Source organism: Argentina anserina, chromosome 2 (assembly GCF_933775445.1).
Source record: "Argentina anserina chromosome 2, drPotAnse1.1, whole genome shotgun sequence".
NCBI classification, from domain to species: Eukaryota; Viridiplantae; Streptophyta; class Magnoliopsida; order Rosales; family Rosaceae; genus Argentina; species Argentina anserina.
Window position 1 is genome coordinate 5,396,410 of NC_065873.1, and position 71,633 is coordinate 5,468,042.

General features: G+C 39.9%; 4 protein-coding genes and 1 long non-coding RNA gene across 10 annotated transcripts; 4 read left to right on the forward strand and 1 right to left on the reverse strand.

Annotated features, from left to right (window-relative positions):
- Nucleotides 1-14,724: 14,724 nt before the first annotated feature.
- LOC126783840 (mexicain-like) lies at nt 14,725-16,013 on the forward strand. The gene is made up of 2 exons (XM_050509373.1): nt 14,725-15,187; nt 15,391-16,013. Exons 1-2 carry the CDS (start codon nt 14,725-14,727, stop codon nt 16,011-16,013), a joined length of 1,086 nt encoding a protein of 361 aa, XP_050365330.1.
- A 7,179-nt stretch (nt 16,014-23,192) lies between these two features.
- LOC126783841 (uncharacterized) lies at nt 23,193-23,660 on the reverse strand. Its single transcript, XM_050509374.1, has one exon. The coding sequence runs from the start codon at nt 23,658-23,660 to the stop codon at nt 23,193-23,195; it is 468 nt and encodes a 155-aa protein (XP_050365331.1).
- A 3,728-nt stretch (nt 23,661-27,388) lies between these two features.
- Nucleotides 27,389-32,851, forward strand: LOC126785518 (uncharacterized). Of its 2 annotated transcripts, none has more exons than XR_007671051.1 (9): nt 27,389-27,493; nt 27,674-27,717; nt 27,795-27,856; nt 28,849-29,019; nt 29,176-29,273; nt 30,387-30,571; nt 32,017-32,138; nt 32,256-32,664; nt 32,742-32,851. It is a non-coding gene; the product is annotated as an uncharacterized LOC126785518 (long non-coding RNA). The 2 variants fall into 2 exon arrangements; XR_007671052.1 differs by lacking the exon at nt 32,742-32,851 and having other exon boundaries at nt 32,256-32,526; nt 32,626-32,663.
- Nucleotides 32,852-32,940: 89 nt separating this feature from the next.
- On the forward strand, nt 32,941-42,188 carry LOC126785517 (uncharacterized). 5 transcript variants are annotated; one of them, XM_050511240.1, is made up of 13 exons: nt 32,941-32,999; nt 33,091-33,155; nt 33,263-33,348; nt 33,445-33,505; nt 33,630-33,689; nt 33,801-33,886; nt 33,983-34,150; nt 37,858-38,118; nt 38,213-38,416; nt 38,490-38,682; nt 38,761-38,834; nt 39,255-40,067; nt 40,719-42,188. In XM_050511240.1, exons 2-10 carry the CDS (start codon nt 33,149-33,151, stop codon nt 38,676-38,678), a joined length of 1,122 nt encoding a protein of 373 aa, XP_050367197.1. In that variant the 5' UTR covers nt 32,941-32,999; nt 33,091-33,148; the 3' UTR covers nt 38,679-38,682; nt 38,761-38,834; nt 39,255-40,067; nt 40,719-42,188. The 5 variants fall into 5 exon arrangements, with proteins under 5 accessions (XP_050367197.1, XP_050367195.1, XP_050367194.1 ...); XM_050511238.1 differs by lacking the exon at nt 32,941-32,999 and having other exon boundaries at nt 33,007-33,348; nt 39,255-39,343; nt 39,484-40,067; XM_050511237.1 differs by lacking the exon at nt 32,941-32,999 and having other exon boundaries at nt 33,007-33,348.
- Nucleotides 42,189-43,341: 1,153 nt separating this feature from the next.
- LOC126783842 (cysteine proteinase inhibitor 1-like) lies at nt 43,342-43,767 on the forward strand. Its single transcript, XM_050509375.1, has one exon. It carries the CDS (start codon nt 43,342-43,344, stop codon nt 43,765-43,767), a length of 426 nt encoding a protein of 141 aa, XP_050365332.1.
- The last annotated feature ends 27,866 nt before the right edge of the window (nt 43,768-71,633 follow it).

Sequence of the window (71,633 nt, forward strand, 5' to 3'; positions counted from 1 at the left end):
GGATAAGCAAATTTGTTGGAAACTAAGGTATCCCCCCTTGCTTTATTACTTGGGTTTAAAATAGAACAAATGCATATATTGTTCACTGTTTGTGCCCCAAATCCCAACTGTCAAATTCATTCACCAATTTAATTGCCTGCATCTCCGATTATCCATCACAATCTACACAAAATTGATTGGTTGCTTTGGACATATTGCATTGTCCCTGTGGTCAAGTCTGTTTCAAAAGCAACCAGCCTTGTCCAACTTCTCTAAACTTTCCTTTCTCATAAGACGATAAGCAGGTGTTGGTATATGAGTAAAGGGTACAGCTTTATTGCTATGGGTTAAAACAGAATAAGAGCATATCAATGGCCATATAAGAGATGTAGGTGGTATTGGTCTCATTTGGGCATGTTCACTTGTAGTGTTATAACATCTCAGATCTGTGGCCATCTATTGAGTTAATGTAAGATCTTGCTCTATGCGTCATTGGGAACCAGAGTTATTCAAATCATACAACATCTTGGTTGTTCTTATTCAAATCAAACTCTTAACGATTTTTTTTTTGTGGAGCAATTGTTGTACTGTGGAAATTCAATGTTTTGGAACTGACATTCCTATTTTTTGTCAGATATTGCCTTTTCTTTCTAAGCTTCAAGTCTTTAAGACTTTAACTATGAATATACCATCATTACAGAATAATAATAATACAAAGAGGACCGATTGAAGTCAGTGAGCTGAGTGTTGTTATAGTCTTTGGGTGGAGACTTTAAATGAGTTACTGATATGGGACACTGCTAAAGAGGCACAATTCAATGTGCTTGTCTCATTATTGGTATGCACTATGCAACAAAATGGAATTGCATGGCTACGGTTCTATTCAATCCAATGAAGTACGAGATGGAAACTCTGAATAGTCGAATTTATTGTTTCCTGTCTCAGTTTAGAAGTATGTTCCTTTCTGTGTCTACCTCAATAGTAAACTTGAATATGGTTGCAATGTAATCATAAGTTCCCAAATCATTAAATTGTTCTAATATTTTTGATGGCTAAAATAAAGTTGTAATTTGACATATTAGACTTCAGTTTTGACTTAAACTTGTCAGAGTGCATAGATGATTAGATGATAAAAGATATTGTAACAGATAATGTTAGTGTGATATCTCATTTATGTTTTTTTAGGAGGTATGAGTACATGAGGATCAATTCCTTTTAGTTCTAGTGTCGGATCAGTTAATGCTGGAGATAGAGGTGCTCATGAAGATCGTCAAATAGATGATAAAACTCTGTTGTATTTAAATTTCTTCATGTATTTTGTTTAAAGTTTGAAACTTTGTTGGATTTGTATTTGTATTTTACATTTCAGATGATCTTGTTCTAATTTATGAAACTATGCTAGTTACTACTTTTTTTTCTTAATTAAGTATATATATTTAAAAATAGTATTTAATTTAATGTGTTCCAAATGTGTCTATGTCCAACAAAAATTTCATTTAGCGTGTCCGCGTATCGAATCGTGTCGACTACGGACACTCGTGTTCGTATCCGTGCTACATAGATCAGATCGATAAAGAAGCCAAATCCAACTAGGAAACTACTTTGGTTGTTATATAAAGAATCCAGACCTAACCTGCAAGCCTCCACCAACCCCGCAAACCATCGATCATGATGCGTCTAAATTGCCTCCTCTCTTTACTTCCCTCCTTGCCGATGACATCACCGACACCCGTGACAAAGTGTACACAACAATCCGGCGCGCTGACGTCAACGACACCCACGTGAAAGAAATGGCGGAGTTCGCTGTGCCTTAGTTCAATAAGACATCCCGGAATAAAGAGTTGGTGTTCCAGAATGTGGTCAGCGGCCTTGTTCAGGAAGTAGCGGGAGACAGGTATACACTAGTCATTGCGGTTAGGGATGAGGCCTTGCCTTCTAGGCCAATTATGAATTATGAGGCTTGCGTTCTTGAGGTCCCTTGGATGAACTCCACGACGCTGGAATCTTTCCACCAAGTTTACTATGACACCGTCATTAAAGTTTCCGAAATTGATCGCTCAAATCTTTAATTTGATATATCGTTCCCCACGGGTTCCACTCTTGCTTTCACTATTCATTGTATGGGGGATTTAATCGTCTGCAATTTTTTTTGTACTAGTTGTAATTTTTAAAAGGTGGAGGAACCGATCGATTAATATATTTCAAGATTTGATGAATCTGAAATGTTGAATTTTTGTTGCTTAATTTGGCTTTTGAAGAATTTCATATCTGAATGGATATTGTCTGCTGATGTGGAGTGACTCCATCTGGTATCCTGGTAAGCCCTTGATCTCCGTTGATAGCATAGTTCGGTGGCTTCTTGAACAATTATGTTATATATGCTGCATGATGAAATAATTGTGTATTATTGAATGATATGGGGGTCTATATATAGGCATTACAAAACCACAATCTCGTAGGATTCAGAGTCTTAATCTATTATAGAGATGCTAATTTATCTCTTAACGGGAAACCTATTAGGCTAAGACACACACAATGGTAGAATAGTAATTCTCCCGGAACACTCCCCCTTGTGTCGCATGCCTAGGTTGCAGGGCGCACAACGTTGCCTCGGTAAAAACATTGTCAAGTAAAACAAAAATCTTTTGGGTAAAACAAAAGCTTGATCGAAGGGAAAAAGAGCACAACACACCAACTACTTAAGGATCTTAACATGTGATGTAGACTCCCCCTGAAGTCTTCCAAATTCTAGAGTTCTGATAAACGACGCATGCCAATGCTCTTCACATGTTTCACAAAAGTAGATTTAGGCAAAGACTTGGTGAACAAATCCGCAACATTAGATTCTGAACTCACTTGATTGATCTGAACATTCAACAACTTCTGTTGTTGAACATTGTAGAAGAACTTGGGCGAAATATGCTTGGTGTTGTCTCCCTTGATGAAACCTAACTTTGTCTGCTCTATGCAAGCAGCATTATCTTCATAAATGCACGTAGGTTGATCAGTTGTAGAGACTAATCCACAAGAATCACGAATATGGCGAACAAGTGATCGTAGCCAGACACATTCTTTAACTGCTTCATGGAGAGCGATGATCTCCGCGTGATTCGAAGAAGTAACAGCAAGAGTTTGCTTCATGGATCTCCAAGATATTTCTGTATTCCCAATGGTAAACACATAACCGGTTTGAGAATGAGCCTTGTGAGGGTCAGAGAAGTACCCTGCGTCGGAATAACCAACTAACAAGTTGTTTGGAGTCTTTGCATCGGGGGAAGGAGCTGCACATGACCGGTTGCTGCTCTCGGCACCGTGCACGGTCTCCACGCCATGGCGGCCGGCAGCGTTGCTGCGGCGTAAGGTGGCAAGGCCAGGGTCGGCGACGGCGGTGGTGTGGGGAGATACTGTGGCAGTGTTCTCTCTACAATAAGGGTAGAACAATCCCATGTCAAGGGAACCTTTCAAGTACCGAAACAAATGCTTGATTCCATTCTAATGACGTAGCGTAGGCGCGGAGCTAAATCTAGGTAATTAGTTCACTGCGAAAGATATGTCCGGTATAGTTGTAATCAGAGACAACTTCATACGATGGTGATTCATCGTTGATGACGCGTTGTGCCTTAGTCATTCGCTTCTTTCTAGGTTTTGAATCCCTAGAGTTTATCGGTCTCCCCCTTTTCCTTTGAGGAGCCGAGGCCGAAGCTGCTCCATGCCGGGCCATCTCGGCATCGTCGCCACAAGGGGCGCCGGCAACACCACGGCGTACGGTGGTGCCGCCGCCGGCCTCCGTCCCACTGTCAGGGGCGGTGCCAATGTTGCTAGGTCTACGAGCTTATCTTCCACGCCCGTATTTCGGGACGTCCAACCGTGCCGGTACATTTGCAGCGGGTATGTTCGATCTCGTTACTTTAGCAATATCTACAAAGCCGTCAGGCATCAAATCCGCGACTTTCTGGAGGTCGATAATGCGTTGCACTTCTAACTCGCTTTGAGCAGTGCGAGGATCATAATGAGACATAGTGGGGACACACCACGTCAATTCCTGACGTTCATTTAGAATGATTACATTCCCATCTCCCCCTAACGACGAGAAGCATGTCTCATCAAAGTGACAATCTGCAAATCTTGCAGTAAAGAGATCTCCGGTGGTTGGTTCTAAGTAGCGAACAATCATTGGGGAATTATAGCCAACATCGATACCTAATCGTCTCTGAGGACCCATCTTAGTACGTAGTGGAGGCGTAATAGGCACATAGACGGCGCAACCAAAGATGCGTAAGTGTGAAATATTGGGTTCGTAACCAGTTACCATATGGTACGCACTAAACGCTTGGTTAGCCGCGGGTCGGAAACGAATAAGTGTCACTGCATGCAACACTGCATATCCCCACGCAGAGACCGGCATGTTAGTACCCATAACCATTGCCCGAGCAACAAGCTGAATACGCTTGATGGTAGCCTCTGCTAGACCGTTCTGTGAATGAACATGAGGAACGAGATGTTCAACTTCGATCCCAATAGACATGCAGTAATCATCAAAAGTTTTGGAGGTGAATTCTCCAGCATTATCCAAACGAATGGATTTGATAGGATGGTCGGGGTGGTGAGCCCGAAGTTTGATGATCTCAGCTAATAACTTAGCAAATGCAACATTCCTTGTGGATAGCAAAGCGACGTGTGACCAACACGTCGATGCATCAACGAATACCATAAAATATCGAAAAGGTCCGCATTCTGGTTGAATAGGTCCACATATGTCACCTTGGATACGTTGTAAGAATGAAATGTTCTCGGTCGAAGCCTTAGCAAAAGAAGGACTTCCTTGAAATTTAGTAAGAGAACAAGCTTTGCAAAACGAGCGATGGGCATCAGAAATTTCCATGGAGGCATTTGAAAGCACGGGAGGCATTACAAGATCCTGTGAATGAGGGGATGCTACCACTGATGGCATGAAAGCCGTGGAGCTGCCGAGAGAGGCTTGCTCGGCCACACCATGTGATGCACGGGTAGGCACGGGTGAGGTGATTCTCCAATCGCTTCCGGGACTTGAAAAATGGATGACCATGTGAATTCTTAAGAATTCTAATCATCATATCACGTCCAGGGTGCTCGAGACGGGCATGCCAAAGAATATAAGAGTCTAAATCACAAAAGTTGCGTTCAACCGCATATGATTCAAAGATTCGAACAATAAACTAGGGTGGTAGAAACCATCCAAAAATGGTGTGGAAACACACACAAAGAGTGCTGGTGAGTGCATATAACGGACTTGGAGAAAACCGGCAAAAACAAATCGGAAAACCATGTCAAAAGAACTCGAAACCGAGTGAATTTTGGATGAGGAAAATGTGGCAGCAGGGACTGCTGAAATATGCCGGAAAATGACGAGAAACGACAAAAAATCGTCGGAAAAACTCGCCGGAAAACCGGCCGGCGGCAACTGGAACTGGCCGGAACTTCAGGTCCGACAGGGGACGCCGGCAGGAAATGGGTGGCGGTGCCAGAAACGCCGGAATTTGGCCGGAGAGCGGCGAATACGCCGGCAAAACGTGATGGAAACGCTGAACAGTAACCGGGTCCGGCTAAGGGCAAAACGACGTCATTTTTTGACGTTCCGAGGTTCGTTTTTCAAAATTCACAAATGTAGTGCTATTGGGGTCCCATGTAACCCAAAAACTTCCAATTTAAAAACCACGTGAGTTGCACACGTTGATCATCATGCTAAGCCTTTATCATCTCTTTGCTAGCGCGACAATCGTGATTAAAGTGCTTGAAGGAGCCACATTTGAAGCATGGAGACTTGCCATTACCGGAAGTGGAGGCATGAGGAGGCGCACGACCACCTTGAGATTTAGGATGGGGATGGCCTCCCTCAGAGGGTGCGGCGCGCCACCATCACGGGTCCAAGTATTGGACCTAGGCCGAGATCAGCCTTGTTGCCTCTGACCACGAGAGTTGTTATTTTGGTGCTGGTATGGAGCGTTCCTTGATTGATTCTTTTGCTTAGGAGTTTTCCCATAGTTAGACTGTGGCGTAGAAATCCTGTTAATGCCAATAGGTCTGTTGTTGTTGTTGAGGAGGATCTCAGAATGTCTCTCCTTCTTAGCCAAGAGCGTCATTAAGTCGGCGAAAGACCGGATCTTCCCTTCCTCTACATGAGTGCGGTACGTATGAGCTTGAACCTCATAGTTGATTGGAAACGTGTCCAATGTCTTATTGAGAAGATCTAGGTCAGTCTTGATGATACCAACGGTGCCAAGATCGGATTGCAAGCATATCATATCCTGATTGAAATCATCCACTCTCTTATAGTCCAATAGACGGATGTTATCCCATCTAACGGTCAATTTAGGAAGAAGCTTATAATGAACGTTGTTGTACCGCAAGCGTAGTTTGTCCCATAATTCTTTAGGATATTTTATGTTCAAGTATTGCCTCTTGAGAGTTGCATGGATATGACGTCTCATGAAGATGAGAGTCTGAGTCTTAGCCATGGGTGGGAAATCAGCAGGAGGGTCGGCAAACATGCCTTCGATCCCTCGGCTCTCGAAAGCGAGCTCCATGTCGGAAACCCAACGGTGATATTCCTTTCCTTCTAGATCAAGAATGCCAAATTCCAGTCGAGATGGCGATGACATTTACAAAACCGAATACGGAATCGATTAGATTCAAGTATAATAGGAATTAGAAGGGGTGACGTATATGGTCACAAGAAAAATCGATGCAGACGGCGATACTCATGATCGCACCCAAAACAGCGGTGCACTCAGGCGACCACACGAAAATCGATTAACTTCCCTTTCAAAACAATCGTGACTCCCCCAGGACCGTCACACAGAAAACATCGACCAAGAGGGGGAAACCCATCCCTCTATAGTCTCATCGGCGTTATAAGAAAGGCCGGAATTAAGAGAAGAAGAAGGCTAATAGCGCCCGATATAATATATCTATAAGTTCAAAAGCGGGAACGTTTATGAAAAATTTACCTTTGAAGGTTTGTAGTATACATGAGTAGCTTCTCTTGAGTTAAGTCCTTGCTTGTGAATTTCGCGTTTCTTGCATGAATATGCGGGAGGAGTAATTTTGAATGTTTTGATGCGGGGACTTGCGGGGCAAAAAGATGTTTTTGCGGAGTGAATGCGGAGGAGACCCTGCGAGGCTGCGGGACTGCATGCAGGGGCTGGCTGCAGGGGCTGCGGGGATGGCTGCGTGCATGGGTGTTGCAGGGGCATCGTGCAGGGGCAGTGATGCGGCGGCTGCAGCGGCGGCGAGCCGGAGGTGCAGGAGGTGCGCCGGTGAAGAGATGCCGGAGGCCGGAATCGACTGCGGCCGGCGGAGGAGAAGAGAAAAAAAAATTTAGGGCTCTAAAAGTTCAGGGTTTTAGGGCAAAGTGCGTGATAATGTGATGCAAGATGAAATAATTGTGTATTATTGAATGATATGGGGGCCTATATATAGGCATTACAAAACCACAATCCCGTAGGATTCAGAGTCCTAATCTATTACAGAGATGCTAATCTATCTCCTAACGGGAAACATATTAAGCTAAGACACACACAAAGGTATAATAATAATTCTCCCGGAACAATATACAGTATATCCACCGAGATCGATCAGCCAGTTTGGGTTGAATTGCGGCGGTTTTATATTTCGAATATTTGTACTTTATGGTTCCTGGAATCATGGAAAATGTATTTATTTTCTTTCAATTTGTGTTTCTTTAATTTGTCAAGAATATAAAACTAAAGAGCATCAAGCTTACTCATATCACTCTGAAACACACTACCAAAGATGGGCTAAGGATTTGATGATTTAACAATTCATTTGGAAACGTTAATTATCATTACAATTGTTCCCCAAAACAACAATTGCACAGTCCAAATATTTCATTATTCATGTCGTTACGTGAAACATCCAGATGCAAAAGTTACCCTAAATAGACGGTTAAGGGTTGTAATATTTATTTTTACCATTTTTATAATGTGATAAATAATTATATAGTTTACTCTATTGAGATGGAAACATGAACATCGAGACTCCAAATTTGATTTTTGTTGGAGGAGAAACGAAACGAGAATAATAACAACGTAATAGAACATAACCGTAACGTTTATTGATTGATAATTGGGCCTATATATAGGCATTACATAACCACAATTCCGTAGGATTCAGAGTCCTAATCTATTACAAAGATCTAAATCGATCTCTAACATGAAACCTAATAAGGCTAAAGACACACACAATGGTAGAATATTAATTCTCCCTAAACACTCCCCCTTGTGTCGCATGACTAGGTTGCATGGTGCACACATCGTTGCCTCGATAAAAACCTTGTCAAGCAAAACAAAAACCTCTTGGGTAAAAACAAAAGTTGATCGAAGGGAAAAAGAGCATAACACACCGTCTACATTTGATAGCATCATGTGAGGTAGACTCCTCCTGAAGTCTACGAAACAACTCCCCATGATTAGTGTCATAATCATAAAGTACAAAGAACAACGTATAGAACGTTCATTACATGCATCTCAAAAGTAGTCTTGGGCTAATGATTAATCATTAATCTAGCCACACATCTTTAGATCATATATGTTATACTTAGCCAAACTTAGATATTAGGAAACAAGATTGCATAACAACTCAAAAGAAGAGTTTGCAATGAAAATCAAATTCTTGGGTAGAATGACCTTCACTCACATAAACGGTCATAACTTATTTGTCATAATAGGTATCAGCGAACCGTAAAATTTTCTGGAAAGTAGACACATGTGGCTTTCCAGTTACATAAAGTTCACAACCTAATTCGACCAGAGCAGTTCACAGTGCTCTGTCGAAGTTGACTAACTTGCAAACTTCCGGACATAACTATCATATTTTGCTAAAATAACCATAACTCACTCAATACGACAACAATGAATAAATGATTGGTGTCCTTGTAAAGTAGACACATAGACCTTTCCAAAATACCATATTCACCATATTTCAATGAGCGAATGTCATGTAGGTCTCGTTGAAGTTGACATACGAAATTGGACAGATTCTGATTTGTCACATTCAATGTGTCTTTCACAAAGGAATGAGGGAATGAACCAATGAAAGACTAATTTTGGTCTGAGATGGAATTATATGTATCCTCTATGCTACTAGTGTCAACATCAACACTAACGCGTACGCTAGTGTGTATGAGCTGCTGGCGGCGTTGGTGTGGGAGGAATGTATTGATTCGCTAAATGTAGAACTAGACCCATGTCAATAGAACAATTCAAGTCCAATTACGATGCATAAGCGCATAGTTGATCACATCATAATGAAAGCAATAGTGTCCCAACAAACACTTACATGTATGAATTCATAGCTCATTGAATCTCTTCATCATCTTTACTTAGATGGAATATAGAGTCCAAAATTGGCTTTCATATGAACACATATGGGTATAAGTTCTTGCAACCGATTGTACTACGTTCTCTCGAAAGTCGCAATCTGATTACATAAACCTTCCGTGGTCTGGAGTCATGTAATCAAGTAATTAAGGTCCCTCAGGCAGTTTCATATCTGTGTCAAGATCCCTTTACAGATATTCTATGACCTAGTTCATATGCTGCAAATCAGTTTTCATGGACACTATTACTGATTAAATAGCATAAAGCAATTATGTTTATAACGATATAATATAATTCATCGTAGTCAATACTAGGATAATGAGACAATCTCTGCGCCATAAGTCTTGCAACTATCCCATGACTTCATCATTCTCATTACACTTACGAACAATACTAATATAACAAGTCTAGTTCAGCCTGTATTGTTTCTTTCCACTTTGGTCAAGTTGCTCATCGTTGATACTTTACAATGGAATAAGAGCATAAGCGAATACATCATCATTCACGGGAGCTCAATCTATTAAACACGCGCGCGCACGCTTATAAGATCAATTGAGAGATTTCTTTTGTTCTCTAACATCAACAAACGGAGTCTGTAGCATCCCACAAAAACTTAGTTGATAGACATGTTCAGAGAATATCTCTTGATGATGAGCGAAATTTGATGATGAGCGAAATACTTGTGCTTACGCAGTTCGCTTCTTTTTGGTTTCAGTTCTAGAGAATAATGGTCACCCCCCTTATCTAGGCAGGAGCCAAGACTGAAGCTATGACCTTTACTAGTCCATCTTTGCGTTTGCCACCCTTGTCTTGTTGTGCAATAGCACGAGCGCTGACAACACCACAACGTACAATGGTGAATCGCCGGCTTCCTTCCCACTATCACGGATGGTGCCAATGGTGCTAGGACCAGGTCATATGAAATTCTCCCATATTCTAAGAGTTCCAACCTTACCGGTACATCACAGCATTTATGTGCGATCGCGTCACTTTCGCAATATCGGTAAAGTCATTGAGCATTCAATCTCTGACTTTCTGGAGGTCGATAATGCATTGCACTTTTACTCACTTTGAGTAGTGCGAGATCTTAATGAGACATAGTGCCACACCACTTCAATTCCTAGCATTAAAACCGGAATGGGAGCATTCCATATCTCCCCCTAACGACAGGAAGTATGTCTCATCAAAGTGATTGTCTGCTGATATCGCAGGATAGAGATCCACGGATGTAGATTGGAAATAGAGGACAAGTGTTGGTGATTCATAAATCATAACCAACCAAAATACTTAATTGTTTCATGTAAACCCATTGAGATTACTAGAAGATAGGCATATAAACAACTTAACCAAATATGCGTTAGTGAAAAAAACGTTGGGATCGTATCCAGTGAATATTTGGTATGCACTAAACGCTTGGTGAGTTATGGATCTAAAACGAATAAGTATCGTTACATACAACATTATATATCTCCATGCAAAGACCGGCATATTAGTACCCATAACCAAGTCCGAGCTCTGCTAGATCGTGTAGTGAATGAATATGAGGAATAATATGTTCAATGATGATCGCAGTAGATATGCAAAACCAAATAATCAAAATTCTTGGAGGTGACCTCTCTAACGGTATCCAATCAAATAGATTTGAGATGATGGGAAGGGTGGTGAGCCCTTAGTATGATAATCATAGCTAAAAACTTAGCAAATGCACCGACCCTTGTGGAAAGCAAAGCGATGTGTGACCAAAGCGTCGATGCTCTTAACCTATACCATAAAAATACCGAAAAATGTCCGCATTTGGTTGGATAGGGTCCACTAATGTCACCTTAAATACTTTATAAGAATGAAATGTTCTCGGTTGGAGTCTTAGAAAATGAAAGACTTTCTTGAAATTTAGCAAGAGAACAAGCTTTGCAAAACAAGCGATGGGCATTAGAGATTGCCATGGAGGCAGTGGAAAACACGGGAGGCATCACAAGTTCCTGTGAAAGAGGAGATGCCGCCACTGACAACATGAATGTCGTGGAGCTGCCGAGAGGGGCAGGCTCGGCCTCACCGTGCATCGCACAGATAGGCACGGCCTCACCATGTGGAGCACGGGTGAGGTGGTCCTCCAATCACTTCGTGAACATGAAAAATAGATGATCATGTGAAATTCAAAGAACTCTAATCATCATATCTCATTCAAAATAATAAAAAATGATCGTGTCAAAATCGAGAAAACAACAAAACCGAACCCATGATTCAAAGAATCTTGAGTTATATAAAGCTACTTCTGCAGGCAAGCAAAGCTATGTCTACAGGCTAGCAAAGCTACTGTCTAAGTTTGAAAAAGCTATTGTCAATGAAATCTGACAGATTTATTCCTCAGCATTCTCAACACAAATATCAAGATGAAAATTCATCATTGGCATGTATGACCTTTTAAAACTTAGCAAGACACGAAGATATAAAACAAAATCTCCGCACGAGATCCGTAAAACAACTACATATCCCGTAGAACAGTGTGGGTAGTTATGAAATCAGCAAGACACTCAATTTCGCCGGGGGACATCATCAAAATAAATTAAGAGAGTCGACGACACGGGAAACAATTCCAAGCAATAACTTGTAGGACATTGTCAGAAAGAGGATTGAAAACAAATAGTCCAATCCTATCGAATGTATCACATGGCAACAGAACTAGATTCTTCAAATTAAAAGTTAGAAAAACATGACTTGGAGACAACCGGAAAATTAACCTAAAAACCATGTCAAAACAACGCAAAACCAGGTGAAATTGAGACTGGGAAAACGTGGCAACAAAAAACTGCGGGAATTATGTTAGAAAAATGACGAGAAACGACGAAAAAATCGCTGGAAAACGGCGATGCCGATTGCCAGAAAACCGGCCGGCAACGGGCGAACCTGGACGGTATTGAGGCCGGAGCTGCATGTCTGACAGGGGACGCCGGTAGGAACCGGCTGGTGGCGCCGGAAATGCCGGAAAGTGGCTAGAAGGTTGCGCCAGAAAATGTTATGGAAATGCCGGAACAGTAACCGGGTACAGCCGAGGCTAAAACAACATCAATTTTTGACGGTTTGAGGTCCGTTTTCCAAATTTTAAATCCAAATTCACAATGTAATGCTATTTGGGTCCATGTAACCCAAAAACGGCCAATTTAAAAACCACCTGAGTTGCAAACGTTTACCATTCATGCTAGGTTTAAGAAAAATAAAATGTTCACTAGATCATCTTGTAAACAAGGAATACGAGAAAATTTATTGAATATGCTAATATTTAATACAACACAACCAAACTTGTAATTCCAATAGACGACTTAAGCTAAAGTCGAGCAAGAAACATGGCATTGTCCACATCATACTTGCAAAATAGTAAGCAGAAAACATAGTCAAAATAGATTGACTAATAAAAAGTCCGTAGCAACAAAAATCTTACATATCGGATCGGGCAGAGCCTTAACCTGAGGCTCTAAAATTTGCTTACTTGAGAATGGAAGAATATTACATTTCCATCTCTAAAGTTCCCTCAATAAATAGACACATGTGCCAAAAATGGCATGTATTTCTTGGATGTTGAGCATGCATCAAGGTCAACTATGGTAATACAACGTTATAGACGTTTATTAAATCACTTTAAGTGTGTCCCATAGAATTTGTGATTGTTGGGATCTTTTGTCAGCAAATAGTGTTGTTTCAAAGTAATAGATTTCAACTCAAATAAATGAGAACGTAGACCTTGGAATTAACGTTTATAGACATGAGTTTGATGCTCTCAATCAGTATGGTTGATACAGAGAAATTGGCACCTTCTTGTCCATCCATGAAAGTTCTCCCGAACAAATGGGTTTACAAAATCAAGAAGAAATTAGATGTTTCCGTAGAGAGATATATAAAACGCGCGGCTTGTTGCAAAAGGATTCCAACAGCAACAGGGAGTAGATTATGGTGCGGTGAAACGTTCAACACGGTAATAAAGCATTTCGATTGATTTTGGCAGTTGCAGTTTCTTGTGGTTGTACACTATGACGTACACTTAGATGTTCAAAATGTATTTAAACATGCTTACTTGTCCCAAGATGCTTATACACAGCAGCCTCAAGGCTTAGTCGATTCAAAATATCCTAAACATTGTGTGCAAGCTGCAACAAATACATGTTGAAGATCAACTAGTTGATGTTTTCACCAACGCCATTGATGCCTCGCTCCTCTTCTTGAATACCACTGATTTATTACTAATTAATTTATATTTGGTATCTAGATCATAGCTGCAGCATGCTATGATGCTAGACACTTATAGCAGTAGCATAATACTAGGAGCTTATAACAGTAGCATATCGCATCAAGGTTGCTTCCCGATTTCCTTTAAAAAAAAAAAAAGAGAGAGTAGAACATTGTAATAGTAACTAATTAAATATTTAGGATCTAAACTGATACTCTTAATTTGTATATACTGTTTGATATCAATGAGATCGATGAATATAAACTTCCCTCAATTCTCTGTATGTAATCATATATGTGATATTAAAAAAAAAATCATAACGGTATATTATGGGTTTATGGTAGGCTTACTTTCCTAGTTGATTAGTTCATCATTCATGCAACTTAGGGTTAGGTACGTGTGTACGTATATATACGTCACCTTGTATGAATAATAATCAAATAATTTTACAAAGCTTCTACAAATCTTCTTAGTCTCAACTCTGTCCACATTCACTTAAAGAGAAGATATTTCTATCGAGTCATCGATCACCCCACGGTACGGTGCCAAAACCCAGTACGTAGATTTGGAGTCAAACAATAGGTACGCTAATCGCATAGCTTCTTATTGCACTTGTACTTGTACTCGTTCATCGGAATGACGTGGTTAATTAATTGATTTGACTTAGCTAGAGTAAACGTGCTTGATATACTTTATCTTTGATCGATCGAGTAGGTTTTTCTTTTTTGCTACGAGGTTGATTTGAATTAACTAGGAGGAAGTTAAATAATTAGCTAGGTTATTGACAATACGTGGTTGATATACCTTAAGTTTATTTCAATTAGGTTTTATATATTTTTTATACGAGGTTGGTTTTAATGAGCTAGCAGAAAGATGATCGGTATAATTAGGTTAGGTTATTGACACAATTATATATATATATATATATTCGTGTTTAGTTTGTTTGTTTAAATTAGGTTTTCTTATTTGATACGAGGTTGATCTAAATTAGGTTGGCGGAACGCAAAGGGCCTGCAAATGGACTTGAGAGATACATTTTGATGATCACTTGTTATTTTCTTATCAAAACGTAATGGCTTTGTTTTTCTCACATGTTCCGTTTCAGAGATCGATTCAGCTTGTCACTTCACGTCTTTCAAGCAAAAAGCAATGGCTTTCCGGTTAACTCTTGAACTTATACTATGCGTTGTCCTGGTGAGTAATTTAACAGTATCCAGAGCCTCATCACGATCATCAGGACTTTTTGAAGCTGGTGATTCTGCGAATGTTTCCCTAGTGTTTGATAATTGGATGGAAGAGCATGGGCGTACTTATGCAAACAGCGAGGAGAAGGCAAAGCGCTTTGCCATATTCAAGGCTAAGCGGTTTGACATAGAAAACTTCAACAGACATGGGAATCATAGTTTCACATTAGGCCTCAATGCATTCAGTGATATTACTTATGAAGAGTTCGATGAGATATATGGCTGCTCCTTTTTTGATATATCAAACACGAACCCTAGCTCATTCTCAACTTTTAGGTATCAAGATTTTAAAATTGATGATCTTCCTGAAAGTTGGGACTGGAGGTCACAAGGAGCTGTGACCAATGTCAAGATCCAAGGAAAATGTGGTAAGTGATTAAAGTGAAGGGATCGGAATTCGATCTTAACTTCTACATTTAACCGTTTCCTAGCTCCAAAATTAATTATAATTACTAGTAATTTCTAACTTATTTCTTTTTAGACGGTATGGCACCTCATGCTGCTTGTATATTCTTAGATCATATTAACTATACTTAAAATTCTGAAGTGATTTTTTTTTCAATATATGCAGGTGCTTGTTGGGCTTTTGCCACAGCAGCAGTAGTGGAAGGACTTACCCCTTTCTACAATAAACCTTATGGGAAACTTATGAACTTGTCTGTGCAAGAACTTATTACATGTTCTAAGCCATATGGCAACAAAGGCTGCGATGGTGGGGGTAACGCGATCCGTGGTCTGAGGTATGTAACGGATTATGGGCTCCTCCGTGAAGAAGAGTATCCGTACCGGTTTGCTGACGACCAGTCTTGTGTCAAGGATCCTGCTAGAGATTTACCTCCCCCTGATATAAAGATCTCTGGTTATGAAGTTGTGCCCGAGTTTGATGAAATTGCTCTGGCCAAGGCTGTTTACCATCAACCAGTTGCAGTCATGCACTCCACGAGCTCCAGGTTTATAAATCACAGAGGCGGTATTTTTATGGATGCAGATGGAGAGTGTGCGAAAAATAAGATCAGCCACACTAGTACACTCGTTGGCTTCGGTACAAATGCACTCGGTGAAGACTATTGGATTATGAAGGGTTCATGGGGCACCAGTTGGGGTGAACATGGTTATGCGAGAATCAGAAGAAATACTAGAAATAAGCGAGGTGTTTGTAACCTAGCAAACAAACCAGTATTTGGCTATCTTTGATGAATCTGATAGAAATTACCTTAACATAGTGTTGAATAATCATATATTGAGTGTTCTAATTACAACTCCAAAAGTATTATGTAGACCTATCAATTAGATAATAGATCACGGGCTCGATGGATGCCCAAATATCCATATATTTTTATGTTCATGAAGCTATTATTTTTGTTTTATGTTTTATCAGCTGTCATTTAAGCGTATCTTATAGTTTCATGTGTTATAATCTATAATTCATGAGCAATATCATTGTAATGTGTTGTATGGATGCACTTCTCGTAAAACTGTAAAAGTTGGGGAACTCAGAATGTTGGGTTTCAAGAACCAAAGTGCGCTTGTATCACCCATGTGCTAGTCATGTGCTGATGTGCACCATTAGACAAATAACACCGCTAGTCAACTAATTAGTAATAAAATTACATTTATATTATACCACCAATTTTTATTTCCAAATCTAATTAAAAATCCAACTCAATTGCAGCTCTGCCAATCTGCCATACCATCGGGAAAAAAAACACTACAACCCGGCATCGATTAAGGGGGGATTATACGGCGGAGAGTCCTATCATGTAGAAGTTATGGACTTGGGAAGAGATCATGAAGCCATTTCCCTTCACGCGCGTGTTGAGGATAATGCCTTTGATGACGATAGTCGACGTTGATTGAAGGTGTGAGGGCAATCGCGATGGCACCTTCGATGTACCAGACTAGGAGGGGGATGGGGGTGTTGAGGACGAGGCCACCATTTGGTGGCTATTGTATGTAGGCAGGGTCGTCTCAAACTTTTCGGCGGTCTTGTGCGAAAATTAAAATGCGGCTCTCTAAGTTTTATTTTATGAAAAAAAAAAGCTTTAACAAACGGACAATATAAACTTAAATATTAATTACATAACATCAAAATATCATTAGATATCTTTGCAAAAGATGCTAAATAGTTACAAAAAGATGCTTCATTGAAAACCTTTCGCATACTCAGCATCACCTATGTTCATTTGAAAATCTATCTCCTTGCCTTCTTAGCAGCAAAATCATCAATCAGTTTATCACAATTTAATCTTTGTTGTGACATAGTTGATCGCAAATAAGACTTTAATAGCTTTAACTTGGAAAAACTTCTCTCAGTTGAAGCAACAGTAACATGAATAGTTAACAATACTCGATATGCAAGTCTAACACTGGGCAAGTATTCCTCTCTTATAAGAAATTCAATATATCACAAGATGTCATCCTTACTCTAGGTAATATTTCGCTCAAAAGTTTCAGCTCTCTAAACAAGTATTCCCCATCAATATCTGAACTCTCTCAAAACATCCTCAAAATGAATGCAAGCATCTCTTAAATCAATATTATCTAAGGAATTCAAAGTTTATGAAGTAAATAAAAATCCAAAGCTCTTAAAGGTAATATTGTTGATATTGTTCAAACCTTCTCTGTAATGATCCCTTAGCTTGGTCCACAAGGTATAAGAAATAATGCACTCTAAAATATTCTTCACCAAAAGATGATGGTAATGGCTCACCGGCTCTTTCATCAAAAAATTTCTTACTATGAATTATACGCTTTTCTGGAAAAACTTGAGCAACATTTAAGGTAGCAGCAATTTCCTTAGTGGTAATGATTGCTTCCTTAAAGCCATTTTCTCTAAATCTATATAGCCAAGCAATTAGACATTTTACCTCACCAATAGCAACACTTATTTGCATGTCATCACATTGTAGAATTTTGCTAACCTTATTAAATCAAACAAGATTTCATACCAGATCACCATGCGTAGTGTCACGAGCTGCACAAATGGTTGTGCCATCGTGACACTTCCTAGGCGCTATGCCGAAGAGAGGGTGTCGAGCGACAAGCATGCGGGCTGTTTGCAGGCAGTTTGGCTGTCGGTGGCATGTCCAGGTGGCAGTTTCGAAATTAAGACGAACTTTCAGATTCGAGGCACTTAAGCTCGGAATTTTGGAAAATTCTGAACACAGAAAATGTCCGGGAAGTCAAAAAGAGTTCAATGCACTTAAGGAATATTTTTATGATCTTGTATGAATTAATTATGTAAGTTTTCCCTCCTCGGATATTTGATGTTTCCTCCTACCAAGTCTAGTTTTCTACAATATGCTCTATAGGGGGTACATGGTGTCTGACTCTCCACCACCTTCGGTGCCGGCCTTATGAGGAACTAAGCGAGTCACTCCTAGGGGACCTTAGGGAACCTAGGATCCGGGCGGATGTAGCCAAAGAGTGGCGGCATGCGTTTCCATGAGTCAGGATGTCTCATGGACAGTATCGGCCGGCAGGCCGATATTACGGGTCCATCTAGGTGGTGAGGTTCGTACGTGGGCGATCCTTATGCAACCGGCATGGGCGAACTTGTGGACTGAAGGAATACATGTCGGAACCCCGTGGTGCGCAATGGCCACAGAGTAAAGCGACGCGGGCATAGGTTAAGGGTTCGACCTTGCCCAAAGGAAAGAGTTGCCAGCAAGCACGGAAGGGCGACACCGTGCTAGAAGGAAGGAAGCCTATCGTGGGCAAGTGGCCTATGAAAGAGTATGCTGGCAAGTTGGATGCGATGTGGGAGGCAAGCCGTGGAGGCGAGCCTCGCCCAAGAAGTTAACACACAAGGGCAGAGTTGCCCACATGAATACCCCGTGGGTGAGGGGTTGACAAAGGATGTCTATATGCCGAGTGAGCATGAGGATAGATGCTTGTGGGGCAAGTAACGTGCGCATGCTTCCAAGGGACGGTCAGATGGAAGGAAGGGAGGATCATCAATGTCTCGGTCTACTGTCATGCCGCTTGCTACGAGGTGCAAGGTGCACGCTTGTTAGTAAGGGGTTGACATTAGCCGGGATGGCCTTGAAGCGTATCGGTTGGGCGATGTCATGGGAGTACCATGACACGAGGAAGTGATCGGTAAGCGGATGGCATGGAAGCCTATTGGTTAGGCGAGTGACATGGGAGTACCATGACATGAGGAAGCGATCGGTAAGTCACAAGTTGTGAGACTCATGTGTGTGTAGCTTTCGTTGGTGGAACCTCACAAGCAAGGAAAGTAAGAAAAGAAAGATGGCATCATGGATGTATGAGGAGTTAAGCTGGCCTTGGTTAAGAGTAACCTTGGCACCGCACGGGTCATATTCCGCTGCGTAGTAAGTCAGCCCGTGACAGTTGGTATCAGAGCCTAGATGGTCGATTCGTGATGAATGACCTTCCATGGCTGAACATTTACTTGATTGAAAGGGATACCAATTGGACAGCTATGAAGACGGATGTGACATGCTCGATTCTGGGTGCGGTTGCATTGTCCATGCAAGCCTTTGAAAATATGAAATGGCCGAGAGCAGGCCAAGAGTTGAGTTGAAAAATGGGCAAGCTAGAACAAGGAAGGAAAAGGCAAGTGCCTTGTATGAATGAGTTGACACTTGTGGGGGACTAGATGAATTGTCCAAGGAAGAGTCGAAGGAGCATATCCATCAGACCTTCTCCTTGAGATCGTAAGCAACCAAGAGTAGGCCTACTTCTCAAGGGGAGTCGTGAGTTGTTACATCCTCGAGACTGTAAGCAGACGAGAGTAGACTCGTTTCTCATAGGATCCTTGAGATCGTGAGCCGCCAAGAGAGAGCGCATTTCCAAGGAAGCTTTTAGCATCGCTCCTTCAATGGTCGAGTTCATGAAGCCAGAGAGTTAACACGAGTTGTCCGCGATAAAGCCAAGAGTGGGCAAACAAGAGATTGTAAATGAGGGTTCTAGCGGGCTCCTATGTGACCAGGTTGGGTCAATTGAGTGAGATGAAGGGCCAAATGGGGCTAAGAAAGATCAAGAGGCCGTGGTGTCCATGAATGTGGAAAGTTAAAGGACTTAAGAGTGCGAGTTAGCAGATATCAAAAGGCCGCAGTGGCCAAGTTTGAGAAAAGCCAAGATGGCAAGGGTGAATTTAATGAAAAGTGGGCAGTGCCGATTGTCAAATTGAATGAGCGATGGATGAATATCGCAGTGGGTGGCCTTACCTAGGTGTGCACTTGAGAAAAACACACTAAATGTCAAAGGGCGAGCGTTATGTCTTATGGGGGACACGTCTTATGGGGGACGAGCTCATGCAACGTCTTACGGGGGACACACTTTTGTCTAAGTTGTGGGAGTATCGGGTGCTCATTTAAGAATGAAGGCTGGAAAGATAAAGTTGCTGGCACAATCCGTATCAAGCTTCGAGAGAGTGAAGCAAGAGGAAAAGTGGTGGAGAACCCCAAGGGCTACTAGAGAAGTAGCGAATGAGAAGCAAACACTACCAGGCAAGAGGCCAAGAAGGTAGAGAGATGAAGAAAGGCAGACCAGCCCACATAAGGCAACCGCGAGAGTGTCGGGTGGTCATGCCACACCAGAGTTGTTAGTCCTGAGGTGTGACAAGTTGAGAATGAAAAGGGGACTCAAGATAGTTGCGCGTGTGCAATTATATGATAGTAGGAAGACTTCCAAGAGGGCAACTGCGAGTGTGCCGGATGTCTTACCTTGATGATGGTGCAAGTCCCAAGTGTGGACAAGTGAGGAGCTAAAGAAGCAAAGCCGGAATGTTATCAAGAATGCCGGCATAATCGATTAAGCAATAGAAAGGCGGACGAGGGTGGAATGATAAATTCTAGATGGCTTATGCAAGAGTGAATGTTGACGGTTGTCTTTGGCCAAGTTCACAGATGAGCGGAAGTAGGCGATGAAGACATTGTCATTTGCCAAGTTCACGAATGGGCGCGAGAAGGTTGTGACAAAGGTGTGTCAGCTTCCAAGTTCATGAGTGGGCACGAGAAGGTTGTGACAAGTCATGCACTAGCCAAGTTCATGGGTGGGCGCGAGAAGGTCGTCATGAGATGTGATTCCAAGGTTGGAGGGAAAACAATAATTGAATGAAGGATGATATTAAGCAAGCCTATAAAGCAGCGAGAAGCAGACAAGAGTTGCACGTCAATAAAGAGCATTGACATTAAGTGGGGGAGGATGTCACGCGCTAGACTGAAGGTTAGTGCAGGCGTTTGTCAATGAAGAGCATTAACATTGTAAGTGGGGGAGGGTGTCACGAGCTGCACAAATGGTTGTGCAATCGTGACACTTCCTAGGCGCTATGCCGACGAGAGGGTGTCGAGCGACAAGCATGCGGGCTGTTTGCAGGCGGATTGGTTGTCAGTGGCATGTCCATGTGGCAATTTTGTAATTATGAAGAACTTCTAGGTTCGTGGCGCTTAAGCTCGGAATTTGGGAAAAGTTTGAACACGGAAACTGTCCGGGATGTCGAAAAGAGTTCAATGCACTTGACGACATATGTTTATGAGCTTGTATCAATTAATTATGGAAGTTTCCCCTCCTCGGATATTTGATGTTTCCTCCTACCAAGTCTAGTTTTCTCCAATATGCTCTATAGGGGGGTACATGGTGTCTGACTCTCCACCACCCTCGTTGCTGGCCTTATGGGGCACTAAGCGAGTCACTCCTAGGGGACCTTGGGGAACCTAGGATCCGGGCGGATATCACCAAAGAGTTGCGGCATGCGTTTCCATGAGTCAGGATGACTCATGGACAGTATCGGCCGGCATGCCGATATTGCAGGTCCATGCAGGTGGTGAGGTTCATACATGGGCGATCCTTATGCCACCGGCATAGGCGAACTTGTGGGCTGAAGGAATACATGTCGGAACCCCGTGGTGCGCAATGGCCACGGAGTAAAGCGACGCGGGCATAGTTTAAGGGTTCGACCTTGCTCAAAGGAAAGAGTTGCTAGCAAGCATGGAAGGGTGACACCATGCTAGAAGGAAGGAAGCCTATAGTGGGCAGATGCGGGCAAGTGTCCTATGAAAGAGTATGTTGGCAAGTCGGATGCGATGTCGAGATGATATGTGGGAGGCAAGCCGTGGAGGTGAGCCTCGCCCAAGAAGTTAACACCCAAGGGCAGAGTTGCCCACATGAATACCCCGTGGGTGAGGGTTTGACAAAGGATGCCTATATGCCGAGTGAGCATGAGGATGGATGCTCAGGGAGCAAGTAACATGCGCATGCTACCAAGGGACGGTCAGACGGAAGGAAGCGAGGACCATCAATGTCTCGGCCTACTGTCATGCCGCTTGCTACGAGATGCAAGGTGCACGCTTGCTAGTAAGGGGTTAACATTAGCCGGGATGGCCTGCAAGCCTATCGGTTGGGCGAGTGCCATGGGAGTACCATGACACAAGGAAGCGATCGGTAAGCAGATGGCATGGAAGCCTATCGGTTGGGCGAGTGGCATGGGAGTACCATGACACGAGGAAGCGATCGGTAAGTCACAAGTTGTGAGACTCATGTGTGAGTAGCTTCGTTGGTCGAACCTCACAAGTAAGGAAAGTAAGAAAAGAAAGATGACATCATGGATGCATGAGGAGTTAGGCTGGCCTTGGTTAAGAGTAACCTTGGCGCCGCACGGGTCATATTCCGCTGTGTAGTAAGTCGGCCCGTGACACTTAGCAAGAACTGAAAGTCATTTAGCTCATTAGTGGCAATTGATTTTGCACCACTTTTTATTTTGAGATCCTTGTCAGCTTCAGCCAGTTAAAGTAATGCTCTTTTAATTTCAATGGCATTGAATCATGGAGGCTTCACACTCTCAATACGACTCTCTCAACGCGTGGTGGATAATGATTTCAGAGTGAACCCTTTAACATTATCTTTTAAGAAATGTCATCTCTTTGTAGAACCTATAAATAATATATAAACACATTATAAATCTCTAAAAAACCATCTGATTTTCTATATGAAAACTTTGCTACATCATAAAGAGCTAAGTTAGACTCCCAAAATAAGGTATAAAGGCATTGTAACACTCCAAAAAAATCAACTGCTTTTGTACAAGAATTTGCCACATCACAAAGGGTTAGGTTCAAACAATGACAACCATAAGGAGTGTATAAAGCTCTAGAATTGATATCTAGCAACTGTTTTTCCACCACTTGGTGTTTTCCTTTCATGTTTGACCCATTATCATACCATTGTCCTCTCACATTATTAATATCAAGATCTAGTGACTGTATCACAGCTAGTAACTCTTCAAATCAGTTCAAGTATTTGCAGTAATGAGATGATCAACACTCATTTCATGCTCCTTAAGTCTTCTACCAAGATGATCTCAATCATTGTACCCATCATTTGCCAGCTGACCCCGCATTGGCCCCCTTAACAAATACAGAAAACTTTATCAAGTTCTTTTGAGTACACAAGCCACTCTCTATCATACTTCTCTTCATTCCCTAAATATCGAGTGTAGAATCTTGAACTAAAACGTCTAGTGAACTTGTCTGGCGGGGCACTCTCTATGGAAAGATCTCTAAGAGGACCCTTTTCTACCAATAAATCTACTAGATTTTTATCCAGGGCATACCAAACTCTAGAATCAAAAATATTCACCGAAGTCTCATCTGCATGATTTACATTATTATTATGCTCTGCATCATTCTCAGTTGCATTATGACCCAAATCATCTACAATTTCATTTCCATTAGTGTGTTCTTCCACAATATCTTCCATGTGCTCTTCTGATTGTTCATTAACCAAAGATCCACCTAGACCTTTTTCTTTTCTTTTCATGAATGTAACAATACTGGGCAAAGACTTAACTAACTTGACTTCTTTTTTCTTCTTCATGTGTTTTGCATATCCACATAAATCTTTTTCTTTTATGAAGCATGTTTCTAAAAAAACTATTCAAGAACTCAATTTGAATAGGAAAACCTGATTCACTCACAGCCGCTGCTCCTCCCAAGTTCCAATTGCCTCAATTCTCAAACATCTTGATCACCAGACCACCACAACCTTGCAAATTGAAATTCTAAATGTAAACAATTAATAACCGGTACTCATGCAAATATGATCAATCTATAAATACAATCGAGTGGATCGACTTATCTTACCTGAATCGATGAGTGGTGATGGTTGGCTTGTAGTGGATGAGATTTGAGATCAGATCAGTGCGGCGAACTGAGAAAGAATAAAGAAAAGAAGAAGAAGAAACGAGGTCGAAAGAAGTAATAAAAAAAGGGAAAAGGAGAGCTGAGAGAGTGAGAGGCCCCATTATTTTTATTCAATAGAGAAAGGGGAAACTAAAAAAATTTGTGGCTCTAAAGTTTTACGGCCCTGTGCAATTGAGCTCTTTGCACGTGTGCAGAGCCGGCTCTATATGTAGGTATCAAAGGGAGTAGGGATTAGGAGAGGGTCAGAGTCGGAGGCAGTGGGGCTCTGAGTCTGGTTGGGGCTAATAAGATGGAAACTGATTTGTTGGGTTTTCTTGGTCGTCCATGGAGAGAGATATATATATATATATATATATATATATATATATATCTATCTATGTTTCTCTTCCCAAAATTTTACTCAAATATATTTAACTTTTTTTGCTTGAATTTATTGTAACGGAGTTAACTCCGATGTTAGTGCCAGATAAATATTAAATTAAATAAATTATCTTGATTGGTTGATGGCAATTGACTCACTAGCACTTGGTGCTTATAATAAGTTTCCGTCCTTTCAAAAAAAAAAGTTTCCGTATAAATTGAGCAAATGTTGTGCCCGTTGTTATTACATTGTGTGGTAAGGAAAAAAAAACAAGTTAGGCAATTAGGGACAAAAAGCTAAATTTAGCACTGGCTTTTAGCCATTTTAAGTAGCTAGGTGTTTATTTATTCAGTGAGTCCAACCGTCCAGTTGTATTTTTTATCACTTCTACACATTAGTTTTGATGATTAATACAATTGTTCCAATTTTGATGATAAATACATGCACCTCTTTGATTGTCTTGACGAGATATAGTCACTACTACTGGAGTAGAAATCCACTCTATGAGATATAGCCACTAGTACTTTAATAGGCGAATCTAGAAGAGGAAACTCTCGATGGTCTTGTAATAGAACCAGTGAACCAACTAAAAAGATAAAATAAAAAAAAATTTAATTAAAATAAAATATAGGAAAAATGACAAATTCTACAAATTTGGACCCTTCGTTGATCGTTTGAATGACAAAATATAAAATGTGACCATTTACTCTAAGAGCATATACAACTATTTGATCAAATAGTACAAAAACTATGATCTTGTTTATGTTTAAGACTATTTTACCATCATCTATCTAAACACTTATAGCAAGAGAAAGTTGATGAGAGATATCACTTTACCAAAACCTTGCCGGACTCCGAGCTCCATTCATTTGAACTTTGGTCACCATCACCGAACTCCGGTCAATTTCGTCGGACTTAGGTCACTGTCGCCGGATTCCGTCCACCGATCGCCTGGCTCCGGCCACGGTTGCCGAAAAATATTACTGACACCAAGTAACCCCCAATAACAATTACTAACACATAGTAACCTTTTAATAATAAATTTCTGACACCTAGTAACCTCTAGTAATAAATTAATGAAACTCATTAACCCCCCATAACAAATTACTGACACCCAATAATCATGTTACTGACCCTTAGTGATTACCGACCTCAGTAACTATGACAATTGTGGTTTTCTCCCATAGATAAGAACAAACCCCTACAAGTATCATGTTTCACCTCACTTCCAATTTCATCTATGATCCTAGCACACTCATGCCCAATTACCATAGGCTTTAACTATAAAGTTTGCAACTCCGGTGATCTAGAAGCAACAAACAACAATTAACAATCAAAACACAACCTAAAGTAAACCTAAACCATTCCATCAATAAAACACTTGCACCTCAAATCATCATAAAAGCATAGAAATTAAATTCATGAATCAAAACTTATCAAAACAAACTTGAACCTTGAGGTTTCTTCGTCGTGGGTGACCAAGAGAAATTGGTCATAGTTCAACCACAAAATCCAGTTTACCAATGACCAACCTCACAACTGATGGAAGCCTAAACACCTAGTTTCACACTCCTTCGCAACTCGGAACAACGAAAGCCACAAGACTCGTCGAGATTTGGAGGCGCTGAGAGAGAAACGGCGATGTCGACAGCTTGATGTGGCAGTGGCGATGGCATTTTCGTCTTCATCGAGGCAGCGGCAACCTTGGCGAGGAGAGAGATTGAAGACCATGTCTGCATGTCTACAAATGCATATCTAACCTCGACGGAGTTCCCTAAGCTCGCGGTGCAGGTGGTGTCTTGTATCCTCTCCCAAACATAGACTTGTTCGACGGCGAGGTGGCGGTGTCGTCAACGAGGCTTCGTAGTGGCAGAGTCATCGACGATCCTGGTCGTCGGCATCAAGTGTAGAGAGAGAGAGAGAGAGAGAGAGAGAGAGAGAGAGAGAGAGAGAGAGAGAGAGAGAGAGAGAGAGAGAGAGGAAATCAAGAACGTGATTTGGGGAGTGTGAAGATAATGTAGTCTTTTGCGTTGAATTTGTTGAATTGGGCTATTAGTTTTGAAATGGGCCGATGTTGGGTTTTTTGTTCATTTGGTTAAATATAACTAAACTGTAAACTATTTATAAAATTAACTAGAATTAAGAAATGTAGTATAATATAAACTATCACTTAAATGTGTAACATATTCAAAATTTTAATGTCACATGAATAATTCATTAAGGGTATTGGTAAATGTACTCAACACATAAAAAATATCTTATGTTTCCAACTCTACCCTTTTACACCCAGCATCAAATTCCACCATGATGCATGATCTTACTTCGACTCGGCTACAATTCTTCCGCAATAACAGTACTTATGCAGTTCGCAGCCCTCCGCTGATCATTAGCCTAATATACGTATAGATTAATGACTGATCAGTGTGTGAATGTGTGAAATGCCCATTTAGTTATTCATAAAACTTTCCTCTTTCCATTGCCTCGGGATCTTTTTCTGGATTCCTTCTTTAATAACTTCAATCACTCTGCTGCTATTGGGCTCTTGCTTCATATCAATTAAAATTTAATAGTATTTTCATATTGACATGACATTCTTTCATCCCAAACACAAAAATTCTCAACAAAGTAATCGAATTCGATAAATTGTTTGAAACCATTCCGGATATGGGTGTTTTTAACTGGAAGGCAAAGAAAACCCTAACTGAGGATTACGTCAAACAGAGTTTGGCGGACTACTGATAATGATCAGAGCATAGGTTCGATGCAGAGTTGAAGACGGGAGAATTGGAGATGAGGTAGGACTTAGGAGTTTGACAGTTTTTGGATAATAGAAATAGGGGTAAAACAGGAAATGAAGGGGTACAAAAATTTATGCCGGGTATATTTAGAAATTTCTTTCTATAATTAATTCTTTCTATGCTTCATCAATAATTAGTTTAAATTCACAAGATCAAGACTATTTTTAGCTGTTTAGGACGGAGATGGCCTAAAAAAAATGTCATATTTCTAGTCTGCGTGAGTCTCTGCGGAGCTGATAGATACGCTCGGATACGATGATGCATAATTGACATCTCGGAAGCACATACCTGACTTACGATCGTCATTGGAGCATTGCAGAAACACCCAGAACTCTGAGACAAGAGGAGGTAAGACGAACTCATCCCAACAATTACCATGTTGGCCTATATTTGTTTCCTCTGGGCAGGCAATTAGCATGAGGAGGTTATATATATTGTTTGTTTTGGTCTGTGCATGAGGTCATGAGCCCTTCTCTCTGCGCTCTCTTCCTCTATTCCTCACCCTCTTCCTCTTTGTGTCTCTCTCAGCAACTACTGGTTTCTGCAGCTGAAGCATAGAGTGGATTAAACAGGTACCCGGTTCAATTCAATCGTCCTCTTTTATAAATGCCACTCCAAGTTTCCGGTCTTTCATCTTAGTTTGTTTCAGGGATCAGACCTAGCCGCGGCTGTTGTGACTTCACTCACTTCCTGTTGATTTTCTGGGTTTAGGTACGTGGCCTCCTCATTGATTAATTTCTAAGTTAAATCCTTTCAGACTTTCCACCAAGGTTGGTTGGTCGGTCGTTATTTGGAGTTAAGAGCTCCTCAGTTGTTACATATTGGCATTTCTGTCTGGTAAATGAATCTATGGAAGTAGTGATATGAGTCATAGCCTCCCGAGTTCGTGAAATTGTGGATGTTATTTGGCGTGTTAGTTGTGGCTTTGTGACTGTTATGTTACTCTCTATGTTCCAAATGCCAACTCTTTGGATAAATATGTGGTCTTTCTGTATGTGTAGGGATCCCACTTGAGATGATTTTCAATATGTTGGATTTAATTTTCATGAAATCTTGGATTTTATGTGTATTAGCAATTTGAAGTAAAAGAGACGGGCTTTTTATCAGCTGCCAAATTTGTAAAAGCTTACTCTTTCTTTTGCCATCAACCAGTGACCAAAAGGTCCAAAACAATGTTGATTTGTTTACTTTTTCTTGCTTAGTAAATGTATCATGATTACGACAAATCTTTGGAGTTTTGATTGTTTTCCTCTGTCAAGTTTGTGTTAGTTTTTCGATTTCTGCTATGGTTTCGACTATCTATGGAATTGAGTAACTTTTAAATGTGAGTATTATTCTTCATCTTTACATATACCTTTCTCCGGCGAGATTGTTTCTCTAAAGTTCCTGCTATAATGGTTTTCACAATACATGAACGAATTAATCTATAATCATGTCTATATCATGCTCTTAGTCTTTGTCTACAAACGCATTAGTTTAATGACTTTAATCCACAGTTCTCTTAATACTTAATTGACAACTGACAACAAAAGAGAAAATACAAACTCAGAAAGGGAGTTGTATGTTTTGATTTGGTTGTACTTTAGTCATGTTTAAGTTAGAGTTTACCTCAGTATTGGTGCACTTTGATTTGATATCTCATTTTAAACTGTAATATGGGTTCTTAACTTCAATTTGTGCATCAAAATTGAATTTTATTGCAGGCTCTGTATAAAAACTAATTTTTGGTTCACCAGTGTTCAGGATGTCTGTAGTTGTCACCTATTTTCTGCTAAAAGGAGAGAATTCGACACTACTTTTCGACTTCGTAGATACGGTGACTACACGTTGGTGAAGGTCATAAACTGAGAACTACTTTGTTGAAGAGATATTAGGTACGTCCATTCTGTTACCTGATAAAAAATTGCTTGCTTGAGGTTAAAGTTTTGACATTTCTTACTATAAAGCCTCATTATCCCATATTCAAATAGAATATTGAATACCTATGTCACTACCCTACATGTTATGATTTCTTACTTTGACTGTGATAGGAAATACACTAAACCATCAACATCATTACCGGAGACCATGAACAAATAGAAACATGATAGTACAGTTGAGTCTTTTGGTGCGCACAGTACAGGGAGAGGTAACCCTCTGAACAATCTCAGATCAATGGGCTGACAACTTCGATATGCTGATTAAACACATAATGTATTTTTTAGAAACAGCTTGAGAAACAACCTAGCTAGCCTCTAACGAAAGCCCCATCCTCTGAACACTAAGCCACAACATCTGTCTTTTATGGAAATATCACCGGGCTACTTAATATGTTCAGAACCATGTACATTTTTGGAGTTAAAACCATGACACTACTTCATTCTCTATACCTTCAACGTGAATTCACAATTTAGGATCAATACATCCACAATTTAACTGGATTTTTTTTCAGCTGTTAAAATTGTCCGGATTTTAGATGCTTTAGTTACTTGTTTCTTTAAACTTCTTGTATTCAAAACGAATCCACGTATCCTACCTGCATGTGTTTCCGTATTGGTGCACCATAGCTTATAATAGTCTTGGTGCATGTGTATCTCTTGTTTCTTGTTTTTTAGTTTTGTAGTTGCACTAGGAATCAAAACCTTTCAAAAGGATTCTCAAGATGGGTTTTCTTCCAACCTTTTTTCTCTTTACTAGACCCCGATGCCAACCAAAGTCATATCTCATTGCCAGAATACTATTGAATCCCAGCCCTAACCAAACCATCTCCACCTTGAGCTAGGTTATTTGATCTGTACCTTATGAGTTACAGATCACAAGCTAGCAACTTGTAGACCTGGGTTGGTTTGGGGACAATCATATGTGGATTTTGCATCAAGGACTTATGTGAATTTTGCAGCTTGACTCTTTTGCTGCATATTGTAAGTATCTTATTTCAATTTTGTTTCTTGCTTTATTGAAATTATAGGGCTCAAATCATCAGTTAGGCGACTGTGTGAAGGATTTAGTTTATGCCTTTTGATTCTTGATTTAGTGGTACTGGGTATAAGCACCAAAAGCATTTAAAGGGTCAAATTTTAGGGTTGTAAGCAACTTGATAATAAACATGTGCTTCTTCCTTACACATGCTCTGTAACTTTTAACAAGAAGCATCAACTTTGTATGTCATGTATCAAGTAACTTCCTCACTACAATATCACGTCTCTTTTATTATTATTATTTCATATTTTTATGACTTATAGTAGTACTCTTGATAATGCAGACTTCTCAGAAGGGGCAAATAGAGGTTTCTTTTGTGACAAACTGGTATTTTGCAAATCAAAATTGCTGCAAGCAAGAAGGCAGGGTCCGGTCTCTAGGAAGAAGTATATGTGGCTGGATATTGAGAATAGGAGCTCCATGTTTGGTTTTCAGTTGCCTGGTGCCTGGTTACATGCTTCTTGATAGGTATAAATTAGTTTAAATTGATCCGTCAAAGACTTTTCCGTTTTCCAGTTCATGGTATCACGGACATGTACCGTCTATCTATAGATTTTCACAATTGCATCAATGAATATTTTTGTTCTTTCTGCTGCATAGACTTTGAAGTCATTCAATCATGTAATAGTTATACATTTGTATAAATGGGAGGCTGGAAATTTTTTAAGTTGGATTTAGACCTTCATGAATTCTCTATGATGTTTCTAATTTTCACATTTTACATCTTGACTGGTTATGTATGAATCACAAGTTCCAGTTGGTGCCACCCATGAATATGGCTGGTTATTATATCGTAGGAGATTTTTGAGTTTATGCTCTGTGGTTTCAATTTTCATGTGAAATTTGATGGCGTAAGGGATTTACTTGTTCTTAAAGTTTGCTTACTCAACTCTAAAGTGCAAGCTTCTTTTTGCTTGTGATGGCCCTTTCTCAGGAAATGAACAAGTTGATGATGTGGTGTAACTGAATCGGGTGTTTCCATTTTTTTAGTTACTTCATGTTTTGCATGTCCTGTTGGCATTTTGTCATTTATTTCATGATATGGACTTTGCTCTCAATATAATTATGTGCTTTTCTGCCTATAATTTGTAATGTTTTTTTTTCCGGCTTTGTATAATAAGAAAAAAGGTGTGACTGTTCTAAGTATCATTGTAGAGGTTAGATTATTTGAACAAGTACATCTGAAGTGCTTTAATTCAACAGTGCAAGTCGAATTAAATTAGTTCTCCTTTACAGTTTATACAGATTCTTATGCACAATTCTGTTTAATTAGATATTAGTTTTAGAAAGAGAATGACTGGATTTTGTTGATATATTAATGAATATCAGAACGTTAAGATTTCAATGGAAAATATGAGATTGCATTATTTACTGTTTTAATATTTAATATTTTTATAATCTTTTCAATGCTGGGTTTGCAATTTAGTCCCTTTTTTTGTGTGTGTGTGTGTGTGTGGGGGGGGGGGGGGACCAAGAGTAGTAAAAATTAAACCAATGGGGATGAATAGCTAAGTGTCCCCATTAAGTGAGCCATTTATAGGAAAACCTACAATAGGCACATATGCATCATATGTATCCTTTGGCCAATAGAGACATACCTATAGGTACATATAAAATGTGTCCCCTTAGGCCCATTTTTAGTAGTGCGAAACCTCAGGTTTTTGTGGCTTACACCTTGGTTCTTAAAGATTCATGTTTCTGAGTTCATCAATGTCTTTGATTGTTATTAATCATTCTGCCAAATAAACCTGCTTCCATAGACTAACTATATGATGAGTAGCCTGTTTGAAAATTTGCAATTTCTTCATATATTGTAGTCTGTAAGCATAAACAGCTAGCTTTTACTGATGTTTGAAATAAGTGATATTATGTGCTAAGTGAACTGCTAATTTGCTTTTATTTTGTTTGTTTAGGTTCGACGGTGTTTTTGGAGTTCATATATGACATCTATAGGGATGTACTTGAGGTTTCCAGTTGTGGTTACACTTCTGATTTGCCTGACACATGAATCTCTCTCATTTGAATATCAGAAACCGTAAGTCATATCATCACATTCCAAGTTTAAACCAAAATTAGAAAATTCTCTCTGAAACTTTAATTAATCAATTACTGTGGTAGTTAATAATCTATATTATTGAATACATGGATCCAGTTTTCCTCTTGTTGAAGAAATTTCAAACACTGCTCAAATTCGTGTATCAAATGAAGCACATGAGGCATTCGCAAATATAACATTTCCAATTGCAGTTGTATCTGTAAGTCTATTAGCTTGGTTGTTATAAATTGATAACTATATCTATATCAAAATATCCTTTACAATTGTTTGTTCTTCCCCAATCTGCTCTTACCTTAGGTGATTGGGCCAAAGGCCTCGGGAAAGTCATTTTTCTTGAATAAATTGCTCCAGCTTTCTTGCAATGAAGGTAAAAGCTTCTTGCCTATTATAAATTTTCAATTTAAGCCTTTAATCCCATTTATGTTTGTTTAACTGAATTTTGAACTGAAATGCTCTTCAACTCTAGGCTTCAATGTGGGGGACCTTCATGGCAGGAGTAGAAAAGGTAAATTCTAACTTCTACTTGTATTTATAATGTTGTCAAAAGTATATAAATTTACAATTTCTTTTTGCTTGGTGTAGGAATATGGGGAGTGTTGATAAATATAAAGATTGAGGGAGCTCAAAGTGTTGTGTTATATCTTGACACTGATGCCGTGGACAGGGTTGGAAATACTGAGTTCTATGATGACCGGCAAGTCTCTACGACTCTCATTCATTTGAAATTTTTGTTTTTACTTTGATCATTGTTCATATTACTTATCCGTTGTTATATTTTGCAGAATTTTTGCTATAGCCACTGTTATGAGTTCTGTACTCATATATAACCTGCCCGAGACTGTGAGTTTATATAGTTTGATAGAAGTTATTGATGTTGTTAGTTGTTTATAGTTTTCCGTACATAACAGCTTCTTTTATTTTTTATTTGTAGATTCACGTAATCGACCTCGATCATTTGTCATTTTCTTTTGAGCTTGCTCAAGAATTTTATGGCCGGTATGCAAGCAGGGTCTTCTATTAGTTTACCGCACTGATATGGCACTGATATATTTTGTTAGTCCACATTTTTGTAATCAAATAAATTTTTTCTTTTATGGAAGCAGTTGATATCTATGTTGTAATCACCTACACTAACATGTTTGTTTTCTTATGGTGTTCCGTGCAAATTTATGTGGAAAACAGAGTGAAGGTAATTCATAATGCCTTTAAATGAGTTTATAGTCTATTGTTGTGTGTACTTTTTTTCTTTTGAAAATGTTAAGTTATATATTGCGCGCTCAAACAGGGTCCAGATGTTCCTTTTGAACCAATGAAGCTTCTTTGGCTCATCCAGCGTGAGTTTTTAGGTAAGTTAAATAATAATAAATTAATGAAAGATCATGATTTCTCTTTTTTACCATTTCAACTATTTTCAACATTTCAGCAGGTATTTCTTGAAATAACCTTTTTATGTTGTGTTGTGGTATGCAGAAGGGAAATCTGTAGAGCAAGTGGTGCATGATGCTCTTCTCACCGTCCCTAATCATAATGGTATTGGCAATGTATTTTTTTTTCTTATGCACACATGTGTGTGTCAAAATTTAAATTGCAACACTTTGATTTCAATATATGTTTAATACTGTTCACTTTTGAAAATTGCAGGCAACAAGAACATTGAAATGGTTAACCAAATTCGAGATTCCATAAGTATTATGGGATATAATATCACTGCATTCAGCTTGCCACAGGTATGAGCTCCTTTCTCAAATATACACCATTTTCTTTGCGTTTTGTCAAGATTATATTGCTGTTTGACTTTCTGGTGATACTGTTTTCATACACAGCCACACCTTCAGCGATCCAAACTGTGTGACATGCTAGATGACGAGCTGGACCCAACATATATCAAGAACATGGGCCAACTAATTCCTTTTGTTGCTAATATGATCCGCCTGAAGACATTGCAGGGACAGCCATTACATGGCAAGGAATTCTTGTCACTTCTAGATCAGGTACACGTCTAGACCCATTTTTTATCAAATGCTGTTGATTTGTATAAACTAGCGGTATAGGTTTTTGTTAAAGTAAATAGGAAAATTGCTACAATAATAAGAAACACTAGGTCCAATAAGTTATCATATAAGAAACTTGGAAATAGTAGCTTAGCTATCAGAGTGTATACAGTTACTGAGGAATGTTTGTAGCAATTAGGAGTAGCCTCTCTGAATGTTCATATTATTGCTGCATTAGCAATGGAAGTATGTATGGATGCTATGCTTTGGCGAATACGCTTTGGTGAATAGCATCTTTGGATTTCCAGATTATATTTCTTCATATCTTTTTTTTGGGTACAGATATGATGCAGGCCCTAATAGGGGGTTTGGTAGAAAATAGTTAAAAGGGAGAGATACTAAAACCCTTAAGCTAAAAGTTTTGAATAAACTGATTCTATTGAACTTCAAAAACTGAGAAACCAACATAAGCTATAACTTCTTAAATAACCTAGACTCAACTACTCATAATAAATGCTCATAAACTACTAAACATTACAGCTAAACACACAAAAAACACAAGAATAAGCAGATAATAATGACAAACACAAGTCAAGAAAACACATTTAATGTAGCTGGACTATAGGGTACTTTTTAGAAGTCAAGAAAACACATTTAATCTAACTTTTAGACTTTCTAAAGAAATAATGACTGCTTCATTCTCCCCGGGTTGCAGAAAACTCGTCCTCGAGTTTGTACGGACTGAGATGTTTGACATTGAAAAGATTTGAAGTCTTTAATTGACTCGGAAGCTATAGTTGATAGGCATTTTCGTTTATTTTCTTGAAAACTTTGCAGGGGCCGATTTTTCGATCTTGAGCTTATTGTAAGCTCCAGTAGGAAACATGTCATTTGTTAGAAGTGCCCACACCAAATCACCTTCCTCAAACACAACGCTCCTACGGTGTTGATCTGCTGCAGCTTTATACTTCAGATTGCTCTCTTCTATTCTCTTCTGCACCTCTTCATGGTTGGACTTGATATAGTTTGCCATTTCTTCTGCCCTCTTACTGACTTTGCTTGGATTTGGAAGTGAAGTCAAGTCTAGAACACTGTTTGGAATCTGGCCAGACACTACTTGGAAAGGAATGCACTTCGTGGTCCGGTTTTGCGACCTGTTGAATGCAAATTCAGCATGTGATAACACCAAATCTCATTCCTTAGGCTTATCACCAACTAGACATCTGAGCATATTTCCCAAACTCCGATTGATAACTTCAGTTTGACCATTAGTTTGTGGATGGTAAGCACTGCTGAAACACAACTTAGTTCCAATAATCCTCCACAAGGTCCTCCAAAAATGATTAATAAACTTGGGATCACGATCTGAAGTGATGGTGTTGGGTAGGCCATGCAGACGAACCACTTCTTTAAAGAATAAGTTGGCCACATTGGTTGCATCCATTGTTTTACAACATGGAACAAAATGAGCTATCTTTGAAAATCTGTCCACCACCACCAAAATAGAATCCATCCTCCTTTGAGTTCTAGGCAGGCCAAGGATAAAATCTATGCTCACATCTGTCCATGCTGACTTGGGAATAGGTAGAGTATATAACCCAACATTTGTTAACCCACCCTTACTTCTTTGGCACACATGACATCGCTCTACAAACCTTGTGACATCCCGCTTCAACTTTGGCCACCAATAAGTCGAAATGATCAGAGATAGTCTTGTCACATCCAAAATGACCTTCTTGATGAAGTTCCTTGAGAATTTTCTCTCTTAAAAAACCTTCTGGAATGCATAACTTGTCACCCTTGAAAAGAAAGCCATCATAAACATTGAAACCATTTTGCTGACCAGCCAATATTTGCTCCATAATGGGTGCCAAATATGGATCTTCCTTGTATTGGTCTTTGAAAGCTTCAAACCCCTTCTTGAACCAAGAGAGCTTGTAAGGTTTTGGATGCTTCTCTTGCTTCAATTTCAGCTTCTGCACTGCTTCTGTTGACACTACATTTTCGCAGCTACCTCCATCAATAATCAAGTTACAGTCCTTGCCGCCAATCATGTGGTATGAAATATATTCGGACGCAGCCAATCTACTTCTATCTCCTCCTTAGGCATTATCAAGCTTTTATGGATAACTAAGTCCTCACCGATGTCTCCATAGACCAATTCCTCATTGCATTCATCATCAACTCCTTCATCATAGATGGGATCTCCCATTTCGTCATGGAATTCCTCTCCTTCAATCATGAGCTGCTTATTCTTGTCCAAATGACTGCTGGAAGCTCGCCTACAGTCGGAGGACTTGTGATTTGGCTCTCCACACTTGAAACAACAAAGCTTGGATACATTGTTTTGTCCCTGCTTGACTGGTCTTAAAGGATTTGTACGATTTCTAGCTGTTGCGGGTGAACTTTGAGCCCAAATTTACCAGCTTTAGCAGGTCCTTGTCCATTGTTTGCTGCTTGGTGGATTGCTGGGTTGGTATTAGCTCTGAAATATGGTCGAGTGCTAGGCTTGCTTTGACGTTTCTCAATTATTACAGCTCGCTGATGGGCCTCAGACACGGACTAAAAAGTATGAAGATTAAAAACATCCTGCAAATATTCCCTCAAACCTCCAATATACCTTGCAGCCAGCTGTTCTTCATCCTCATTTAGGTCGTTTCTGGCCAGCAACATATAAAACTCTCCAGTGTATTCATCCACCAGTCGATCACATTGTCTAAGGTTTTGTAAACGTTGATAAAGGGTACAAACATAATTAAATGGAAGGAAATTCTCCCTGAGTTTTTTCTTCATCTTCTCCCAGTTCATAATTCTCTCTTTTCCACGTCTTTCTCGCTTCATCTTCAGCTGCTCCCACCAGGCAGAGGCTCGTCCCATTAATTTGACTGCTACCAATTTCACCTTGTCATCCGGAACTTCCTTGAGGTCGAATATCCTCTCAATAGTATTCAACCAATCAATGAACTCTTCAGCTTGTAAGCTACCATAAAATTCTGGTCTCTCAAGCTTGATGTTCATCTCCCATCTTCGATCATCCTAAATAGGTGGCTCCCGATGCGGAACGCGGCCATGAAACGGGTTCTCAAAACTTGCATCTGAGTCATCACTCTGTTCAGCAGATCTTGCAGCTTCCAACTCAGTTATTCTTTGAGTTAGAAACTCCACTTGTCTCCTGAGTTGCTCAACTTCAGAAGTTGACTGCCTATCTCGCCCTCGCCCAGCCATGGGCTCTAATACCAGTTGATGCATGCCCTAATAGGATCTGAACTGGGGTTGGGTAGAAAATAGTTAAAAGGGAGAGATACTAAAACCCTTAAGCTAAAAGTTTTGAATAAACTGATTCTTTTGAACTTTAAAAACTGAGAAACCAACATAAGCTACAACTTCTTAAATAACCTAGACTCAACTACTCACAATAAATGCTCCTAAACTACTAAACCTTCCAGCTAAACACACACAAAACACAAGAATAAAGCAGATAATAATGACCAACACAAGTCAAGAAAACACATTTAATGTAGCTGGACTCTATGATACTTTTTAGAAGTCAAGAAAACACATTTAATCTAACTTTTAGACTTTCCAAAGAAATACTGACTGCTTAAAGATATTTCTTCATTACTTCGTTATAACTACTTTAATATTCTAGTTTTTAACATAAAGTTTAACTATAACCTTTACTACTTATTATTGTATCAAACTTGCAGATCCTTGAAGTTGCAAACCACGTGGAGATTCCATCCACTGGCTCTCAAATGGATCTTTTCAACCATATGGTTGTTGAGCAGTGTTTACAACTTTATGTTCAGAAAATGGCTGGATTACACTTACCAATTGGGCAGCATGAGATCCAAGGTCTGCACCGAAGCTCTATTGACGAAGCTAGACAATGTTCAGTCAACCATTATTTGGGGGGTGGTTTTCAAACAACAAAAGTACTTCTTAAACTTGAAGAAGAGATACAAAAGGTATGTATAGTCTTTTAATTTAACTCAAGTCCTTTCAATTAAAGTAAATGGCTACATGTTTGATTTCACTTGGCTATGGAATTTGTTTTTGTAGATCTACAGGTATCTCATTGTGGACAATGAATGCCAATCAGCAAAGTTGTGTGAGGGAATATATAAGAGGTGCATTGATGTATTTGATAAGATCACCCTCCCGTCTTTGAAGAAGATTACTGAAGTTTCAAAACAATGCAACATAGATTTTGAGCAACAATGTATTGGACCTGCTAAAAACTATTACGAGCAGCGGGTGAAGAAGGTTAGGCATTTAAACCTAGTTTTATCTTAGTTGCCATTAATTAGTTTTTTTTATGAACTTTGTTAATGTGCAGCTCTTGGAAAGGTCTAGCGCTCTAGCTAGGAGAATTTATGATGAAAGACTGCACTGTATTTGGATTGCTGTTGGAGTGCTGCTTTTGGTGATGGTTACAGTTGCAGGAGCTAGAGTATACTGGAGAAAAAAGATGATGAGGTCCGAATTGGAGCTGCTACCCGTACACAGACCTCTTCACCGAGATTAAGAAGGCAAGGTTTTTTATTTTTTTAAATTTTTTTTACAAAATGTAATTTTATAGACTTACTTGACTACTCTCTTTCTATCAGAGCACAAATCATTCATGAAGGTTTGCTACACAACATGGAAGCTATGACAGACTAGGGAGATGAAGACATGTAATGTAAGAAAATTTAGACTAGGGAGATAATGACATGCAATGTAGGAAAATTTTGAGTATTACTTAGAGTAGTTACTTACACGGTTACATGGGCTGTATACTTTTGGTTAAAACCATCTTCAAAAATTTGTATAACTGGACTGGGGTAAGACATGGATGCTCCTAGATATGGTGAAAACAATACATTGATAAGCTGTCAACAAGTTAAAAGTTGTACTCAAATCCATATGCTGCTACTCTAGTGATTATGCCCCTAATGACATATATATCTGCAACATATTTCTTTTAACATTACTGTTTTCCATTATTGAGGATGTATATATTCTCAGCTTTACTTAATGAAGCTCTCATGGTTCTATCATAGAAGAGTGAGATAATGATGTTACTAACTCAGACTTACAAATTTTGGGATCATTGAAAAAGGTGGAGCTTGGTGAGTGTTGCATCGTAGTAGTAGATTGTACAGGATGTGAATGCAATTTTGGTGAAGCTGCTAAACTCAAGTCTACATGGTATGTGTGAATAAAAAAAAATAACTGCTAGATTTACATTAACTTATACATCACCAGACATCACCAGACTTCCATTTCATGCTTTTGACCCAGATTGACACAACTAATATCTCTTGTTTCTTTCTTTGCTTGGTTCCCAGAAAATATTGGAGGCTACTTTTGCTTAAAAAAATGAGACAATTGAAGAAGCACAATAATGATCAACGGATGAGGGTTATCAACACTAGGACTTCCTGAGAAATCAAATTGACCTGATTATGAATTTGTGAATCTGACTGGGTAATTGTGGAGAGAAGAGTATCATCACTCTTCATGAAGTCTATCCACATTATCCCGCCTCCAATTTTTGGAAGAGCTAAAAAGACCGACTCTTTCAAAAGGCTGTAAATATGCATTTATGCTTTCTTAGTTCCATATGCATTGTCCCAATGCAATTTTCTCATAATAATTGTCATATAGGGTACATTATGAATGAAATATATTCAAAAGAACATGTACTCTTTGTTCTGTTTCTTTTTATTCATAATCTACTTTCTAAATTTGTTTCCTATATCACTGTCAATTGTTTTCTAGGTGTCACTATGGTGGGGTTATCGAGTAATAGATGCTTAGTTGAGAATTTGCCAAGTATGACATTGTGGAAGGAGAACACATGTTGTGGACAGGAGTGTCAAAGCCATATAAGGAAACCATACGAGCTTTTCTAGTTTATTTTCAGAATCAAGTAACTATCTGACATCTTTGCTTTAATTTTTCCTCTAATTACTCTTTAAAGTGCTGCTAAACTTTTATTAATTGCTTAAGTTGTCTTTTCCTACTGCAAATTATCTGTCGGTTTGATGAATTATTTTGCTTCAGTGATGGTAGGTATGTTTTCTCACTTTTCTGTTTCTTTCATTCTGGTGCTTATGCTCATTTTCTTAAATTTCCTTCTGAATATAAAGTTTTTTAGATGACGTACCTTCTCATAAGAAAGTCTGATTCTTCCTGTGATTAATACCAATGACATGCTTACATTAGGATGTGATTTATTAGTATGATGCAATTCATGTATTTCTCAAGACCTATGCATGCATGTGCTTTATATTTTAGTATTGGTTTTTATATTGATTGGATGGAGCACTGCAAATAAATCATAGTTGGCTTTTCATCACATGTCTGGCAATAATTTTTATTACTTCCTATCCATCATCGGCAACTTGAGCTTATTCTCCTTCCAATTTCTGGAAGATGTTTGAAAAAAAAAAAAACAACTATTCCTTCATGAATGATCCTTGTTGAACTCTTTTGAGCTATCATCATTTCAAGTAACAACTTGCAAGATTGTGCTTATATTTGACTACACAGATTCTCTTTTTGTGTTGTTTGATTCTAGGATGGAAATATATAATACGAGGGCAGAATGAAATTTCTCATCCAACCTATGGGATATATGGCTCTTGTTAAGAAGGCAGCTTAACTGGGATGATTGAGTCTTCGGCTTGGGAGGAACTCTTATCTACTATTTCTCCATTGGTCATAACGGAAATGAATTCCTATCCTTGCTCTGTTTATAGTGGCGCTGTTTCAAATGTATCCCACAAAGTCCACTGGATCAGACGGGCTGCCACCTTTATTTTTCCAGCATTATTGGGATAGTATAGTAGAGGATATTACTGCCGCTGTTCAAAATTTTTTGAAGAATGATGAGTTGTTAAAGCAGATTAATTTTACGCACATTTGTTTGATTCCTAAAGTTGATGCTTCTGAGACTATGGCGGACTTATGACCCATCGCTCTCTGTGATGTGATTTATAAATTGTGTTCAAAAGTGATCACAAATAGGTTGAAGGTGATGTTGCCTAAAATCGTTTCACCTTTCTAGAGTGCATTCATTCCAAGGAGGTTGAATACTGACAATACCTTGGCTTCTAATAAGTTAGCACACTTCATTCATAACAAGAGGTCTGGTGAGGAGTATCTGGCTTTGAAGTTAGATTTGAGCAATTCTTATGACAGAATGGAGTGGGGGTTTCTCCACAAATGTTTTGGAACGAATTATGGAGTGTATATTATCTGTTAGATATTCTTTCTTAGTTCGTGGTAAATTGCAAGGTTTATGTGGTACCTACCAGGGGGTTAAGGCAAGGAGATCCATTGTCACCGTACTTGTTTTTTCTTGGGACAGAAGGTTGCTTCAAGGCAATGCTATTTGTGAAGGAGCTCCTTTGATTAATCATCTCTTGTTTGCTAATGATAGTTTGTTTAATGCGAGTGCTTCCTTACAAGCTTGTCAAGAGATTAGTAATGTTCTACATGTGTATGGAAATGCGTCTGCACAACAAGTGAATTTCAGTAAAAGTTCGATTTCGTTAAAATAGGCAGGTTATACCATGGAAGCCTCCAAATGCAGGTTGGGTGAAAATAAATGTTGATGGTGCTTTTTACAAGGTTACCGGAACTGGTGGTATTGGAGTCATTATTAGAGATGACAAAGGCAAATGTGTGGGTGAAAGCTATGCTCCAGTGAGTAATCTTTCTTCTGCAGAACAAGTGGAAGCATTAGCAGGGAGCGAGGCGGTTTCACTTGCTGTACAGCGTGACCTCTTTCCATTCGTTCGTTAAGACTGATTCTGTCACGTACTCTTTATTGGTCGTGCGTATGATGACATTACCTTTCATCTACAGATGTCTGGTTCTTATTTTACTGATGCTTATCGTCAAACCAATGTTGTGGCTCACATTTGAGCTAGTTATGCTCGTTCTTCTTTTAGTTCTTTAAATTGGGGCTCTGAGCCTCCAGCGTGTATTATTGATGTACTGTGTAAGGAGTATATCTTCTAATTTTATTAAGTTGACATCTTTCCAAAAGAAATCAAGAAGGCTGCTTAAGATTGTTTTCATGATCTGGAAGTTTGGACGTTTTGGTTTTGGTTTTCTGTTAGAACTATTTCGGAAGTTTGAACTTGTACCAACACATGAATTTTTTTTATAATGAATTTGAGTACTTTAGCGTCATTGCTGTGAAGGTATGGTTCTCTGAGGTGGTGATGGTACTGTTAGTGATGTAGTAGTGCTGCTCGGAGGAAAATAATTTGTTTCAATTTGAAGGCATGAAGATTGTACTTCCGCATTTTTATTTTCTTCTCTTGAAGTAGACCATTACGTTAGAATGTTAGATGGTCTTGTAAGTTCTGTTGATGAGTACCTGACCAATTAATTGGCTGTGTTTGGACGCAATATTGATTCTGAAGATTAAAACCAGCTAAATGAATCTATTGATCTAACCCACACTGTCTATTCAACTCATTACCATTTCTAGTTAAAGTGATGGACTGATGGCTTATTGTGGACAGGAAGGTGGAAGCTATTCAGCTCTTGTACTCTCTTTGAGGATACAGATCGAGGGTATGCCAAAACTCGCTTCATGAGGTAAATGATATTTCATACAAAATAAGATTTTATTTTCTTTGCAATTATATGTTTCCTCCAAGAAATAAGCAATCAATTAAGATGGCGGAGCCCCTGAAGAGGTAGAGCTAGAGCAGCGAGACAGCACAAAATGGAAATTGACAGAGAACTTGAATATATCTCCAGGACTCTCAAGGCATGAAAAATACATTGAAAATTGATATAGAAAAAGAATACCCTACATGGCTACGTGCTATGGTTCATGTCATTCTCATTCAAGGGGAATACAAAGCGGACATAAGCATATATTGAACATTAACAAGTACCTCACCGTGCATCGATATCTTTGGGCACTGAGGAATTTACATAATAGCTAGGAGATTGGGAATTTGAGATTCTGACTGGCCTGTCATATTTTGATGAACTGAAATAAACAAAATTTGTATGTCCAAAAGAAAACCAGAGTTTAGTCATACTACCACGCAAGTTGGACTTTTTTTTTTGTTTTTTTAGAGAAAACCGAATTCAACCAGGAAACTACCTGCTTGGTTGTTATATAAATAAAGAAGCGAGCCCTAACCTAGCCTCCACCGACCCCGCAAACCATCATGATGCAATCAAATTGCCTCCTCCTCCTCCTCTCCCTCTTTCTCTTTGCTACCCTCCTCGCCGACGGCGAACGTTTGTGTGATGGCGAACTTGTGTGTACAGTCGAGCGGGCTGACATCAACGACTCCCGCGTGAAAGAAATGGCAGAGTTCGCTGTGTCCGAGTTCAATAAGACATCCCGGAATAAAGAGTTGGTGTTCCAGAATGTGGTCAGCGGCCTTGTTCAGCTAGTACAGGGACTCAGGTATACACTTGTCATTGCGGTTAGGGATGAGTCCTTGCCTTCTAGCCCAATTCTGAATTATGAGGCTTGCGTTCTTGAGGTCCCTTGGATGAACTCCACGACGCTGGATTCATTCCGCCAAGTTTACTATGACACCGTCATTAAAGTTTCCGAAATTGATCGCTCAAAGCTTCCATATTGAATTTGATCGTTCCCATGGGGTGTAATTTTCTAACTAATACATCTGTTGTATGGACGATGTAATTTTCTGCCATGCTTGTATCCTTTTTTTGGTTTATTGTAATAGAAAGGTATAGAGGAAATGATTAATACGAGTTCAACATTTGATAAGTGTTTCCTAAAAAAGTGGTTTATCTGGCTTCACCCCTAATCAAAATGAATCATTGCATCTGATTCGGTTCAACTTGTGATCAGAATCAGAATATATAGCTGTTTTTTTTTTGTCTTTTTTGTTTTTGAGACAGGAACTATTCCTTACAATAAATGGTTAAACGCGAACTGCTTCCAAATTTGATCGATAAAATTGGCTTGATAAATACCAAAACATAATGGCTTGTGTTCCCTTTCCGAGATCAGCATGTTTCTTCACGCTTTTCACAACTCGCTCAGGCAAGGAATGCTGCAATGGCTTTGTCTTGATCGATGGGTACTTTAGTCTTTAGCAGTGTCTAAAACATCATTGCAAGCATTACATTCTGAAGCTTGTGATTCCATGACCATTTTTCAAATGGTCGTGAACTGGATGGAAGAGCAGTGCATGCAGAAAATTACTCGAGCGCTATATTGACGGAGGAGTTTGATATAGAAAACTGCAACATTAATCAAGGTAAAAATAGTTCCACATTAGCTGCATACAACAGTGGTATGACTTATGAAGAGTTCCATAAGACTTGTGGTTGCAGGATTGATAGATACACCAAACCTAAGCCCTAGCTCAATCTCTTACATTATTAGGTATCAAAATTATGAATGTGAGGACCTTCCCAAACAGTAACTGAAGGACACAATTGAAGTTGCGCCAATATCAAGAACCAAGCAGGAAACTGGGGTTGGGTCTGAACGTACATAATCTCTGCATTATCGTCTGAAACGGACTTGGGGTACCACGCCTACTTTGGATCATGTACAGGGTCAACAACTATCCGCAAAGAAAAAGAAAATCACTCATGTTTGAGCTTTGATGTCCTTATAAGGAGAGATATTTGTGGCAATCATTCAAAAATAACTATTGAGCTAGGCTTTCTTTGTTCTCATGGCGGAGTGAAGTGCAGTTCAAAAAGTCCTTGATCACCTAAGCATTGAACATTAACAAGTATCTCACAATCTTTGGGCACTAATAGGGGATTGATATAGTGACTGGCCTGAATCAAAATATGAAATTCAAATAGATTAGTGAAAAGTAAATGCTATATTGATTGTTTGATATATTACACATAGTTTGTTCTCTATATATAATCAGATTTACCCCACAAATCACGGAGAAAATCACGCCCGTGATTTCCTCCTTGAATCATGCTAACTTGAATCACGCTAACACTCCTCCTAAGTTGGCGCATACACATCAACCATGCTCAATTTGCTAAGTGAGTCATAAAAAGCATTTTTAGACACTCTTTTTGTGAGCATATTGGCAAGTTGCTCTTCTGTATGAACAAAATGAAAACTAATGATCTTCGCATCTAGCTTCTCCTTTATAAAGTAACGATCAAACTCCACATGTTTTGTATGATCATGTTGCACAAGATTATGTGAAATATCAATAGCTGCCTTGTTGTCACAGTACAACTGCATAACACACTTAAGCTTAATACCCAAATCTTGTAGCAAATTTCTAAGCCATAACAATTCGCACACTCCCTGAGCCATACTTCTGTATTCTACTTCAGCACTAGATCGAGCTTACCACTTTTTGTTTCTTACTCTTCCATGTAACAAGATTACCCCCAACAAAGGTAAAGTACCCTGATGTGGATCTCTGATCTGTAATATTTCCAGCCCAGTCTGCATCTGTGAAGCCACAAACCTCAAGGATATTATTGTGATTAGAAAACATTACTCCTCTCCTTGGAGCTGACTTCAAGTACCTCAAAATCCTTATAACAGCATCCATGTGGTCCACACTTGGATTATGCATGAACTGACTCACTACACTTACTGCATATGCAACATCTGGTCTGGTATGTGATAAATAAATCAGGCGTCCAACTAGCCTCTGATAACGAGGTTTTTCAGTAGGCACTTGATTTGGATACTCTGCTAACTGATGGTTCTGCTCAATAGGAGTATCAATGGGAGTGCAATCTAACATACCTGTCTCTGTTAGTAGATCAATGATGTACTTCATTTGACACAGATAGATTCTATCACTTCCCCGGGCTACCTCAATGCCCAAGAAGTACTTAAGTGTACCTAGGTCATTCATCTCAAACTTTGTGGCTAGCTAGTTCTGTAATCTACCCACCTCAACAGTATCATTCTCAGTAACTACCATATCATCAACATATATAATTAGGGTTGTTACCTTCCATTGTTGATATCTGAGAAATAATCTATGGTCTGAATTACTCTGTCTGTAGCCAATCTTTCTCATGAATTGTGAGAATCTTCCAAACCAAGCACGAGGTGACTGTTTAAGACCATACAAAGACTTTCTCAATCTACATATAAAGTTACTTGGAGAAGCGGCCACATATCCAGGCGGAAGATCCATGTACACTTCCTCTGTAAGTTCTCCATGAAGGAATGCATTCTTAACATCAAACTGTCTAAGTGGTCATATCCGAATAGTATTTATCTTTGCAACAGGTGCAAATGTCTCATCATAGTCTATGCCATATTTCTAGGTGAACCCCTTTGCTACTAGGCGTGCTTTATCACTGACCCATCTAGATTATGCTTCACTGTAAACACCCAACGACATCCTATAGTCTTCTTGCCATGTGGTGGAGATACAAGCTCCCAAGTATTGTTTTTTGTAATGCTTCCATCTCTTCCTCCATTGCTTTCTTCCATTTTTTTGGATCTCTCAATGCATCTTGCACTTTGTTAGATATTGATACAGTAGATATTTGATTCACAAATGATTCATATGACTTAGACAATCTTTTGGTAGACATAAAATTTGCCACATGATACTTAGCTTTAGTCTGAATGGTAGGTTCATATTGTTTTGTCGGCTGACCCCGAGTAGACCTATTTGGCAAGACATATTGTCTACTATTAGCTTCACTAGTATTATCCCCAATAGAATGACTAACCTCGGGTAAGTGATCTTCCGTACCAGGAGAGCATTGGTCAGGTGTATAAATAATAGTACAGGAGACATGATGGGCAATTGTGTTGTCATCTTTTGGTACCTGAATCTCTATAGTGACTACACTAGAATCATCTGGTGGTGTCTGTGTAGCTGACACATTGGTAATCTCAATTGAATCTGTCATCTTATCTACTGACTTACTTATCTCCCCATCTCCATGATACAACTCTTTAAAATATGAATTCGCCCCCGGAATGGCAGTACCAGAAAGGGTAAAATAGCTCATGCTCAAAGAAAGTAACATCCATAGTGACATTGTACTTCTGGGTAGGTGGATGATAGAACCGGTACCCTTTATGATGTCCTCCATACTCAACAAACACACATTTGACTGCACGGGCATCCAACTTAGACCGCTGATGTTTTGGAAGATGGACAAAAGCCACACAACCGAAAACACGGGCATGAAGATTATGAAAAGAAGGTAATGAGACATGAGATGCAAGCACCTCGTATGAAACTTTTCCCTGAAGGACACGAGAAGGAAGACAATTAATGAGGTGGGCGGAAGTAAGGACATCATCACCCCAAAGGTATTTAGGCATATGGGCACTAAAAACAATACACCGAGCCATATCAAGTAAATGACGATTTTTCCTTTCAGAAACTCCATTTTGCTCAAGTGTGTAAGGACACGTTGTTTGATGAACAATTCCGTTTTTGGTAAAGAACTCCTGAAAGACACAATTCACATATTCCCCCCCCCCATTGTCAAAACGAAGAACTCGAATTGTGGCATTATACTGTGTTTGGACAGTGGTATAGAAGGCTTGAAAAGCCTGAAAAAACTTCATCTTTAGTTTTGAGGAGAACAATCCAGGAAAGACGAGTGCAATCATCATTCAACGACACATAATACCGCATTCTTGACACAATAGACTCTTGGGAGAGTCCCCAAACATCAGAATGAATTAATTCAAAAGGAAGAATACGTTTATTAGAAGGACTAGGGGAATAAGTAGATCAATGACTCTTACCTAAATACATGTCTCACAACGTAAAGATGACTCATCTACACTAATAAACAAAGTACGCATGGATTGTTTCATAACACTAAAAGATTGATGCCCTAAGCGACGATGCCATAACCAAACTTCACTTAGCTTGTCAGAAGTGGAGATTAAAGCAGTCCGAGACTATGCCCCTGGTTTTTCCCCCGCATATGTCTGATCCATATGAAACAACATGCCTCTCAGATACCCCTGACCAATTACTCCCCGGTGAGAAGATCATCAAAGATCGCATATGTAACGACCCTAAAATTTCAAGCTTAAAAACTCAAAATTTCAAGTCGTTAAACACTAAACAATTTCAATGAAATCGAAATCATTTAAATGCCACAGCGGATCATCTCTGAGTTCAAAATACAACTCAGTTAAATCGATTATTACAAACCAAATTATAATTCAACATTATAATAAATGGAAATGAATAATCCTCACAACAACCTCACAAGATAGTCACACAAAATTCTCACACAAGCTGGAGGTAAATAACTTCAAGTCCTCTGGGCTGTCCGTCAATTCCCGCTAATCCACACCTGCGGAGTTATCCACTACACCATCGAATTGGTGCACCGGGATTGTAACACAAACCCGGTAAGCTTTACAGCTCGTATGAGTAAAATGAAAATATAATTCGCATATCAATATATACGACAATCCAGAAATCAACAAATATAAACGCACTCATGAGTCAATGGACGGCCCATCTGGTCGTCCCAAGAAATATAAAATAAAACGCTCATGAGAAATTAAGTAACCCTTATGGTTACCCAAATGCATTATATTACGGGTACCAAGAACGCTGGTACACATCTGTTACCCCTCTCGTAATACACCGCCGATATTGGATAGCCACCCGCTACCCAACATCCAAAACAATCTGAGTACCCATGAGCAGATAACCACCCGTTACCTCACATGCAGTACTAAGGCAGACAGACTAGAGCTCTAACTGTATCGTAACTTTCGCCCGGCCAAAGGCTAGGTTCCGACTTGCCAAACACGTACAATAATCTCACATCATATTGTACCAAATCACGTCCGAAGACAAATCAACATTTTAACAATCTCAATGTTAAAATCACGTACAATAATCTCACATCATATTGTACCAAAAATCAAGTCCGAAGACAAATCAACATTTTAACAATCTCCATGTTAAAATCACGTACAATAATCTCACATCATATTGTACAAATCAAAATCACATGCTCGATATATAAATCTCGTCATCAAAATGACATAAAACACGATAAAATCATAACAGTATATTATATAGCAAACTATATATATATGTACATATTTACCATTTATACAATATATATATAATCCATTATATCATATACATGTCATATTTCATAAACACGTCCGAAGACAAAAACTCGTCCGAAGACAAAACTCGTCTGAAGACAAAACATTTTAACAAACTCATGTTAAAACCACGTACAATAATCACACCTCATATTGTACAAAAATCAAATTACATGCTCAATATTTAATTCTCGTCATTCGAAATGACAAATTCCAATGAATTCATAACAGTATATAATATAGCAAACTATATATATATGTAATTATTACCATTTATACAATATATATGTAATCCACTATATTGTATACATGCCGTAATTCAATATTAAAAACTCTTGCAAAATCTTGAATCACCGCAAGGGTAGATTCGTAAATAAGTGAGATTTTACTCACCTTATCGACTCGAGCGTAATTCCAAAATTTCCGAAAATAATTCCTTTCCTCGATTTATCGATCACCTTGAAAAGATAAGAAAAGAATTTTAGAAACGTTTCGTAAACCTTAAAATGCCGAAACAGTAATAATCGGTTACTGTTCAGCAATTTTCGGTTTTATGAAATTACTGGTCACTGTTCAATGTTATTGTTCACTATTCACTGTTCCGTATTTACTATTTGTACATTACTGTACAAATACACATCCAATACGTATCTCTGTACGAGTACATACTGTTTACATATTTTTGTACGTATAAATACTACTTAAATGTACGTACTGTCTCAGTAAATAAAAATTACCGAATTATCTTTTCAAAATTACTTTTTACCTTTACTAAAAGTAATTTACATTTACAATTACCGTACGTAAATAAAATTTACATTTATCGCACGTAAATAAAATTTACATTTACATTTATCGTACATAAATAAAATTTATATTTACATTTACCGTACGTAATAAATTACAAACTTACCCTTCTCGGAACCACTGTTCCCGCCGCCGCACGTGGCGGCGCGTGGGGTACACGCGCCACCCGCCGGCAGGCTGCGCGTGGGGCTCACGCGCCGACACTACCAACGGCGCGTATCATGCCACCGCCGCCCCTAATCTCCTGATTTCTTCCCCCTCTTCTTCCTCCTGCCACCAGCCACATCCCTACTCCCTGCCTAACTACTCACGCGCTGCCTAAAGAGGCGGTTTCCCCCTATTCCTCCTCCCCGATCTCCACCAAATCAAATCAAAACAATCAAAAATCCACAACCAATCCATCAATTACATCGATTCATACCTTAATCGAAGCCAAGAACTCCGATTTGGTTCCGGAAGAGCTTGGATCGCCGGCGGTATTTCAACTCTTCGGGAAGCACTCAGATCGACGGGGTTCGGCCTCCAAGTTGAAGGCAGAGGGCACCAAGGCGAGGGTCGACGTCGAGAAGCCCTCCTCCGTGCTCGTGCTTCATCGGAGATGCGCCTAGGATGGAGACTTTTTCTGCCAAATCCAGGGGTAGCTGGTGGAGCTTCGGCGGTGCGTGGGACGACGTGTCGAGCTCGGGGTCGGTAGTGGAGGGTCGCGCGAAGCTGCCCAGGCCGGCGGTGGGCGACACGGACGAGCGGTGAGGGAGATCGCCGGTGATGGATTTTCTGAGGGAGGGAGGGTGCGAATCGGGGAGAGAGAATGGGGAGGGATGCGGATGGGAGAGAGAGAGAAGGGTTTCCTGAAATGGAAACCCTAATCACAAAAATACCCTTTTATACTCGTTTTCAAAATCGGAAACTAACTTCCGACGCTAATAACTCTTACGTACAACGTCCGATTTGAACGCGTCACATACTCACGAACTCGTATCGATAAGCTCTACAACTTTCGTGAAGGAAGTTTTCGCAACCGAGCGACGGAATAAAAGTCGATCTATACGTTGCGGTAACGTTACGTTTTCTAATTAAACGATCCGAGAACGTTTCCGTTTTCGTCTCGAAATGTCGCAAACCTCCAATTGTCGTCTTGAATTACTTTCACAAGTTTAACACTTTAAAATACTCGACATTTAGTTTCTAAAAATTCGGGTTATTACAGCATATATATGAAAAAATGTCACAGAACACTTAGCGTCAGTGTTCAATTGGGGAACAGATATCAAATGATGAGATAAAGCAGGGACATATAGCACATTATGAAGCTCTATTGTGGGAGTAATACGAACTGATCCTTTCCCGAATACAGGAAAGGCCTCACCATTAGCATTAGTAACATAAGGTATTGGTGGAGGACAATACGGTAAAATAAGATTTGTCATAAGTCATATGATCAGATGCACCGGAATCAATAATCCGTATCAAAACCAACAAAGTTAGAAATATTGAAAGCTATACCAATTTTACCATGACCAGCGATGGATGCGGTAGGCATTGCTCCTCCTGCTGTATGATGATCACGTCCAACCATACCATAGATATCTGGTTCTTGGATGAATTGAATAGCTGCTTTCGCCTTGGGACGATAATTAGGCATTTTAGGCCTAAGGTGTGGATATAGCTTCCAACAGGTCGCACGAGCATGGTTAGTATTATGACAATAAGAGCAAGGAGGACGGGGCTGATTCCCGAAGGCGGGTGGTGGTCCTTGCCGATGAAGTGGAGCTGAAGTTGCCTGCTGAAGGGGTAGTGCTGGAGATCTAGCATGAACAATAAGGCTGGAAACTTCAACTTGTGTATGATGAAGACTTTCCTGTTGAAACTCATCCTTTCGGATATATGTGAAAGCTGTAATCAGGCTAGTGGGTTCGGTCCTTCTGAGTAATTCCCCTTTCGCACTGTTATGTTTTGCATCAAGACCTTTCAGGAAATGATGAACGTGCTCAAGCTCCTTTTCTTGTTGGTACCTGATAATATCCTCTTGATTCTTGATCATGCAAAGACTTTTCACATCAATCTCAGCCCAAATATTTTTTAGTTTGGTGAAATATTGCACCACCGGTTGCCCATCCTATTGCATCGCTAAAGCTGTGCACATTAACTCATGAACCTGTATGAAATCAGAGTCATTAGTATATAAGCCTTCCAGTGTCCACCATATTGCCTGCGCAGTGTCACATGCCTCCACCAGATCAACTATCTCTTCATTCATAGCTTTCCACAAGACTGACATTACAAGACCATCATCGTCATACCACTTAGTGTAGGCAACAATATCATCTGCACTAGAAGCTTTAGTTACTCCGGTTACATGCCTCATCTTGTGCATTCCTCGAAGATGAGCTGCCATAATTCTCTTTCATTTACGGAAATTGGTCTCATTGAGTTTGGTTCCAGCAAAAGAACCATTGTCAGAACTCTTGAAAAATACTTCAAATTTCGGAACATCATTGTTCTTAGAACTCTCAACTTCGTCTAAAAAAAACATTGAAAAAGCAGATTAAAAATCAGGAATTATACAGCGGAAACACCAAAAAACTGATATGAACCTATCTAATTTGGGCCGGGTCGGAGCGAATATGTCCGGGTCGGGTTGAAATTGATCCGAGTGGTATTTATGGCTGAAACACCCCGGAAATTGCCAAAAATTGAAATTCCTCTGCTTCTGCTTTTCCCGAAAGCTTCTCTTGTCCGATTCGATCTGAAAATCGCTGAAAAAGGATGGAGAGCTCGAGCAGCGCAGTGGAGCCAGAAATTGGTGCGGTGGAGAGCTCGATGCGGGCCGGTGAGGTCGAAGTGGCACTTGGAGGCGTAGGCAGAGAGTGTGGCTTGGTCGAAGGGCTAAAGAGCTGAGCACCGAGGACGAAGCAACACTTGGAGGCGGAGGCAGAGAGTGGCAAGGAGGCGCTGGGAGGCGATGAAGAGGAAGGCGACTACTACGAGCAGGACTACTCTGATTTGGAGGACTGCTGGACGCGTCGCGGATTGCCGATGTCGTCGGATGATTTCGACGAGGATGGAGGAATGCGCCGAGCTCTTGCAAGAACACTACCGGTTCTATGAAAGGTAAGAACACAAACCCAAACCCAGAAAATAGAAAAAAATTGGTTCTAATACCAAGTGAAAAGTAAATGCTATATTGATTGATTGATATATTACACAAAGTTTATTCTCTATATATAATCAGATTTACCCCCACAAATCACGGAGGAAATCACGCCCGTGATTTCCTCCTTGAATCATGCTAACTTGAATCACGCTAACAAAATTAAATAAATGTTCATTACATTTAAAATTTTAAATCAACAAAAGTTGTATGTCCAAAAGAAATAATTCCCAGATATCTCATCAAATAGACATTGCCTTGGCTCCAATGGCGGAACCACATAGCAGGCTATCCCGGCTATAGCCCAGACGAAAATTAGTTAGAGATGTTAACTACTATAAGTCCTCGGGGTAGTTGAATTGGCTGGGTGACTATCATTGGTTGGGCTGTGACCCTAGTTCGAATCCCTTGCTTGGTCCTTTTTCTCTATTTTATGTAGTCCTTTTTCTCTCTTTTGTCTTTCCTTTTTCTCTATTTTACCCTACTTGGTCATTTTTCATTTTTCTCTATTTTCTCCCTTTTGTCTCTCCTTTTCCTCTATTATTTCTGTTTCTTTAGAAAAAAAAATCTCTCTTCCCAATTATTTCTTTAAATTGGTATATTAAAAAAATCTTACAATATTTTCTACTAGTAAGAAATATATATATCTTCTTTCTCTATTGAAAGAGCTTTTTCTTTAAACGTAACATTTTTAAATGTAATCTCTTTAACTATTTTTTTTATATTAAAAAAATTCTTAAAACCAACACTCCATTTTAAATTCATTCCGCCCCTGCTTAGCTCTTTTTATCATTATATGGAACATTCTTAATAGACCAACATATTAAATCCCCAAATTACTTAAAAATGATAAATGAAAAGTCGATCATTACATTGAGTCATTGACAAAGAGGAGAAGCAACCAGAAACTTTTTTCAACATGCAGGGCAGTTGCTTACAAAAAGGGCTGCACCAGAAAAGATATGCAATCCATGATTTAACAAATTAGCAATAAAGCCTACTAGGCCTCATCCAATAGCCCTTGGGCCCTAACCCGCCCTACCCGGCAGGGCCGAAGCCCGGTCCGACCCTACATTAGAGCAGGCCGACACGAGTTTCTTTCGAATAGGGTAAGGGTCGAGCATATATAACACGGCTCTATCCTCCGGCCCGGCCTTAAAAGTCTGCCATATCCCGCCCTTGTAGGCTTTTAATAATTAAGTTTTAAATATATTTCTCATATTTTATATACAATACACCTTATTATGTTTTGTAATTGATTTTATATGTTTTATTTCTTCTATGTCTTTTTGTTGTGAAAAACAATAATTGATTTTAAGTGATTTATATAGTTAATATATAAATATAATCAATTAAACATATATTTTTAAATTATAAAGTTGAATTTATTGTCTATATATATGGAAAATATAAACATATAAATAAAAAAATCTTGTACTACATGTTTCAACCAATATAAACTAAATCATGAGGTAAAATCATGTTAAAAATTATTTTTGTTAAATAAAAAAAATACCATGTTCGGCCCGTTTCGGCCCTATTTAGCCATATTCTAAAGGCCGGCCCAACCCCCTCTTAGCCCTAAAGGAATGGGCCTTTAGGGCGGGTATGAGTTTGAAAATCGGAGCCCTACCCCGGCCCGTCCCTATTTTTTGTTGACTTAGTCAAATCCCGGCCCGACCATACCCTGTAATAACCCGAATTTCTATTGTCATTTTTTGTAATTCCTTATAGATTAATGAAATGATGTTTTGGTTATAATTTTATTCTACGCCATCCAATTATCCTTTATTCGAAATAAAAATTGGTTTCGAGAACCAATAAGTCGTTATTCGATTAAAATTCGATTGATTCAAGAGTTGACTTTTAATCCGTCGCTCGTTTCAGGAAACTTCCTTCACGAAAGTTAGTTTCCGAATGTGGAAAGGGTATAAGAGGAAATTAGAAACTATTTGGAAGAAAATCAGATTTTTCCCAAATCAGTTTCTCTCTCTTCCTTCCCGATATTTTCAACTATGTCATTGTTCATTATCTTCTTCGGAAATTCTTTAGTTGATTGTCCTTGCGCCTTGGGTCATGATTTCACAAGCTTGGAGGAAGTTTTGGACCTAAAACATGGGAATTGCAGCAGCAACTCCGGTTGTCTTCTGGCAGACCTTGCTTCCTTGGGCACAATTGCACTACTTTGGAGCTCGGGGTGAGCTCAAACTCATTTTCCATGCATCTGCTACAGTGCAGAGGAGCTGCATCATCACCTTTGACTGTTCTTAAGGGTAAGAACTCCATTTATTCACTTGTTTAGCAAGTTTGAAGTGTTAGAAAGTGAGTTTGGAAATTGGTTCAGTTTTGGGTGTTTTTTAGGTGGTGGTGTTCGGCACTAGGTGCCGTGATGTTGAGAGGAGTTTTTAGTTAAGTTTGAGTTGTTTTGGTGAGATTACGAAATTGGAAGGGTTAGGGCTTGTGAGGGTGTGGGGACTGAATGTGGTGTCACTGTTTTCATTTTGTTTTTGGTGGTGGAGATGTGGAATTCAAGTTCGAATTGTTGACTAATGTTTGTTTAATAGGTTGAGAGTTCTTTAAATTATTCTTTTGGGTTTGTGGTAGTAAGTTGGGATTTTTTGGAGTTTGATTTTTTGGAGTTTGAGGATTGAATTGGTGGTTGGAGTTAGAGGTGGTTGATATCTTGCTGCTGTTTTGGTTTAGTTTTGGAGGTAGTTTGGTGAGAGTTGGAGTTTGGAGGGGTTAGTGTGTTTGAAGAGTGAAGGGTTAGGGATTTTGAAGTGGTGAATTGGGTGGAAGTGGTTAGGCCACTGTTTTGGTATTTTGTTGGTTGTTTTTTGTGAAGTGAAGGGAGTGGAGTGAGGTGTTAGAGGCAGGCCGTTTGTGCCACTGTTTTAGTGGGGATTTTCATTAGAGTTTTGATTTCTAACTCTTGGTTCTAATAAAGGGTTGTTGGTTAGTAGCTTGAGTTTGTGGTAAAGTGAGTGGCGAGTTGTTTCTTGTAGTAACCTTGTGGTTATTTGGAATTTAATTGTGTTGTTCAGATGGGTGAGTGTAAGTGAGAGAGTTTGACTTGTCAAAGTCTCTTTGAGTTGTTTTATTTTATGTTGGAATTTCTTTTACTAAGTGAAGTCTTGTCACTTAGGTGTTGGTTGAAGTAAGTGGGTGAGCTCACTTAAAAGTAGCAAGGATTTAAGCGGCTTCAAGGTGAGTAAATCTCACGTTTAAGCTAGGTACATTTGGCTGTAACTAGACGTATTTCATTTCAAATGTTTGTCGTTCTTTATTTGAGATTGTGATTATAATTTGGTGATATATATATATGTATATCTAATTGGTAAAATAATATATATATATATATATATATATTATCATTGATGATATTTATGGTTACGTTATGCTTATTTATCGTTTGAGATATTGTGCATTTTGTTAGATTATATTGTGTGGCGGACGGGACCGAGAGAGAATAAAATGTACTTCTCGGTAAAATGGAGGTTTGTAGAGGATAACTGTATAGTCGAAGTGTTTGTTTGCGTTTGTTTGACCGAGGGGGAAGAAAATGTACCTCTTAGTGTTATTGTTGTGAGTGGTGCTTGTTTGTAATTTTTAGTGGTTGTTTGTGTTGTTTGACTTGAAGAGAATAAAATGTACCTTCCGGCAATATTGTTGAGTATTAATGAATTGAGTTGTGGTGTGTGGAGTGGGGTGCGTTGAACATACTGTTTTACCTTATTGGCGGCCATGTTGACAAAAGAAAAGTGTGAGTGAGTTGGTTTGGTGTGGGTGAGTTGGTATGGTTGTTGACGTGTAGTATTGAGTGAGTTAACATAGTCCTAAGATCATTAACCAATAAAATCGTTCTTCATATATGTTTTTTTTTAAAAGGACTTGATTGACTACAGTTCATGGGTAAGTAAAACAATATTTAATTAAAATGGTTTCAATGGTTAATGATTAGGGGCAATGTTAAACGTTGAGTTGCAGTACGTGTAATCGATGTTTGTGGGTTCCTATTATGTAGTCTTGTATGTGTGTTTTAGTGATTTCCTGAACTAAGCTTTTATGCATGAATCACTAAACTTTACTCTGTGCATCTTTTTATGTGGAATTCTCTGGACTAAAATTCATGCAAGGATTATACATTATATATCTATGAGTGTTTAAGTGATTTCCGAACTACACTTTTATGTGGGAATCACTAATCTTTCTTATGTGATTTCCTTCTTTATGTGTGAATTCCTGAACTATGTTTTCATGTAGGATTCACTGTCTGTTTCCTTCCTTGAATTTCAAATGTGAGTGAGCGTTGTGGGTTGTGAGTTGTGTGTTGTGTGTTGTGTGTTGTGTGGTGAGTTGTGGAGAGTGTGGAGTTGGTTGTCGATGTGCTTTTGTGGTGGCCAAAGTGGCAGTAGAGTGTCAACTATTCATGGGGCAAAGTACAGAACTCATGATTAATTTCTAGTGTGTGTCAGTTATTCATAGGGAAAGGTGCATAACTCGTGAATAGTTTTCTTGTGTGGGCATCATTCACGAGGTAAAATGCATAACTCGTGAATGACTCGATTTTTTGTTATATATCACTTATGAGAATGTTGGTGGTATTGTTTGCGTTTGTGTGTTTGTTGCGGTGTTTAAGTGGCAAGTGATATCATTGTGATAGTTGTGGGTAATGACGTAAGGCTGAGTTGATTGCATTGTTATGGGTTGTTATGATTTATAGCTATTGTTGCAGGATACGTAGAGATAAATTGTTGTTGTTTATTTGTTGAATATTTTTATTTAGAGGTTACTCATACCAGTTGTAAAGTTGATTCACATTGTGTTTGCAATTCCGGTGTATCAATCAATGGTGTAGGCGATAGTGATGCAGGTCATACATAGCGGCATTTGAAGGATTGAGTAGCGTGATAGCAGTCTACTGCTTGTTGCCAATTCCTTTTTGTTTGTTGAGGATTGAGAGGATTTACAAGCTGTGTTTATTTACATTTGTACATGTTGTGGCAATGTAAATTGTAGTTTGTAAACTAAGTTAATTGTTTGAACTTAGAATCGATATTTAACAGTTGTATTGTAATTTCAATTACGTTGAGATTATTTTAGAGTATTAGCATCTAAATTTTGAAATTATACTGTTTATAATTTAGGGTCGCTACAAACTTTGGACTTGAGATTGTATGGAGTTGTCGATAATTGAAAATGACTGCTCAATTTTACAGCTATTTAGATTGAGTACACCTAACTCGTGAAAATAATAAAATAATACTTCCCAACAAATATCTTGATAATAGTACTCGTTGCCAAAATAATGCAATTTCTTTCTAGCTCTTTGTTATGGTGACTTGCAAGAAGGGACAAGGAACCAACTTTAGCTAAAAACAACATTTGATCACCCCATAATTGTGTCTGTGTAAAGTTATTACTCTTCGGGTCAAGCTTGTATATTTTGAATCCATTAGTTCCCTTTCAATATTCATTAATGTTGCCATTACCTTCATCTTCATCACCTCCCAGGTTGTTGTTATCATTACTTTCACCACCACCATTACCATCATCGTCTTAATTTCCATCCAGATCATCATTCTCATCCTCATTACCTTGACCTTCACCATCACCATCCTTGTCCTCATTGTCCTCACCTTCACATTCACATTCTCATTGCCCTCACCATCACCAGCACCATCACCATTACTATTCTCATTTCCCTCACCTTCACCACCACCACCACGTTGTCGCACTTGATGGATCAAGAAAACCTAATCGTCAGTTGTTGACTCTAACAAACGAGGGAGGTAGTTATGATTATATATATTCATCATGGACAATGTTCAGCTCCACCATATGATCTTCATAGTTTATGGTACTTCGAGTGACTGTGAACATGTTCTTCTTAATAGCTTGATGGTGCACAATCAAAGTATGTAGCACACTAGACGTAGAAAACAATATATCTTCAAGATTATGGTAGTCATAAACTTGTGGATCCATATAATCAGGTCCTTCCTACATAATAGTCTACTTTTTGTCTGTAGGACTGCATAGAGCCAACATTTTGTTTATAAATAGTATTGCTGATACTAGGGGTGGCTTTCATGTATATCTCTACGTCAAGATCCCCATAGAGATAACCTATGACCACATCCATAAGCTGCATGTTTAGTCTTCGGACACTACCAGACTAATAAGGTAGCAGAAGGTAATGATCTCCCTAACAGGAGAATAAGTCTTTTCATAGTCAATGTTCAGTCGTTGTGAGAATCCTTGCGCTACTAGTCTTGCCTTATAACGCACGATCTTGTTCATCTCATTACGCTTACGAACGAAGATCCATTTATGTCCAACTGGTTGGACATCTCTTGGAGTCAATTCAGCCTTTCTAAAGACTTCTCTCTTTGCTAAAGAGTCAAGTTCTGCCTAGATTGCTTCCTTCCACTTCGGCCAATCTGTTCTGTGTTCGCATTCAGCTACACAGCGAGGTTCAACGTCGTCTTCATATATGATCTCATGTGCGACGGAATAAGCGAAAACGTCATCAATGCATGTAGTGGCTATGTTTCGGACCGACTGCTCACTTGTGTAGTTCACTGAGATTTCGTTGTTCTCTAGCATAAAACAAGGTTCCATAGAGTCACACGGTAACACTTGAGTTGATTCATGGACATAGCTGTAATTAGAGACAACTTCATACAATGGTGATTCATCGTTGTGACGCGTTGTGCCTTGTTCATTCACTTCTTTCTAGGCTTTGAATCCTTAGAGTTTATCGGTCTCCCCCTTTTCCTTTGAGGAGCCGAGGCCGAAGCTGCTCCTTGCTGGACCATCTCGGCATCGTCGCCGCAAGGGGCGACGGCAACACCACGACATACGGTGGTGCCGCCGCCGACCTCCGTCCCACTGTCAGGGGCGGTGCCAACGTTGCTAGATCCAGGAGCTTGTCTTCCATGCCCGTATTTCAGGACATCCAACCGTGCTGGTACATTTACAGCGGGTATGTTTGATCTCGTCACTTTAGCAATATCTACAAAGCCGTCGGGCATTGAATCCGCGACTTTCTGGAGTTCGATAATGCGTTGCACTTCTAACTCGCTTTGAGCAGTGCGGGGACATAGTGGGGACACACCACATCAATTCCTGACGTTCATTTGGAATGATAACATTCCCATCTCCCCCTAAAGACGGGAAACATGTCTCATCAAACTGACAATCTGCAAATCTTGTAGTAAAGAGATCTCTGGTGGTTGGTTCTAAGTAGCGAACAATCGTTGCGGAATTATAGCCAACATAGATACCTAATCGTCTCTGAGGACCTATCTTAGTACGCAATGGAGGCGTAATAGGCACATAGACGGCGCAACTAAAAATGCGTAAGTGTGAAATATTGGGTTCGTAACCAGTTACCATCTGGTACGCACTAAACGCTTGGTTAGCCGCGGGTCTGAAATGAATAAGTATCGCTGCATGCAACACTACATATCCCCATGCAGAGACCGGCATGTTAGAACCCATAACCATTGCCCTAGCAACAAGCTGAATACGCTTGATGGTAGCCTCTGCTAGACCGTTCTGTGAATGAACATGAGGAACGGGATGTTCAACTTCGATCCCAAAAAATATGCAGTAATCATCAAAAGTTTTGGAGGTGAATTCTCCAACATTATCCAAATGAATGGATTTAATAGGATAGTCGGGGTGGTGAGCCCGAAGTTTGATGATCTCAGCTACTAACTTAGCAAATGCAGCATTCCTTGTGAATAGCAAAGGGACATGTGACCAACGCGTCGATGCATAAACCAATACCATAAAATATAGAAAAGGTCTGCATTCTGGTTGAATAGGTCCACAAATGTCACCTTGGATAGTTGTAAGAATGAAATGTTCTCGGTCGAAGCCTTAGCAAAAGAAGGACTTCCTTGAAATTTAGCAAGAGAACAAGCTCTGTGAAGGAAGGAATGCCTCCACCGATGGCATGAAAGCCGTGGAGCTGTCGAGTGAGGCCGGCTCAGCCACACTGTGCGGTGCACGGGTAGGCATGGCCTCACCGTGTGGAGCACGGGTGAGGTGATCCTCTAATCGCTTCCGGGACTTGAAAAATGGATGACCATGTGAATTCTTAAGAATTCTAATCGTCATATCACATTTAGGGTGCCCGAGACGGGCATGCCAAAGTATATAACAGTCTGAATCACAAAAGTTGCGTCCAACCGCATATGATTCAAAGATTCGAATGAATGTAAAATACAAACCATTCCCGAGACTCTTCATCTTCTCTAAGATGCGGCGCTGGCCTGCTTTTTCAGAGGTAACACAAAGATATTCCTCTCCATTCTCAACATAAGTATCGAGGTGAAAACCATTGGCACGTATGTCCTTAAAACTTAGCAAGGTGTGGGGAGACTTCGGCGCATAAAGAGCGTCTACGACGTTGAGAGTCACACCATTAGGCAACATGAAAGAAGCGGTGCCTCTTCCTTGAATGATGGATTTCGAGCCAATCATTGTAGACATCGACGAAGTCGAAAAGACTAGATACGTGAACAACTGCATGTGCCGTAGGACAGTGTGGGTGGTTCCGCAATCAGCTAGACATTCGATTTCGCCGCGGGACATCTACAAAATGAAAATTAAGAGAGTCAGTGACACGGGAACAATTCTATACAATACGCCGTATGATATTGTAAGAAAAGGAATCAGAACAAAGTGTGATCCCATCGAATGTATCAGATGGCAATAGTACTACATTCTTCAACTAAAGAGTTGGAAAACATGGTATTGAAGTAGTGAAATACCAAACAGTAAATGAGGGTGGTAGAAACCATCCAAAAATGGTGTGGAAATACACACAGAGTGCCAGTGAGTGCATATAATGGACTTGGAAAAAACCGAAAAACTAACCGGAAAACCATGTCAAAAGAACTCAAAACCGGGTGAAATTTAGACTAGGAAAACGTGGCAGCAAGGACTGCTGGAAATATGCCGGAAAATGACGAGAAACGACGAAAACATCGTTAGAAAACTCACCGGAAACCGGCGGCACCGATTGCCGGAAAACTGGCCGGCGGCGGCCGGAGCTGGCCGATATGGTGGTCAGAGCTTCAGGTCCGTCATGGGACGCCGACAGGAACCGGATGACAGTGCCGGAAACGCCAGCAAGTGGCCAAAAGGCAACCAATACGCCGGCAAAAAGCTAGAACAGTAACCGGGTACGGCCAATGGCCAAATGATGTCGTTTTTGACATTCCGAGGTCCGTTTTCTAAATTTGAAGTTCCAAATTCACAATGTAGTGTTATTTGGGTCCCATGTAACCTAAAAGCGTCATATTTAAAAACCACGTGAGTTGCACACGTTGATCATCATGCTAAGTGTAAGCTAAATAAAATTCTCAAAGAGATCATCTTGTAAGCAAGAAAATGAGAAATTTTATTGAATGCCAATCTTTAATGCATCACACATGAACTTCTAATTCCAAAATCAAAAGACTATTACAAAGTCAATGAAAATAACAATGGCGGTCGGCCATAACAATACTTGAATTCATAAAGCTAAAGAAGCTAAAACGACTAATCAAAGTCGGGAGTATCTATGGTAGTGGCCGGAGGCTTAGCCTTAGAAGTAAGAGGCTCGGGCTTCATGGAGATATGGTGAGTCTCGATCTCAGAGTCCTCATCCACATGATTCGATTCGGGTTGTAGAAACTTCTTGTAGGCAGAGTATGCCTTGATCATCTCTTTGCAAGCGCGACAATCGCGATTAAAGTGCTTGAAGGAGCCACATATGAAGCAAGGAGACTTGCCATTACCGGAGGTGGAGGCATGCGGAGGCGCACGTCCTCCTTGAGGTTTGGGACGAGGGGGAGGGTGCGGCGCCGCCACCATCACGAGTCCAATATTGGACTTAGGCCGAGACCGGCCTTGTTGCCTCCCACCACGAGAGTTGTTGTTTTGGTGTTGATATGGAGCGTTCCTTGATTGATTATTTTGCTTAGGAGCTTTCCCATAGTTAGACTGTGGCGTAAAATCTTTTTAGTGCCAACAGGTCTATTATTGTTATTGAGGAGGATCTCATAATGTCTCTCCTTCTTAGCCAAGAGTGTCATTAAGTCGGCGAAATACCAGATCTTCCCTTCCTCTATATGAGTGCAGTGCATATGAGCTTGAACCTCATAGTTGATTGGAAACGTGTCCAATGTCTTATTGAGAAGATCTAGGTCGGTCTTGATGACACCAACGGTGCCAAGATCGGATTGCAGGCATAGCATATTCTGATTAAAGTCATCCACTCTCTTATAGTCCAATAGACAGATGTTATCCCATCTAACGGCTAATTCAGGGAGCAGCTTATCATGAACGCTGTTGTACCGCAAGTATAGTTTTCCCATAATTCTTTAGGATCTTTTACATTCAAGTATTGCCTCTTGAGAGTTGCATGGATGTGACATCTCATGAAGATGAGAGTTTAAGTCTTGGTCATGGGTGGGAAATCAGCAGGAGGGTCAGCAAACATGCCTTCGATCCCTCGGCTCTCGAAAGCGAGCTCCATTTCGAAAAACCAGCGGTGGTATTCCTTTCATTCTAGATCAAGAAGGCCAAATTCTGGTCGAGATAGCGATGACATCTACAAAAACGAATACAAAATCGATTAGATTTAAGTATTATAGGAATTAGAATGGGTGACGTATATGGTTGTTTCCAACAGCTTTGGTATTTTAGAGAAAAAGAGGGATTTTCAGATTTTTTTAGTTGTTTCTCACTCCACCAGTTTTTGTATCTCATTCTCTAAAATAGATAAATTGATGAAAGAGAATGGTTGATTTTCCAAATTTGCATAAATATGCAAAAATATGGAGATAGTATTTGTAATAAATTCACACACATCCCAACACACAATAAATACAAATTCTCAAAATCTATTGAACTAGAAAAAAAAACTTAAATGAAAAAGATTAGAAATAAATGCATAAAATTATGAAAATAGATTTGAATATAGAAAATAGTTATAAATTTGCTTTAGTTGTATAATATTTTAGTGTAATAATAAATGTACATATCTGCAAAATAGGAAAACTGTTGGAGTTGATATTGGAAAATTATGGAGATTTTGGATTTTAATTCTCCATAATAGAGAAATTATAAAAAAGCTGTTGGAGATACTCTAAACAAATTTTGAATCTCTTTTAACTTGTGTGAAGTTTTTTAGGCTGATGTGTATTTTAATATAAAAGTTCACATTGTACTTCTTCATTATTTTGTATTTAGTACCGTCATTGTACCAAAATGTAGATTTTAACTACTCTTAAGATGAGAAATGAGAGAAGAGATCATATAACACTGATTAACCATAACATATAACAGTATTCTTACCATCCGAAGAGAGAGAGAGTAAGAGAGTGAACAAATCTAACAATAAGAGACTATGTCTTCTTGTTCTTTTTGTTGATTTTTCGAGATCCAAGATTTGAAAGGTTCTATCTTGTTTTTTTATTCCCACGTGTCTAAACTATATCAAGGGATATCAGAGGACGTGACATGTTAATTAAAACTTATATGACATGTATAAGAGAGTTGATGCCACATACATGCTATTATATATGAATATATGGATGATGACTCAATGAGGATGTATGGGGTTTTGGCAGTGTCGTCCAATTGCAAAATAAAGGCTAAGGCAAAATTTAAAAGAAAAATTGTCTCATTCCCAATGGAAATTAAAAGTTGTTCTTTTTTTTTTTAAGTTTTCTCGAATACCTTTTAAGATGAAATATTTAATGTTTCTAACAAGAGAGATGATTATGATTTGATGAAAAGAAATTCTGACATAAGTGAGGGAAAAAAACCTAAGTGAAGAACTAGCGACTTTTTTTTAGGGGAATGAATGCTACTTAATTGGGCAAAGCCCTTTTATGACCACAAGGATCAAATACAAGAGGTGACAAACCATCTCTCATACACGCTAACAACTAAGAAAGTAAATAAAGGCACAAAACTGCGCTTATTAAACAAATCAAAGTCTGAAAACTCTGAAAAGAAAAAATAGAAAAACACAAAAACAAAAACTAAAGCATAGTAAGTCCCTCAGGTCTAAGCTAACGACGTTGGACACTACCACATCGAGCCCAGTGCATCAATTTACGTACTCTCAGTGATAGTGAAATCAAAAGAAAAAAACAAAAAGGAGAACCATCTATAGCTTTTGCTAGAATACTAGAGGCAAAAAATAAAACTACACAACCCTAAAATTCACAAACTGCTTCAGAATAAGACTGTAAGTGGCATAAATCATGCAAGGTCGAAAGAAATATGTCGAGAGAGGAAACAACCCAAACCCATTGGACTTTAGACTAAAAGCACAAACAATCTAGCCCATATCACAAACCCAACAAACCCTCAAGCCCACCGTAAGGACCGGCCGAGAGTCTCAACTAATACAAAACCTCTGATGCTCGGGTTCCGGCGGGTGAACCAGCCCCTCCGCCATAGCGAGGAACAATCCCTAGGTCACGGCGTCAACACCAAGAGAACCTGTACATAACCGCACCAAGTGAGCACCGAGACCTCCCCCAAATCAAGAGCAGGCAAAAACGTCGCCGCCTTCCACAGTCACCAACACCGGTCACCAAATCCACCGACCCCTTGATCGTCTCTCACCCAAACTCAAGCTGATCACCAATGTCCCAATGAGCACCTAGATCCAAATCGCAGACAATCGGATCCAAAAGTTCTCCACTTTTCTAGCTTCAAAAACAAGCCCCACTAGAGGAGGAACACCTCCACAAAACCCTTTGGCAGACAGAGCTTTGGTTTTTTTTTTTTTGAAGAACGAGCGACTTAGGTGTTGATAAAAGCATAAAACAAAAGCTGATAGAATACAATTAACATTCAATAAATAACCGAATTTTAATTTACAACGGCCAATTAATATATAACATTTTGTTCTTATAAAAGATATAATCATTAAGAGCATTTTTTGCTAATTTAGGTTTTTGTCTTCTATCTTTTGGGTGAATGAGTACTATGTGTTGAAAATGGATATATGGACGACGACTGGACGAGGATGCATGGGGTTTTACCTTTTGAGATAACGAGAGAGGCCGAAAGGGCAGTGAAGAGCAGCGAAGTGGTGACATTGGCCGAGGCCAAGGAGATTCTGGCGGAGGAAAAGAGCAAAAGAGTCAGGCAGTTGTTGGAAAGAGATTCTGGTGAAAAAGTAAATATGGAGTGTATGGCTCATGTGCCGTTACCGGACGACAAGGAGAGTGATAAGAAGGACTTGCTGATCGAGTAGGTATGTCAGTGAGGACTTGCTGCAGGACCAGACTGAGGATAAGCAGATGGTTAACATTAAGAGGTAGCTCTATGAAAGAAAGGCACTCTAGTTTTTCTTGGCGAGCCCCTAAGCATTGATACTTGTCTTTGAAGAAATGTTCAACATAAATGTTCGATATAAATGTGTTCTTTGGGTTTGTCATGTGTTGAGACCTTGTTAGCCTGTTGAACTTGGCATTGAGTTGTTCTTGAAGAATCATACAAGTTATATTCTCAAATTGTTGGTCCGGTTGTGGGATTTTTTCTTTAATCTATCGAGTTTAATCTCTTTGTGTAATAACCCTAAATTTCAAAACAATATTTGGTTTAATTTAAATTCTATTAAGTTTTGAAGTTCGATTAAAACGAATGTGATTGTTTGCGATGCTTTGAAACGAAAAACGGAAACGTTTTCGGAACGTTTAATAAGAAAAACGTTACATTTCCGAACGAAATTATCGACTTTTATTCCGTCGCTCAGTTGCAAAAACTTTCTTCACGAAAGTTGTAGAGCGCGTCGATACGAGTTCGTGGATATGTGACGCGTTCAAATCGGTTTGGTCCTCTAGGGAGTATCGTGATGATACTTCGATGATTCATCTTATCCTAAAATTTCATGTTAATACCTATTGAATCTGTTTTAGTTGAATTCGAGATTTCACAAGTATTGACTGAGTGTTTCGTTGTTTGAAGGTGATGAACGCTGATAAGGGCCGAGGACAGGGCCTAGGACGGCGAGAGGCCGAGGTCGAGGTAGGGCCGCGGGCCGTGTCCACAACGTGGAGAACCTGTATGAGGAGGCTGCTCCACAGGAGGAGCAGGTTGAGCCAGCTCATGCGGTTAGAGATGACGGTCGAGTGTTGAAGCTGATCAAGGATATTAGTGCACTGTCAGCGCCGACCTTCCATGGGGGACTAGATCATATGGTAGCTGATCATTGGATCGAGGGTATGGAGACTTATTTTGAGATGATAGAGTGCACAGAGATTGAGAAGAGAAAGATAGCTACATTCTTTCTCAAAGATGATGCTCTAGACTGGTGGAAGAGCGTGAGACAGACTGTGGATGTGTCTACATTCACATGGGGAGGTTTCACCACCATATTCCGAGAGAAGTATTTTCCAGCCTCAGGACAGGAGGACTTAGAGTTGGAGTTTCTGGCACTGGTGCAGGGAGACATGACCATTAGAGAGTATGATGCTCGATTCTTGCAGCTGTATCGGTATGTCAGGCCTATGGGTACGACCGCTTTAGCTCAGAAGTATCTACGAGGGCTGAAACAGGAGTACAAAACTATGATATCAGTCCTTTGCCTGACTACTAGGGAGTTGATATTTGAGAGTGCCATGAACTTGGAGCAAGCAAATAAGACTCAAGCAGGAGATGCGGGAAGCAGAGATATAAAGGGAAAAGGCAAGGCAATCTGTACGGGTAGCGAGCACTCAGGACCGACGGGTAGGTCATGGAAGAGGCCAAGACTCCACTATCAGGTTCCGGCAAGGGCGACACCCCTAGCTAACAGGACTGCACCATTCAAACCATTGGCAGCGGTGAGGTGTTATGGCTGCAAAGCTTGTCCGATTTTGATTGGAAGTAGAGAGTTCTCTGCTTCGTTGATTGTGATTCCGGACCACACTTATGATGTGATCTTGGAGATTGATTAGTTGAGACCATAGCATGCTGTGATTGATTGTTTCGACATGGTGGTGTCATTTCATAGACCTGGGGAGCCTGCGTTTCGTTATCGTTGCCTCAAGTCTGATAACGCCATGAGATCAGGAGTTTTGGCACATGTGGAGTCAGTGGATCAGAAAGTAACTATCACAGACATTGTGGTAGTATCTGAGTTTGGTGAAGTGTTCCAAGAGATACCAGGGCTACCTCCTCGAAGAGTGGTAGATTTCTGCATTGATGTAGTACCTGGTACAGCACCTGTGTCAAAGGCGCCCTATAGAATGGGGCAGAATGAACTTAAGGAACTGAAGGTGCAGATCGATGAGCTACTAGACCAAGGGTTCATTAGACCTAGTGTTTCACCTTGGGGAGCACCGGTGTTGTTCGTGAAGAAGAAAGATGGTTCTCTGCGATTATGTGTAGACTACAGAGAACTGAACAAGGTGACTATTAAGAATAGGTACCCCTTACCTAGGATTGATGACTTGTTCGATCAGCTCAAAGGTGCTACGGTGTTCTCTAAGATTGATTTGAGATCCGGTTATCATCAGCTCAGAGTGAAGGAAGAAGATATATCGAAGACAACCTTCAGGACCCGGTATGGACATTATGAGTTTGTTGTCATGCCATTTGGTCTAACAAATGCACCAGCTGTCTTTATGAGTTTGATGAACCAAGTATTTAGCCCGTACTTAGATGAGTTTGTTGTGGTGTTTGTGGATGACATTCTGATATACTCCAAGACACAAGAAGAACATGTGGTGCACCTGAAGACAGTGTTGCAGACCTTGAAGGAGGCGAGACTGTATGCCAAGCTAGAGAAGTGTGAGTTCTGGAAAGAGGAGGTCAAATTCCTTGGTCATGTTGTCTCAAAAGATGGAGTACTAGTGGACCCGTCAAAGGTAGAGGCAGTAAAAAATTGGAGTCGTCCGAAGAATCCCACGGAGATTCGTAGTTTCCTCGGTTTGGCAGGTTACTACAGGAGGTTTATCGAGGGGTTCTCTAGTATTGCATCTTCATTGACCAAGTTGACCAAGAAAGATACTCCGTTTGTGTGGACGGATGCATGTGAGGAAGCATTCAACAAACTAAAGATCAGATTGACCACCGCCCCAGTGTTGACGATTCCATCAAGTGGTGGTGGCTATGTCATTTACAGTGATGCTTCGCTCCAAGGTTTGGGTTGTGTGTTGATGCAGCATGAAGGAGTTGTTGCTTATGGCTCGAGACAGTTGAAGATTCATGAGAAGAATTATCCGACACACGACCTAGAGCTTGCAGCAGTTGTGTTTGCCCTGAAAATTTGGAGGCATTACTTGTATGGAGAGAAGTTTCAACTCTTTTCAGATCATAAGAGTTTGAAGTACTTGTTCTCACAGAAGGAGCTGAATATGAGGCAGAGGAGATGGATGGAACTCCTCAAGGACTATGACTTCACATTAGAGTACCACCCGGGGAAGGCAAATGTGGTGGCCGATGCCTTGAGCAGGAAACCGAGAGGTGTGGTGGCTTCACTTATGGTTCAGGAACGGTTCATGCTCGAAACTGCATCGGAGTTTGATTTAGTACCATCGGGAGGAGAACCAAGGGTTTTCCTTGGTAGTGTCACGGTGCAACCCACATTGATCACGAGGATCATACAGGGTCAGGCGCAGGATAGACTCGCACAAGCTAAGTTGGCAGATCTTGTAGTTGATACGCTTAATGAGTGCCCTTCTGAGTGGAGAGTTGGACCCGATGGAGGGTTGAGGTTTGGGGCAAGATTGTGTGTCCCAGATTGTGATGATCTTCGGGAGGAGGTCCTTCATACGGCACATCGTTCACGTTATACCGTTCATCCAGGGAACACCAAGATGTACAAGGACTTATGCAGCCAATTCTGGTGGAACGGTATGAAGAAAGATGTAGCAGAGTTTGTATCGAAGTGCCTTACATGTCAGCAAGTGAAAGCAGAACATCAACGACCAGCTGGCATGTTGAAACCACTGACTATTCCTCTTTAGAAGTGGGAGCAGATATCTATGGATTTTGTGACCGGATTGCCTAGATCGAAGAAGGGTCACGATGCCATATGGGTGATTGTCGATCGGTTGACGAAGTCGGCTCATTTTCTCCCAGTGTCGATGAAGTACTCAGTGGACGTGCTTGGGAAACTATATGTGGATGAGGTAGTGAGACTTCATGGTGCTCCAGTTTCTATTGTTTCTGATAGAGATGCACGTTTCACTTCGAAGTTCTAGGGTGGTTTGCAGAAGGCGATGGGCACTACCTTGGATATGAGTACAACTTTTCACCCTCAGACGGATGGACAGACAGAGAGGGTGAATCAGGTGATGGAAGACATGTTGAGAGCATGTGTGTTGGATTTCAAGGGTAGCTGGGAAGATCATTTGAGATTGATTGAGTTTGCCTACAACAACAGCTATCATTCTAGCATCGGCATGGCACCTTATGAGGCTCTTTATGGTAGACCATGTCGTTCACCGATCTGTTGGGCCGAAGTTGGTGATGAGGCACTGATGGGTCCAGAGGTGGTTCAGGAAACCACGGAGAAGATCTCGATCATTCGGGATAGAATCCGGACCGCTCAGAGCAGACAGAAGAGCTATGCGGACTTGAAGAGGAGACATGTAGAATTTGAGATCGGCGATCATGTGTTCTTGAAAGTTTCACCTATGAGGGGTGTGGTGAGATTTGGCAAGAAGGGAAAGTTGGCTCCGAGGTACGTTGGGCCCTTTGAAATACTTGAGAAGGTGGGCGAACTAGCTTATCGACTAGCCTTGCCTACTAGCATGTCGGGCGTTCACAACGTCTTCCACATTTCCATGCTGAGGAAGTATGTAGCAGATGAGTCACATGTGATCGATCATAGCACCATCGAAGTGAAGGAAAATGCCACATTTGTGGTCGAGCCAGTTCGTATCCTGGATAGATCCACAAAGAAGCTTCGGAGGAGAGAAGTTGAGCTAGTCAAGGTGTTGTGGAGTCACCATGATGAGGGTGATGCATCTTGGGAGCTAGAGTCAGACATGATGACCAGATATCCACAGTTGTTTGTTGAGTGAGTTTGAATTTCGGGATGAAATTCCTTTAAGGGGGGTAGATTGTAATAACCCTAAATTTCAAAACAATATTTGGTTTAATTTAAATTCTATTAAGTTTTGAAGTTCGATTAAAACGAATGTGATTGTTTGCGATGCTTTGAAACGAAAAACGGAAACGTTTTCGGAACGTTTAATAAGAAAAACGTTACGTTTCCGAACGAAATTATCGACTTTTATTCCGTCACTCGGTTGCAAAAACTTTCTTCACGAAAGTTGTAGAGCGCGTCGATACGAGTTCGTGGATATGTGACGCGTTCGAATCAGACGTCGTACGTAAAAGTTATTAACGTCGGAAGTTAGTTTCCGATTTGGAAACTAGTATAAATAGAGTATTTATGAGATTAGGGTCTCCATAATTAGAAAACCCTCTCTCTCTCCAAA

What these genes read in the sequence shown, in the direction of transcription:
- LOC126783840 (XM_050509373.1), top strand. Translation starts at nt 14,725, where the DNA reads ATGGCTTTCCGGTTAACTCTTGAACTTATACTATGCGTTGTCCTGGTG. An exon ending in CAAGATCCAAGGAAAATGTG is followed by an intron (nt 15,188 to 15,390) that starts GTAAGTGATTAA and finishes CAATATATGCAG; the next exon opens with GTGCTTGTTGGGCTTTTGCC.
- LOC126783841 (XM_050509374.1), bottom strand. Translation starts at nt 23,660, where the DNA reads ATGAAGAAGAAAAAAGAAGTCAAGTTAGTTAAGTCTTTGCCCAGTATT.
- LOC126785517 (XM_050511237.1), top strand. Translation starts at nt 33,253, where the DNA reads ATGGAAGCAGTTGATATCTATGTTGTAATCACCTACACTAACATGTTT. An exon ending in ATGTGGAAAACAGAGTGAAG is followed by an intron (nt 33,349 to 33,444) that starts GTAATTCATAAT and finishes GCGCTCAAACAG; the next exon opens with GGTCCAGATGTTCCTTTTGA. An exon ending in ACGAGCAGCGGGTGAAGAAG is followed by an intron (nt 38,417 to 38,489) that starts GTTAGGCATTTA and finishes GTTAATGTGCAG; the next exon opens with CTCTTGGAAAGGTCTAGCGC.
- LOC126783842 (XM_050509375.1), top strand. Translation starts at nt 43,342, where the DNA reads ATGATGCAATCAAATTGCCTCCTCCTCCTCCTCTCCCTCTTTCTCTTT.